The sequence below is a fragment of the Chamaea fasciata genome, unplaced genomic scaffold, assembly GCF_029207755.1.
Source record: "Chamaea fasciata isolate MVZ Bird 193981 ecotype frontalis unplaced genomic scaffold, bChaFas1.0.hap1 SCAF_6, whole genome shotgun sequence".
NCBI classification, from domain to species: Eukaryota; Metazoa; Chordata; class Aves; order Passeriformes; family Sylviidae; genus Chamaea; species Chamaea fasciata.
Genome location: NW_027094091.1, coordinates 48185113 through 48257201, shown reverse-complemented (window position 1 = coordinate 48257201; position 72089 = coordinate 48185113). Strand labels below are relative to the sequence as shown.

The 72089-nt window shown below is 42.0% G+C and overlaps 1 long non-coding RNA gene across 1 annotated transcript; it reads left to right on the top strand.

Moving 5' to 3' along the window:
* The first annotated feature begins 32823 nt into the window (after positions 1 to 32823).
* On the top strand, positions 32824 to 47312 carry LOC136291325 (uncharacterized). Its single transcript, XR_010721493.1, has 4 exons — positions 32824 to 33000; positions 33744 to 33875; positions 37295 to 37400; positions 41377 to 47312. It is a non-coding gene; the product is annotated as an uncharacterized lncRNA (long non-coding RNA).
* The last annotated feature ends 24777 nt before the right edge of the window (positions 47313 to 72089 follow it).

Genomic DNA, 72089 nt, shown 5'->3' with positions numbered 1-72089 from the left:
AGCTGAGGATCCCAGGACATAATCTTGGACTGAAGCAATTACATTAACTTCTTTGGGAATCAGGGAAACTAAGGCCCTAATTAAGTAATATTAAGGAAGTTGTGTATATTGTTTCTGGCCTGAAAACTTAATGTTTATATTATCTGACTCTTTTTTAATCACTGCTTTCATGGCTGAAACCCTGGACTGGTTGTGAGGTAAACTACACTTTTGCAATCTAATGCAGATGAATGAGCAGATGAATCAGTCTCAAGCAAACTCATAGTGTACTCTAGTTTAGTAGACTGTTTCACACTTCCTGAAGTATTTCACAGTATATGGAATATGTTTCAGTGTTATCTCTTGCTGCTGCTCTTAGCACAGTACTCTGTGATTAATTTTGTTGTGGTTCAGAGGCTCGCTCAAGTCTGTTCCCTCTGAGGCAAGCTGGTACAGCTGCATTTACTTTGGCAGATTTTGGTCCTTAGTCAAACAGATTAAGTATTAGAGGGTCATTCTGACACTTGCCTTTGAGTTGGACATTAGTATGTGTGTGTTCCCTAGGTCTCTGCACTGGGAAGAAGTAGGCTCAGTGACATGGTAAAGCTGCTTCTGCAGGAAAGTAATTAGATACACTAAAAAGGTCATGAGCTGACCCTAAGGAGCTATTCAGCATGAAGAAAACTGAAAATATCAGGCCTACAGAAAGAAAAGTCTGTTTATTGGAATAAGAGCTATGACACTGAGTGCTTTCCAAACCTTTCTGGGAAGTCTTGGAATGTTACGTGGCCAAACTAAGCAGGGAGTGTTTTTCCATTTCTTCCCTCATGTTGGGCACTTCATTCTGCGACAAGCCTTATGTTGTTTCTCATGGCAAAGCTCAGCAGGGCTCTTCTGGACCTGGCCAGTATCTGAAGTTCTCTCTCTTGCCATGTTTCCCACCCCTCTGCTCACCAAAGGAAGCTGGCTGTTTCTAGCAGTAGTTGCCATGTGATGATAACAGACTGAACAGCTGGCTGGGAGACAGACAATAATCACACACTGTAGGAATCTCCTGAATTATCAAGTCCTGTCCCTAACAGGCAAGCCTGATACATCATCCTTTTCACAAACCAACTAAACACCACCTTAAGACAGTTTGGCTCTCTACCCTCTCTACTTGTCTTGGAACACTGCTCCCTAACTCCACAGTAGTCTTGTAGTTAGAAGTTATATGATCTCCCAGTTTAAATGTATTTCTGGTCACTTTATTATGCATATGCTTCTTTCTGATATTTTTAAGCCCATCAATTCAATTTTATTTTTTCCCTGCCAAGGAAAATTAAAAATGCATAAGGTGTAGTAAAGGAGGCTAAGCCTGGACTTCCTCTGTTCTCCTTGTCCTGATGGTTTTGTGACATGATTGAACAAATAGCATGAATACAAAAGTATAGTGTGAGTTGATTTGCAAAGACTTCTGATTAATTGAACCAGTCACTGTATTAATTGCTTCACAGTGCGTAAAAAGCTTCTTAAAAAAGGGATTTGTTGCCCCTGAATTGTCCAGTTGGACATTAAAGTATCACTGTTGGTCATTTCCAGTTTCTTTCTGGAAGACCATTTGGGTACTGCTGAGCATGTGCATTATGATGTCCTAACTGATTTACTGAAGTTTTAGTCTGTTTCTGTTGTCTGTTATTTGTTGGTATTAACAAAATGCTTAAGACGATATATTTTGATTATACACCTCAGAAGCTTTTCCTTTCTTTTTTGTTCTCCAGCCTGATAGGTAGTTCAATATGGCCTTTAACAGGTTTCCCACAGTTTTCAAACTTTCAAGAACTGAATTTGTAAAACAGAACCAAATGAAGGTAGATGAAGAAAAACCTTCCAAAAATAAAAACTAGCACTATTTTCAAAGAGTAAAGACAGTAAAACATACAAGTTGGCTTATTTTGTACATTCCATTTCTATAATGCATGTGTTATTTTTTCCTGTTTATAAACACATCACAGATCGCATCTAGCATAACAATGCGTCATTGCTCCATACCTTGTATTTAACTCTCTTGAAGTTTTTCCTTCCTTCACAGTCAGCAAAGCAGGTACAAATCAAGAACTTTTTGTCTTTAGGAGTTTTTAGAAGAGCTATTGTTCTAATTTAATTAATCTCGGATGCCGTTAAGATAGGAAGAGTGATTTGGCAACTCTTGTTTACAAGAAAACACTTCATGTTTACTTGCTTTGCTGATGGTAACAAAAGCTGTTAAAGGGTTGGGTTCTGTTCTCACTCACCTGACCACAGGTGGTCAGTGGAAGTTGTTGTGGTATAAACAAACAGGGTAGGGATGGCTCTTACTGAAAAACCTCTGTTGGGACTTTAACCATTGAGTCTACGGGATGGGATCTGCTTCTGTAGCTCAGCAGAAGACAAAGCTGCTGGGTGAGAGCAAGGGCCTTCACCAAAATGCAGGGATTCAGCATACACCTGCTTGAATGTTTCAAGCTAAACTAAGTGACTGCAATTCCTCTAGTACAAGGACTTTGCAGCCCAGTGCAACTGGGCATTTGGACAGGACATCTGCCCTTACCCCAGCACCTGCTGAAGGAATTATTGTCCTGTGTGCACTGCGTGAGCACTAAGGAAGTAAATGCCTGAGGAGTACACTGTGCACCCAGTGTTAGGAGTGGAGTAAGAGAGATATAAGTACAGCTAGAATGTAGTCCTGTTAATAATGAAGTTATTAGAATGAAGTCCTGTTAATTTAATCTTCTAATACGCTTCTCAAATATGTGCAGGGACTTACTGATATGTATTTAATAAGATCTGGGAAAAATATTTCTTAATGTTATGACTAAAACTAAGAAAACAGTGGGGGAGTATATAATTTCAAAGCAGGCAACACAGTTTCCTGGTAAATATAGCACAGTGCTTAAAGGCTTGCTTTTTGTCTTTCAAAGCAGTTAAAGTCTCTTACCTTCGTTGTCTGCTAACTAAAAGTAGTGAAAACATTCTAAACTCAAGGTATTTCCCTATAATTCTGAGTATTGGACAAAGATAAACAGAGTTGGTCATCTAGTGACAGCCTAGTCTCCTTTTACTTTTTATCTGCTTGTATGTCTGCATCACCGTGACAAGCAAAGTAAAATCCTGGTTTGGTATTGCTCAGGATCTGTGGGTGCATCAATACATTGTGAATAGAGCCATGAATATTTTTAGAAAATGACACTCAGAAATTGCAACTTCTGTGGCCATGTTTATTGCTCTAAATTATTTCTGGAATCTGCAGAGAGAGAGCAAACGCTTTGGCTTAGACACATTCTTTGCCTTCACTGTCTGATTTTAAAATCCCCAGCCCTGTAGGCAGGGGAACAGTGGCACTGGTTGTCCCCATCAAGCAGGGCCTCCTCCCCACCGCTTTGGGCAGGAGAAGACAGAGGCGTTGCTGCCTGTGCTTATGCTGAGCCCACTCATATGGTGCCACAGCAGGGAAAATACAGAGGGTTTAGGAAATGGCCTGTGTTTTGGGCTGTGTGGCCATTGCCCTGAGGCAGCTGCTGGCTGCAGATGTGGGCTCTGGCCATGCTGCTCAGGGGCTCTGCAGAACTGGCAGCCTGGTGCCCATCAGGAACCACCAGGGCAGTTATTGTAGGCAGCAAGAAAACCACAATAAGTGTTTGTGTTCCCTTAGACTTCAGGCATTTATTCATTCCTGCCTTTTTTTCAGCATATCTGCACTCAGTGGAGACTTGTGGCTGTCATTAGCCGAGGGTGTGCTGCTGCCTTGATTCCTGAACAGGGATCAGCGGGAGCGGTGGGGAGCAGCCTGGTGTGGGGAAGGGGATCTCTCACGCTGACAGAACAGGAGGGTGTGTTCGGCATCATGGAGCCCTCCCCACTTCAGGGAACTCATATCATGTTCTGCTCTGCATCCTGTAGTTGACTCCCACAGTGTACTGGAACCATCAAACCAAAACTGGCTCACCCTGTATGCTTGGTAGACCAGCTCTGAGAGTCAGTGCAAAACTTTGGCACAAGCATTTGCAGAAGATATTTTGCTTTACTTATTACCACTATTTTTCTTAGATGTCTCACTTTGAGCAAGATTGTAGTGTACATCAAACATTTGCCAAGTGCAACTCAAAGCCCAGTGTTGTGTTTCCATAATTTCTGATCTGTTTTAACCTTCAGTCTTGTGATGCCTCCTAGGTGTTTTTTCACTCCAGTCATTTGACTGTGTGAGAAGAATCAGTGACACTTCCAATTAATATTGCTAACTGAATTCAGCTGGTGACTTAAGTGCCACTTTTTTTTAAAAGTTGCTACAAGGATAACTGAACATTTAAGAAAAGATATTTCTGTTGTTGTTAAATGTAGTAATGGTCTCATTTGAGAGGGAAATACAAACCTCTGAAATATAAAATATTAGCAATCATTTCAAAGTTGAGTGTATTATTCATGGAGGGAATAGAATTAGTCTGCGTCATGACTACTTCTGCCTCAGTGTCCTTCTTTCCTCTGGGATCCTGAAAACAAATCACTCAAAATTTTAGTCTCAGAAGAGGAAGATAATGGTAATTTCATACAAACTCCCCACACAGCATCCAGAAAACTCTTAGTAGTGATAAACACCAGTATTTCCCCAAACTATACTTAATTCACTTTTGTTGTGTTTATTTTTATTCTAACTAAACTTTTGCATAGATAATGAGACAAAGAGGGAAGCATCTACTTTTTGAGATTTTCTTTGTGCAAAATAGGCATCATAAGATGGCATAAGTCAGTGTGGTGGGTTTTGTTTTGTATGTGAATGTATTTTGTAAATGTGCTTAAATTCATAAATTTAGTTTTAAAAAAATACTAACTGTGTTCTACATGGAGAAGCTGTTGGACAATGAAGAACCAGAAAGAGCTTTGATGAGGGTGCAGAAAGTCTTGCTGGCTGTTGCTTGTTGAACTTGGTGGGTGAGTTCATGCTGAGTGAGCTACAGCCCAGGAAAATTTTGTTTCACTTGTTCCAAATCAGCAGCAAAGGTGAGATGGAGTTCTCTGCAGGAGCAGTACAATCCCATTACTCTGTAATAATCCATCACAGTCATTGCTCCACTAAAGCCACTGTTGAGAAGAATGTTCAACAGCCTGTGTTTGCCTGGGAAAGCAAACATCAAGGAAACTCCTGATTTTGTCCTATAGATTTTAGATCCTCTGGTGCATTTTAAGAGGCATGTTGTAAAGATCAGAGGTCCCAATGACCATGCTTCAAAATGTATCAGGTCTGTTATCCTGCCCCTCAGGCCATGGGAGAGAAGGCACCCTGAGTGGGGTGGAGGTTCAGGGACATCCCCATGGTGGCTGGGAAGGGTTGTATCGCTCAGACTGTGCCAAAGGCAGGGTGGCAGTGAGAGTGTAGGGCCTGAAAGGCCACTTGGGGCACAGTTGGGGTGCCTCCAAGGAAGGCACTAGGCTGAGACAGAGGGCAGTGCAGGAGCAGCTAGAAACCTTCTATAAACCCACACCCCCTCACTACCTCACAGAAAAAATAAGCTGTTAGAGGGAACAGAAAACAGTATGTTCAAACTTTCCCCCCTGCTTCATGAATGTAGCCTAGCACTGACTTTTTAAATAGAGGCTTTCACAGCAAAATGAAGTTTCAGAAAAAGAAGTCAGCCTTTATGTTTCATCTTTCCTCTGATGCTGTTGGAGAAGTATATGTTTGAAATGCATGCTTCTTCAAAAACCTGGTTCCTTCACCTATGCTTTTTGGCTCTCACAAATGAATTTGTTTCATTTCAGTCAAAAAGGAAAGGGTCACACAAAAGGAGCTCCAAGGCAAGCAAATGGGAAAGCTCTGGAGGGCACACAGTGTGTCCTTGCCAGTACCTTGCTGCCCAGGAAGCTTTCCCTCTGCCTGCACGTAACCTTGGGGATGAAATGCCAATGTTAAATTATCTATAAAGGACAGTGCACTTGGAAATGTAAAAATATTTCAATCTATATCGTATCCTCACTTAGGTACCCCTACTATGGGTGTCAGCCACACAGTGGTCTGTTGTGCAGAATTGACTGAAAAGCCCTTTGGTTCAGCATTGTGGTCACTGGTGACAGTCACAGGATGTTAGCAAAGATACAATCAGTTTATCCTCTCAATAACTCTTGCCTTGAATGCCTAGCAACTGGTTAAAAGAAAAAAAAAATAACTTGAATGCACCACCCACACTAAGGTTCTAAGACTTAGAAACTGAGGCTTTACTGAGACCTCCAGTGTAGCATTTGAAAAAATGTGAGTCTAGTTTTAATACAGTAATGGATTGTATTGCAAATAACACTAGTGTTTATAATAGTGAGGACTTTTGAGGATCACTCTGTGCTTGGCTTCAGCTGATATATGCCTTGTCAATCTCTGCCTGAGCCAGGGGACACTTCAAGCATTGTTGTCCCACTGCATAATGAATGATATGAAAAAGAAGTAGGCATTATGACAAACAGATTTGTTCTGTGTAAACTTAATACAAATAATAGCTCTATAGCCTCTTAAAAAACTTTGTCATTTTTCCACTGAAAACTAAAAATGAAAAAGGGTTTCATTCTGTAAGTGGCTTGCATCCACCATACCTGATTTGGACAGGATTAAGTTTCAAATGGAAAGTAAGGAATTTCTCCCAGAGTACATGTAGCATTTTTAAATTACTTTTTTGATCATGTGCAGCATAAGTTCTACGTTTCAAAGGAATTGCATATAATTTCATGAGGCATCTGTGCAAACCTGAAATAAGAACCAGTATTAATTGAAACTGACTTTCTTTAGTGTCACAGGGGGGTGTTGTCTCTGTCCCCTACTGGCCTTGTCACGCATTTTGGCACCAGAGCAAAGCATGAGATGACTTTCTGTTTGTTAAAGTAAATTCATTCTGTTTTCATCTGTTACTAAAGAAGATGAGAATTTCTTGCCTGGAACACAAACACCCCCAAACCTTCTGGACACATACATACACGGTTATCTTTTATGAGATGTTTCCCCTCTGGTGTCTGTAAAACTGTGACATGAAAGGCTGCGGCAGCTGTCACTTTGGTTGCCATAGGTGATGCTTCCCTTCTGGCTTCACTGGTTTCTGTCCCCCTGAGCCCCTTTGAAAGAGTTGACTGAAACTACAAAGCTTTACCACATCCAAGGCAGACAGCAAAAAGGTTATGCTGGAGAGATGAGTGATGATGGAGGTGGGGAGGAAAAGGGACATGGAGGGAGCTTCTCACCAGCTGCTCCCTCCTCCCTAGATGAATCCTGGCCCTGACACCCCTGGATCTCATTTTCAGTTAGCTTCTGGGAACTCTTCATGGGCACTTGCACTACTTGATGTGCAGTAGCCTTTGAGGGGGAGCAAAAGAGCAGATTTCAGGCTCCTGATGGTACAGTTTTACTTCAGCCATAAGCAAAAGAGTATGAGTAAGTAGAAATTGAGAAGAATAATAAATTAAAGTGCTATTTCACAGTAGTCTGCTATTAACTAAAGATCCTGGCCCTGTTTATGATAACATTTATATTTTTAGGTTTCTGATTTTTGAAGATTTCATCACAGCAGTTGAACAGGTCAATCTTTGTATTGCTATGGAACTGCAGAACAGTAAGCAGGCAGTACTATTGGAATAAATATATGTTGGCAGCTATTAGCCCAGAGAATTATTATGCATGCAAATCTGAAGAGCCCAATGTATTGGCTCCAGAAGCAAAATCTCTACGCATTAGTCTCTCTAAGCAGTGATGACATGATCAAACATTATGGATAAGCTATTAAACAGGCTATCTGACCCACAAATTATACTCTGAAAGTGCTTGATATTAGCCACAACAGTTTGGCAGCAGATAGCATAAATCAGCTGCATATGTTATGCCATTCCCATACTGCTTACAAGCAGGGCATGGGGAACTCCTTGGGTTGCTCTGCTACTGCCTCCTTTTAAAAAAAGCCTCAGAGCAAGTATTATTTTTCAAAACAGGGTTCCTTTCAAACACTCAAACTCTGGGCTTGTAGTGAAGTGCAACAGCAGTCACCTCTCTTCTGTGACAGCACCATGTGCACCTTCAGTCCCTGGTGGTAGTGGGAAAAACCAAACCTGCCTTTGAGGATGCCTCTTCTGATGACATTCCTGTAGAGCACAAGGCTGTGGGCACCTTCTGCAAGTAGCAATCTCCCACGAGCTTGCTGCCCTGGGAAACTCTGTCTTGACAGGCTGCATTCAGATGTGTTTATTGACTGAATATCTTGCTGGCAGTCCTGAGATGATAAGCAGGTACTTAGCATTCAAAATCCTATACAGGTTGTGTATTGCTAACAGGCAAGCAAATGGGGATTCAGCTTTTCAAGTACCAAATCTGTTTGTCCCCAAAGCAGTTTCTTTGCTACATTTTCCTATCAAATTTGCTACTCCAGGATGTTACAGTTCCCACAGGCTTGAGTCCTGACACCTCTCTTGGCCAAATGGAGCAATACGCTCACTTTGCATTTCCAGAACAACAAACACAGCAGGGTAGTTGTTAGATTTGTGCATTGATCTTTCCTCATTGGTGGGAAAACCATGAGCTTTTAGGTTTAAGCTATATATTTCTACATTTTTCAGTCTTCAAAATGAAAGATAAAGAATGCAACAGAGTACAGATGGAGTAAAGTTAATACAGGACATAGTCAGATTTTGATAAATCTATTTGTATTATCTCGGGGGGCTTTTCTGGTTTCTACATGGGACAAGGCATGCTTTGACTTTGCAAAACACTTGCCAACACAGAATTTCTGAGCTGTTTGTGGAAGGCTACATGGCTAGATATTCTTAAGGAAAGAGAGTGGCTTTTCCAGATTTGAAAGGTTTGGGCACTTCTAATATTAGGGACTCTTTAGACAAAGTGAATGGGAATCTCAGCTTAGCAGCAAAGCCAGCATCACACTCAGAATTTTTTATAGTTTCACCCTGCCCCAGATATTGCCATTTCTGAGTGCCAGGGGGTATGCAGGAAGGTGTTTGAGGCATTTGGCACTGCAGCGCTGCAGACGGGGCATGCTCGGGGCTGTGCAGCAGGGAGGCAGCAGTCGGGAGCACCAGCAGGCTCCTGCATGCACAACCCTCGCAGAGCAGGCACAGCACCACCTCCTCTGCAAAGGCTCTGAGCAGCTCTGAGCCTTGCAGGTTTTAGCAGGCAAGAGATCTGGTGTGAGATGAGGCTCAGGGAGGCAGAGGCCAAGCATGGATTTTCGCACAGGATATGTCAGACTTGACATACTCGCCTTGCCTCTGGCCTCCTGTGCAGTGCTCATCACAGCCACCGCAGCCCTCCAGCAGGATCAGATGAGACTGATGCAGGTGAGGCACAACTGCTTGCTTATGTAACCAATGCCACCTGAACCAGTGTGCACACACATCTCACTCCTCTTCAGCAACCCAGACTAGCACAAAGGGATGCTCCCCACAGAGCACAGTGTGGATCTAGCTTCTTTTTTCAAATCCAATTATAAAACTGTATTATAAACCTCTGACAAGCCATGTTATTGTTAGCAAAAGTCTTCAGGTACTTCCAACACCAATTCATTTACCAGCATGCAGCTGCTAAGTGGGCATGCAGCCTGTTGTTTCCCCTGTGGGCCCCAGCAGGAATACCTGAAATAGGTACGGAGTGGGCAGCAGCACAGTTTGCAGCCACCAGAGCACACAGCACGACCGGGAGAGGCTCAGCAGGCTCGCACTGCTGCCTGCAGGCACGGCTCTCTGGGGACATAATTACATCACCGTCAGGAGGGAGAGGGATAACAATCCTACTGTGGCGGCAGAGGTAATAAACGAGAGAAGCCCTCTCCCTCAGCAGGCATAAAAGATAAGAAAAAAATGTAAGACAAAAGCAGAAGAATTTCCCTTCTGTGCTAGTCGTTGCATCAATCCAAGGAGGACTCCTGACCACTGCTGGATCTAATCACACCTGCAAATTTCTTCTTAGCGAGAAACTCTTGTTTAGCTCTTTTTGCCACCAGATTTGCTACTGTCTCTCTTTTCCATTTCCAAAGTTCCTCCCTCAAGAGTCTATTTCTTCAGGGCCTGCCACATATCCCTCCTTTCCCTCTTGGTCCTCCCAAGAATAGTAACAGCCCATCTACAGCTTCCCTTTGATTTGAATGGCTTGTCCCAGGGGAGGAACCATTTCCGAGTCCTAAGCCTTCAGCAAAGCTTTAATACTATATATCTAAAATACTGTCTATATAATGTCTAGTCTGGTTGAGGACAACAGAGCTAATGTCCCGATTCAGATTAATAAAGCACATTTAAATCTCTCTGTGAATGAGTTTCTAGAGAGAACAAAAGTTCCTACCAACATTTTTTCACCTGTCAGTAATCAGTGACCATTCCATAGTCACTGATTTCTGTTGCAGTCTGAGATACTTCCTTAGCATTGCAGTAGACATTTTATTTTTTCTGCCCGTGAAGCAGCATCCTGAGAATTTCTTATGTGCTTTCGCTGTGTGTGTCTGTGTCACCTCAGTCACCTTGCCGTGTAACGGAGAAAAACTTTATGTTTTTTTTAAGGCAATGTTGCCCTCCAGTGGACAAGGAAATACATACAAGCACCTCCACTTTTTGGAAAGTCAGAAGGTGTTGAGAGTGATTTTCTCACAGGAAGGCTCAGTGATGCATGTCATTTGTCAAAGCTAAGGCTTGCTGTCCTGGGTAAAAAGAATCCTTTTGGCAACCTATTTCCTTTGAAACTACTAGGAAGTCACTGTTTATGAGGAAATTCTTCTCACAAACTATCAGTGCAAAGTCAGTGCAAACCCCCTTGTTCTTGCTTTGCAAAATGAGTGAGCCTTAAACTGGTGGGCCACAGTTTTCACTCACGTACGTGACTCCAGTGGGACTGAAAGCATGGCCACATCCTGAGATTTTTGGAAAAAGTGGGCAGTTCAATTCATATTTAAAAACCATACACCTGAGAAAAAGAATACAGGACACTAGTGCTGCCATGCTATTTCAGGCAGCTGTGAACTTAGACTGGGATGTTACAATTCAGTGCAGAGTTCTTTCTATAAATATTGAATGCTGGAAGATGAAGACAAAGGAGAAAAGCCAAGGCTAGTAGGAAGGAAGCAATAAACCCCATAATTGTCTATATACACATGCAGAGTGTATAGGAAATGAGCTCCAAGTGACATTACAGGAAAGAAATTATGGCTTAGCTGGTAATGTAGAACTGTAATGAGATAAATCAGAGACCTGAAATGTTAATATTGATGGATGCAATCTGTGCAGAAAGGACAAAGAGAAAAAAATGAGAAAAGGTTCCACTGTACATCAAAATCTTGTGTGCAAGCTGCACAGCATAGGTGGATAATGAAAGAAATGATAATGGTGATTTTTATGAGTCACAATGAGAAAGAAACAATATAAAAAGAAACATTCAGATTGCTGCAGATATACATCACTGGCTTGGAATTAAAAGGCTGATAAGCTGTGTCTGAAAGAAGATATCAGAGCTGATGGTGTTGCAGAAAAATGAGTATGATGGAATCATTGTCCCTATAATGGCATCTGTTATCCATTCAAAGAAGAATGTTTATCAATGCACTATAGAAAAGATTCCCATTTTCAAAACGTCACAGAGAAATAAATTTTTACTGAATCCAACTTTGCCCACTAAGGAAAACATTCTTGCAGTAGTAATTCAGGAACCACTAATGTTGTCTCGGACCCAAGATAAGGACACCAGTAGTCTTCATGATCTGTGCAGGTGATTCCTTCTTGATGTTCCTATACCCACAGAATAGTCTAGAACTAGGTGCCTTTCTTCTTTAAACTTGGTGCTTCTTAAAACCAAGTACCACTGAAAATGAAGAGAATTAAGACTAGATTCACTAGATGTATGCTGAATCCTATGGTTTGCACAGGAGTACTTCTGCTATAAGACTGTGTGCTTTTCCAGGTTTAGAAAAGAACCATTTTTAACATGCCTTTTGAAGCTATTCCACTTCTCATGGGCTGAGTATAAATGCAGAACAAAAGCTGTGATATAATGAAAGGTTGGAGAGCTTGGCTGAAGAGGGAATATTTAGTTTTCCTTGCTCTGCTGAAAATCTAATATAAAAAGATATGCAGTGGAGCAGAGCTGGAAGCTCACATTGCCTTCTCTCAGTTACATATTCAATCCATTAGCTTTTACTGTCATCAGTGTTTCTGTATAATTATTCTGAAGCCTCAGAGCCTTTTGAAGAAGATCATCCCTTCTCTTTTATCTCAACATGCTTTGCACATTAGCATTCTTACATAGTCCTTGGGATGGTTGAGATCCCCTGAGGAGCACAGCATGGAGGTATCCCAGGTGCTGGTTAAGTGCTCTGTGGGCTGGGAATGAAGACATCACTGAGGTGGCATCAACTGCTGGTGGTGGCCTCTCCACCAGAGGTGCACTGCGTGGCATCCAGTGGGACTTTGACAGTGCCTTGTGGCTTGAGTGCCCACAGAATGCACGCACAGACAACTCACCCCAGCAGGATCTCACTGACGAAAATCTGAGGCCAAGTTCAGGCACTTCCAAGATTTTGTGTGAGCTTTTTGGGCTCTGAAGATCTGGATTTAGCTAGCACTGGCTTTTAAACAGGAAGCAAAGATTTCTGGCATAAGTATTTTTATACTGCAAAGAGTAAGAAATCAGTTGTTAATTTGGGAAGTAGAGTGTCTATATTGACTTACTGGGATTATGATTATTGTGGTAGTTTTTGCTTCTACGTTAGTGGTTTTAAAGAGTAAGAAGATTTTTGTGAAAGAAGGTAAGAAAATAATTTGTGGAATATGACAAGAGAACCTTAGATAAAAGAATACAGTAGTAACTGTGATGTTTGAGTAATGAAAAGAAATATTAATTGAATACATTATTGATTAACTGTAGAAATTATTTCCAACTCATGAATACTCTTGAATCACTTGGCTACATTTTATGGAAGAATAAGGGAACGTTCTCAAGAAAAACAGAAAAAAATACTAAAAAAGAAAGGAAACAAGAAAAGAAGCACAGAGGCCTAGTTCTCATTATCATAAATCAGGCTTAACTGATTAAGATGGCTTTATAGTTGTTTTGCATCAGCCGAACAGCACAAAGTAGCTAAGAGCACAAGTAGATCTAGCCCTCCTTCTGGAAAACAATAATGTCTTAAGACCAGAGATCAATGCTAAAATTTACAAATGCACAAACAGATGTTATGAGAGAAATTGCAGGAATACCAAAATAAAAATCATTGGAGATAATTAAAAGGAAAAAACCCAAACAAACAAAAATTTGAAAATTAAGGAGAAGGAAGAAGAAACCATTAAGGCTAATGCACAGTAGGACACAGGTAACTCTACTTGTTTGTCAATAGAACAAGTTCTTCAGCCAACATTTTGTGAAATCATCAACTTAAATCTAGAGGTATCAAAACAATGAAGAATGCTTTCATTTGAATAGTTACAGTCCCAAATCAATCACCTTCAGCTACATTTCTGCCTCATTTCTGAGGCATGTGATCAAAACTATTTGCTACATGAAACTACTTCTGGAAAAGAAATACAAAAGCAATTCTTCAATTGCAAGTTGAGTTGTTTCAGGGCACCAGATTTTGTTTACGAAAGACAACATACTGACAGCAGAGGGGCTGGTGGGCTTGCTGGAGAAAAGGCATGAGATGGTATCAGGAATCCTGCCTGATCTCTTGCATCCAAACCAAATTATTTGGGCTTATGTTTCATTTGGGCTTATTTGTCATTAACCCATAGATGAACAACAGGTGTAAATCTAGGTATGGATTTCAGTATTTCATATTTCAGTGGCTGGAGGAAAGGACAAATAGACTTACAGATATTCTGAGTTATGAAAAATTGACTTCATTCACTTAACAAATAATTTCTGTGTAATTCCTCTCATTAGAACTATGTAGTTTAATAAAGAAAACTTCTATTTAAGGTTTATATCAGAAATTCAGATATGAGTTTCCTTCTTGTATTTTTCTGACATTATCATGTTGTTCCTTTTGTCCAGTTGAAGAGGAGACTCTTACTCTTATGGTAGAACAGATCTAAAATGCCTGATCTACTCCACAGAGCTCTGCTGCGGTAAGCGCCTTAAAAATGCCCACCAAAGAATAATGCCAGTCACAACAATTTTACAGTTTAAATAGTGAAGACAGACAAGAAGTGAAAAATGGCATTACTAAGAGCTGAGATGAAGAGGCCAGAACTATCAAGCAAGACAGATAGCTAGGAATGAAACACAAGCTCCCTGATTCCTAAGCCAGCATCTCTCCCCTAGATCATACCACTACTTTCATGAGATTACTCTGGAGCTTTACACTGAATCCTAATGACCTCAGATATAAAGCCCTCTTTATTTAATGTTTCCTCAGCTTAAAATAAGATCTATATATTCCTGCACAAGCAGAGAGTGGATGCTCTAGGAAACAGTATTTTCCCAGAGTGAATACAACACTATTTCTAGTTTGTATGTGTCATACAGTAAGATTCTGTTACTGCATCTTTTAGTGGTTTTTATAACTTGTAAATAGTATTTTCTTATCATGCCAATAAATAAAAAATAACCTGCCCCAGGAAGGTTCAGTTCCAATCACTCCAGCATAATAACACTATAAACTTTTATTCCAAGAAAACATGATGCAGCTTCCATCTACCTTGTGCAGAGTACTTCCAAAGACAAGACAAAAGAAATAATTATTTTAACCATCTTTTTATGTGGATGTGCAGGAATATAGTGAAATGTCAGGTTGAATTTATGGTGGAGTAAAGGATAAAACATTAGCTCTGCATCAACTCCATCACAAGTTGTGCCTGAGAGGCAGCTGTTCACTTTCAGCGTATCTGATTTTAAGCATAAATTACTGATGCAGAGACCATAGTTACATAAAAATTACATTCACCTGCACTGTGGATTAATGGATTTCTGAAAGTTAAAATGAAGTCAGGCACTCTGAGCTTCAGATATAAAAGATCATGAGGCTTGGAGGATGTGCTTGCTCACTTCAGGGTTGTACAAGAAGAGATTGATAATAATTTCAGGTAATAAATAATGATTAGGAACAAAAGGAAAATAAAAATATCTGCAGCATTGCGTTGGATAAAATGTAGGCCAGGTCATTATAGCACAGGTGGCACACTTGCAAGACTCTGAATGAAACCAAGACCAATAAATCACAGGCTCAGGCTTTTTTCTATCTTTTATTTGGGGATTTTGTTGTTGTTGTTGTTGTAGTTGTTTCTAAATTGTTTGCTTGCTTGTTTGACAATAGAATTATGGAAAGATTATTTGTCAAACAAAATATATTGGGGGGAGTGTCTCACTCTACAAGAGGCTAGAAGTCTTTTTTAATATTGAGACTGTGAAAATACTGGGTCCTTAGGCAAGACATGCCTAGGAAAAGATTAAACCATGCAGTGGCTTATTACTGGGAGGTGGAGTAGAGGGCAAAATGTGTCTGCTTCTGCCAATGCACTGCGTTTCAAATCTAAATACTATATGCTTAGTACTGAAGTAGAGCTTAAACTGAAACAGAAGAGCAATGTTTTCTTTGATTCCCACCCTGCAAGTCACATTTGTAAGGAGGTTTTAATGTAGGTTCATAGAAAAATCCAATAATTGGTTCTTTGTGTAATCACAAAGGCCTAATCCTATGCTCATTAAAGTAATTGATAAAACTCTCACTGACGTCAGTGGTGTGGGATTGAGCCCTAATACAGCATATTGGCTTTTAGACATATGTGTCACATGTGAGAGTTAATAAATGAAAGGCACGGAGACAGAGAGAGACAGAAGCTACTTGGAAGAACATCTTTTCAAAGACTGAATACTGTGTCCTTATCTCACAGACACACACAGGCAGTGAAATGGCTGATCCAACCCAATATTCTTCCTGCTCCAGAGTAATGGCAATGTTTTTAGTCAGTGATGGGAGACGCAGTGAGAGAAGGGAATGCTTCGAGATGTGCTTTAGCCCACCAAGGAGAAGATGCACATTTCCAAAATTGTGAGAAAGAAAAAGAGAATGCACAATAATTTTGCCCACCACATAACAGAGATGTTCTTGCAGAATCACACAAAATACAGCATCGACTAAGCAATCTCCAACTTCACTTCCTGAAAAAGCAATTCTACATGCACAAAGGAAAAGCTGAATAAGGGTTTAGTAATTTAGGACCAGCTGACATGCTGAGCATAGTAACTCTATCTTACACAAGGTAATACTCCTATTACCTAGGAGGTAATACTCCTCCTAGGTCAGCAGACCAGATGCTTTTTCCAGTATAAAGGAATGAAAGAGCCTGGACTCTTTATCTTCTCAAGCTGAATTAAATGACACCATTCCATACTAAGCCAAATCCTGGACTGAGGTAAAGTAACAGAATTGAAATTGATTTATGTTGATATTTTGTTTCGATTTGAATGATGACAACGAAAGCAGTTAACCCTCAAAACTCTGACTTCCGTTTTCAATATTAATTGTGTTTGTTGTAATAATGACTAAAACTAAAGTGAAGTTCCATTGTGCTGACTTTACAGAAACTTTATTTATTCCACTTTTCCTTCCATGTCTTGTATTCCCATCGATTTATAAAAACTAGTGTAGTAACTGTCTTTTATTTCCTCATGCTCTTTGAATAAGAAACTAGTCTCATCACCAGTCATGAAATGCCTCCTTTCTCTCACTTTCATTCATAAACCCCACAAAATCCCACAATCAAATGCTCCTGCAGGATTACACCCACACAAGACCAGATGAGGATTTTAGACTCCTACTGACCTAGAATTAAACATGCAAGTGGGCTCACATCTGGGGATTTAAATCCAAACTCTTTTCCATAGAAATTCAAAGAGGATCAGATCTGAGGTTCTGGTTTTGCGCCATTTCTAATCCTAATAATTTTAACTTAATTCAAACCTCAGCTACAGAACTGTACAATTTTAACCAGGACACTACTGACAAGTTTGAAAGTGAAAATAGGAAGCTAAGAGTGACATTTGCAGCTACTGCCACCCATCAGTAACACTAAAATAGACATTTAAAGAACCTCATTTTTCCCTCAGTCTGCTTCTGCACTATTGTGACTACTGATTTCAGTGGAGTTATCCCTAACTCACCCCCATGAGTAGAAAAAGGTTCCATCTTCAAAAGGGGAACCAACATGGCCTTATGTAGGCTGCATTAATTTTCATTTGCTCACTGTTCTTTGAAAGAAAGGTACTTTTTAGTACTTCCCAAGCTGTATCTTAAAATAATTATTTGCCCAAGTCATCGTCAATGAGGACTGGATTTTTGGTTATTGAGTACATTTTCTGGTTTATATTCCCCATCATAAGGCATCCTGGTTTTGTAGAACATTTTTTTACTAGGAAATTAAAAGGGATAACCATCAGAACTTTTAGACATTGCTGTGATTCAGTTTGAAATTGAGCACATTTTCAAGTTCACTAAATAAAGCTTCTTTCATCCACCAACAGGTCAAATGTGACACTGCAGCCAGTCACAGCACATGGGCAGGTAGAAGTGCCACATCAGTTCTCAAGGCCATCTGACTCAGGTAAGTGATTTACAGCTGGGGTGCCTGGGTCGGTCTGCTGAGAGAGCAGGCTACAAACCTGCACAGTTTATGGACAGAGAGGTAGGAAAGGTTGAGATGTTTGCCACATCAACATTGTTATAAATGATTAAGAGCCAATCCAAAATCCAAAGATTTATTTAGCAATTTCAGAAATCAATTTTGAAATGCCACAATAAATCAGGACAACATCGATCGAATGCTGGGTGGACAATGGAACAGCAGCAAAGGTGCCTTCCAATCTTGCCCACAAATGCTGGGTCTCAGTGTACGTTTTTATACAGTTTTTCTGCCCAGAGGCAATGTCCATTGAAAAGTCCGAAAATTCATGTATTCTTTTATTTCCAAGTGAGGTTTTGAAAGGATTTCCTGGTGAAATGAAAAGATGAAAAGAAGTCCCAAAAGTCCTCCCAAATCTTCTCTTTGGGGCACTTGATGTACTCATCTCCCAGATCCTCCACCAAGATTGATATCAGATTCTTGAGTAGCCATGAAGTGTGCGTTCCACCCTTGATGAATGGCCCATTTCCAACCTAGCTTCACCGTTTCTGTTGCAAATTTTGTGGTTTTCACAGCTGGACAATGCACTTTAGAATTTTGGAGACGCACTTGATTTACTTCAGAGAATCCAAGTTTTAGTTGCAATGTATAACTTTTCCACGTACAGTATTTTATACGCAAATTTATACACTGCATCTATTACAAACATTAACACATACATTTAAAAACCATATTGCATCACATCAAGAGATGCATTTAAACCCAGGCACAAACCAGTAACTTTTCAGTTCAACATGGGTTTCCAGTTTAGTTCTGCTATACCTACAAAGAAAGCAGTTCTCTTTGAACCTAGATAAAACCTCCAGGCTTGCCTGACAGCAGCATAATTGGGAACTTTTCCCATTCCAAGTAGGAAACCCACATTTTGTTTTGCTAAGATGCAAACTGATATCCTCTACAGGAATTCAGGCTTTCTGTGTTTAGTACACTGTTGTTATTGGCACAAAGGCTTAGTGCCCTCACAGTGCCATTGTGCTCTAGGTGCTTCCTCGCAACAGTGAGTGACTCTCCTGGGCATTTGGTGTGCACCAGAAGGGGGTGCTTGGTCTTTCCACAGCTCACATTTAAAGTTGAGATACTTTTTTTTGACCAATTTTCTGGTCCCATAAAATTATTTGCCCTTTAACTTTTTGACAAAGAAGTTGTCTTACACACAGGAGATATGAGACAACCCAATCATAGAATCATTAAGGCTGGAGAAGACCTCCAAAGCCCTTGATTATAACTATTAACCTAACACTGCCAGGTCCGACATGAAAACATCTCCCTAAGTGCCACATTTACACGTTTTTTGAATGCTTCCAGGATGGTAATCCTCCTTTTTCAATGCTAGACTACCCTTTTGGGGAGGAAACTTTTCCTAATATCCAACATAAATCCCTCTGGTGCAATGTCCTCTCATTCTGTCTTGTTACTTGGGAGAAGAGGCTGAACTCCACCTGGCTACAACCTCTTTTCAAGTAGTTGCAGGAAGTGATAAGGTCTCCTCTGAGCCTCCTTTTCTTTAGGATAAACAGCTCCCCTAAGCTGCTTCTCATCAGATTTGTGCTCCAGACCCTTCTCCAGCTCTGTTGCCCTTCTCTGGACACACTCCAGCACTGCAATGTCTTTCTTGTAGAGAGGGCCAGAACTGGACACAAGACTTAAGGTGCGACCTCACCAATGGCGAGCACAGGGGCACAGTCACTGCCCTGGTCCTGCTGCCCACACTATTGCTGATACAGGCCGGGATGCCCTTGGCTTTCTTGGCCCCTGGGCACACACTGGCTTATGTTCAGCCAGAAGCAAGGTCAGGTTTGTCACGGAACTCGTCTTGGTACAGTGAGAGCTTAGCGCCAGAGGGCCAGCGGCAGGGCTTTCATTTGGAGGAGAAATGAGCAGCTGCGATTCGGCGCTGCGGGCGCGTTTGTGTGCCCGGCCCCGGCGGCCTCTCCCCGCCGCGGGCGCCCGGGGCTCTCCCGGACGTGGCCGCAAGAGGGCGCACCGGCCCCGCCAGGCCCCGCGGCGCTCGTCCCTCGCTCCCGGCGCTCATCCCGCGGCTCCCGGCTGTCGTCCCGAGCTCCCGGCGCTCCTCCCTCCGCCCCGAGCAGCTCCGGCGGCCGCGAACGCCAGGCGGGAGGGCCTGGGGAGAACCGAGTGCGCTGCCGATGGGAGGGGGAAGGCGGCGCGAAAGCGGGGGTGGTGCGACTCCGGCGGGCGGGGTCGTCTCCCGAGGCGCCTCATCCCTGCCCCTGCCGGCGGCGCCGCGGGAGCGCTCGTCCCTTGCCGCAGTGCCCCTGCAGCCCGCCGAAGCCATCTTCCCCCGGGCGCTCCGTTCGGCCGTCCCGGGCTGTGCGGGGCAGCGGGGCCCCCTGCCCTCACAACCTGCAGCAGGAGGCGGCGGCAGGTGGCACTGGAGCCCTTCCTGGGGGTGCTGCTGATCCCAGCGCTCCGCGGTCACCGGCGGGCCTCGGTGCCACGTCCCGCCCGGGCTCCGAGCTGGGGCGCCGGGAGCGTCTGGCTCTGACACATGGACGTCCTTCTCGTGGGATGGGCTGTGCTTGCCTACTTCGCGAGCTTGGGAATGTCGGGATGTAGTGGCAAGGCGGGAGCGGTGCCGCTCAGTTTCTCTGTCCTCAGACCCCGTGCATCGCTCTGCCCCACGGTCAAAGCGTCAACCTCCTGTATCTGGGCAGAGGGTAAAGGTGATAAAAACTATGGCATCCTTTTAGTAAAATGTTTGACCGGCAGAATATCCACTGTAGACGCGTAATGGATTTTTCGGACAGTCTCAGGTGCTTTTGAAAATGCTGTGACTTCTGTTTCTCTTCTTTAGGTTGTGCAAACCCATCATCCACTGGGCCCGACGAGGAGAGCCCAGAGTTGTTCTGAATGACACTAACACATCTTATCCATTCATTCAACCAACCAGTAGGATGCCTCTGCTTACAGAAGAGTTTCAGTGCCAATCAGCTGTAGCTTCGGTTTTCCCAGGGTGGTTATTCCTAACAATACCACTGTACTTGGCCAACTGGACATTGGGCCCAGCAGAACACCTTCACTGTGGTTTGTGCTCTGGGTTAGGTCATTAGTGACAAGTCCAAGCTGATGTAATGGAATATACTAGAAAACTCTCAAATAATTAAGGCCAGATATTTTTCAACACCATGTATTTGCCCAGGATGTTCTTCTGCAGGTTGGAATAATAGTTTAAATCTTTCTCACCATTTCCCATATGAGCAGGGGTGGTGTTTAACTAGTGAAGAGTGGTGATTGGGTAATGGTTTGGATACAATTTCAGAAAAATATGAGTACAAAAGAGTTAGAGCAAAAGCAGGTATTCTGCCTAATGCCCTCAGCTACCATTAAGAAACATGAAAATCTAATTGTACTGAATGGAAACGTACATCTTCATCACTGATTATGACACGGAAGAAAATTACTATATGATTGGCATCATAATGGCCAATGTTGAAATGTGATGACACGCCAATATGATGTACATCTCCATTAGGAGTGATAAATCAAAGGTTATTCATTTGTGCTTGATTTATGCCTGGGAAATGCTACCAAGGGAAATCTTGATTTAAATCTCTCGTCATAAAAAAAAAAAAAAAAAAAAAAAAAAAAAAAAAAAAAAAAAAAAAAAAAAAAAAAAGGGCGGGAGTGCCCTCTTCTGGTAACAGATGACAACTGTAGTCCCTGCTGTACTTCCCCTTGCTGCTTTTTATTTATGGATATAATTTAAAAATTCGATCTTTCATTATCCTTTTTACCACCACCATGGTCTGTGATATCTTCAGTAATATAATTCATAGTCCTTTCTTGTATTTTATTCTCTGTTTCAGAAGTAGACTGGATAACATTTAATCCTGTGAAATCTCCCTTCTCACAACCAGAGGCCTTAATCTTGCTGGTAATCTTATTCCAGGAATACAGCAGAAATCTGCACAGGGGCTGTGCAGTTTATAACTGAGCATGGAGGAGAGGTGTCATGTTTTTTCTGAGTTAGATGAGAGGCACAACCTCACGGGTATATTGAACAGGATCTGGATCACACAAGGAGAGCATTATTGATGGGACTGAAATTATTTGCTGAGCTGTTGGCTTATCCTAGGCATCTACTCTGTAGTTGCTTGTATTTAGCTGCAAAGAAAAGAGTGCAGCAAGAGGTGAGGGAGGAAACACCTCATCTTCTTGCTTGCTACCATTCCCTGCACTTGTTGCGCTTGTGCACAGCATGCCATGCTGTCTGTCACTCACAGCTGTGTGGGACCATCAGCTCTGACCTCTTACATACAGGTAAAGCCTTTCAGCTGCTTGTACCACCCCACCTCCAATTCCTAAATCTTCTAGGAACTTTTGTGATGCATCTTCCTCACTCTTCATGCAGCTAAATTCTTGCTTAAGTTCACATCATTTAGCAGCTGAGTTGGTGCAACTGCCTTTTCTCTGGCCTTGACACATGCAGGCTTGCCTTTGTCCTAATCATACTGCATGTGGCTGCTCTTGCTTCAAAGATCATTTCCCTGGCCTGTCTCTTTGAACATGTCACTTTTCTCTTGGCAGCACTGTGCTACCCCTGCCCCCTCCCCTATCTCATAACAACATAGGCTGCCTGTCTTCATTTCCAGGGTCCCCTGGGACCCCACCTATCATCTCTCATTGTCAGGAGGCAGGAAGAGGGAACAGAGCAGCTGCAGCAACTGCCCTGCCTGAGCAGACTTCCAGCTCTGCCGTGCTTGGTCCTTACATTCCTTTCTGGAAGATGATGTGGGTGAATACAATTGGTCTGGGGCAAAAAAAAAAAAGGGGGGTGACTATTAATGGCGGTCAGGAATGAAGACAACTCCCATGTTTAAATGATGTTAAAACCTTAAAATGGTTTGTCCTTTTGTTTGGAGTTACCATCCTCCTGTGTTCATCTCCAAGCAAGCCTGTTCTTGTTTTCTCCTCTGTGGTATCTGTCATACTTGGAGAGTACCCTACATAAACACTCTCAGATTTATGTTGGTAGCTCTCTAGAATCTCCTTAAGTCTCCTTTGCCATGAGGTCTACGAAGGCTTTGACAGCCCTTAGACTGATAGTGAGGTAATACTGCTGTCACTGAGCATTCATTTCCTTTATTCTCCCTCTGTCTGTCTGTATCCATCTGTGGTCTCTTGTCCTCTGTTTAGTTTGTAGCTGCTTTGGGACAGGGCCATCATTTTGGTCGATGTTTACACAGTGGTCCAGACAATATTTGTTGTTGGGGTTCCTGTGTGGTTCAATAGCACAGAAAATAAATAAAAACAGTAACAGCCTGTGGCAGGTGCTCTCTTCTTGCATAGACCTCATTGATTTCAGGCTGTGGGCTGAGCAAATTGCATGAATGTGGCTTAGGTCTTGTGGGTAACTGAGAAAAGGGCAGAAACGGAAGAACAGTGCTGTGTGTTCCATTCTAAATGTTGGCCAAAATGCCTCAAATCAAATTCCTTTCCCCTACTTTTTTTTCTTTTTAGAGCAATGTAGACCAGATCCAGGGACAACCATTTAGCTTCGTGTCATTTCTTTCTAGAAAAGGGCAGCGGGGGAGAAGGCAAAAATTTACAAGCTTTTATTTCTGAAAAATAAAACAGAAGGCCTATAAGTGGTGGGAGGAAGAAAAAACCCCAGACATCTGAACATTTGAAGATCTTCAGACCTCACTTTTTGCCCTTTTTAGTTGGTATAAAATGACTTTAAAGCTCTAATCCTCAACTGTTTTCATAACCAGTAGTAAAATGTGTCTTTGCCTGAGTTTCCTATTTTTTTAATTGAGCATCTCTTGCTTTAACTAACATAGGGGACATAACCCTATTTTTGTAAGTCTTTTGATGATTGATAGTGAGATATAATGAATTGTTATTATTTTATGGTAACTTGAGTTTGATTTTATTAGAAAAATGGGTTTAAATACTATTTGATTCTACTGCCTGCTCTGGAGCTCTGCCAACCTCCAGAAATGCCCAGGGCTTGCTGGAGAGGGCAGGGATATGGCTGTATTGCAAAACATTCAAAAAGAATTCTCTATGGCCCTGAACTGCAAAGTTATCCATAGAGAGCTCTCTTTAGGCTGATACAAATCTTAAAGTGAGCAATATTTGGGATCAGATCTGAATCCAAACGGTGAAAAAGTGAGTTAAAGTACCTTCTTAATACCAGTACAACACAGAACCCCAGCCTGTGGGGTTTACAATGCCAGTGAAGAGCAGACAAAAAAAATTACTTGGTGTAATAGATCATAGTTCAGTGTTAATTCTGTATCAAAGTATTGGATGAAAAGGACAAGTATCGACTGGGGTAAAAAGGAACTGTATGAAACCCATAGAAGGGTGGATTTTTAGTCTGAGCTATGCTTAGGATGCTAGTAGAGCCCAATGATTGGTGTCTTTTAATCTAGAAGTTCCCCATACATTTTCAGGGTGCTGAATATATTCACTATATTATACAGAGTACTAAGATACTCTGTTGTAGACATAAAGAGCCCCAAAAGAAGACCCCAGGAAGCAACCATTGATGAACATAAGAGAAGCCAGGCTGTGTAATGGAACATACAGCATGATGCAGTAGATAGCTGTAACACAAGATGCTGGATTGCAGAGTCATGCTTGTCCTCAGTGGGAGTGCTTCACTTGTTGGCACTGATCCCTGCAGAGCCAGTGGTCCAAAGAAGGTGTCATACTTAGAAACAGGACCCAAATTATTAAAGACCTGAAAGCAATGCAACTTCTGTCACTTACTCTAAACTAAGGCATAAGAGGATCACTAGGTTTGTGTTGATTGCCAGAGTATGATCAAAAGTTACATGCCTGAAAGAACATAAATGCATGAGAAAACTGAAAATAGAGAAAAATCATCTTTATGTGAGATCTTAAGTGTTTGGGTACAGATGAAGAACAGATGAAGAACATTCACCTTCCTGTAAGTCAGTCTTTTAAATTGTTTTTCCAGTCCCATGCCCATGTTTCCTCAGATTTAAGCTGATCCTGGTGTCTGCATGCTGGCTCCGTTTTTTGTCCTTATTACTGTCACTCACAGACAGGCTTTGTCAGGACTTGGCAATTAAACAGTAATATGACATTTCTGTTGATGTCATGGAGACCACCCTACAGAGGCATTCGATTTGGGAAGCATGAAATTGTTTTTTGTTATGACCTGAATGGTTTTTGGAAGGTATTTTTTTGTATTGGTTGGGTTACTTTTTTTTCCTCAATATCTAGTAGAACTGTTCTGGAAGGAGAAGGAAGCACAATCGGTGAAAAGCAAGGCAGTTAATGAGACTGAACAGGGATAAGAACATAGTAGTTAGATGGTATGCTGTGGGCCAAAGTGAAAGCATTTATTTATTGTCTCAATCAAATAGCAACATAAGGTTCTTCTTTTCCCCATTACATTACTAGTCTTATAACATGGAAAACATTTCCTTTCCCTGTGGAACTCCTCCAAGTCAATCCACTATGGTAAAGAAACCCAACCTTTAATACTTTGTCATAAATAAAACATCAGGAATAAAGCTATACACATTATGATAGTACCAAAAAGCATGCACAGATCTGTTCAATAATTTTTCTCCTTGGAAAATTCCTCTCCCGATGTTTCTAAGCACTTAAGAATTTAGTATCTGAGCACCTCACAATCACTAATGGATTTTAGTCTCCCTTCACTCCAAAGGCAGAAAAGTACATTGCACTTTTACAGTTTAGGAAGTGAATAGTCAGGGATTTGCCTAAGGTCATATTTATTTCTTCTGGAAGTGGGGCTTGAGTCAGGTTTTCTGTGCCAAGTCCAGTACCGTGAGCCATCTTTTCACCCACTAACGGATTTGCATCACAGCATTTAGGAAAGGGCCATGTGCTGCATGATGCTCGTTGGCCTTTTTTAATAGCCCAGGTCCTTCTAGTCCTGTCTAATCATCAGGAAGAGTTTGCTGTTAGCTTTGCCTTTGAAAGAAGCTGCTCTCCAGAGTGGTGTACATTTGTCCTCACTTTAGGGGTTGTACACAGCCATACAATTTGTGTATTTCCAGCCCACCTCCCAAAGGAAATTGGCATGGCATGGTTTGGGACCAAGGTTTGCAATGTGTTTAAAAAGCACTTTGCTGCATATGGCTTGGTTGGGAAATTCTACACAGGCAAAGTGATAAAAAACCAATCAAATGAAAAACTTCCCTCTGGCCAAGATCTAAAAGGGTGGATGGCGCCCAGTCGATTCTCCCCCCACGTTTAAGTTCTCTAACCCCTACCTAGGGGAGCACTTAAGCACTTCAGCCTTAAATGCTTGAGCAATCACGTTGCCTCGGGGTGGGGGGTTGGGGAGAATATTCATCTGCTTTCCTGGGTCAGGACCTTGACCTGCAGACTGTGGATGTTTGATTCTTTTGAAAACCAGGGCATTTCTTTAGCACTTTACATGGGTTTGGGAGTCTAATTTTAGGCAGTTGTATTTTTAAAATCTGGTCCTAAATACACTCCCCATGGAAAACTCAGCATCCCTGTTTTTGGGGCAGAATGCTCCCATCAGGGATAATTCCTTTAAACCACTGGCGGGCAAAGAAAGAAGCAAGCCAACCAGCCATCCTAGCAGCACCCTCCCCCTACAAGCCTTTCCTGTCCCCAAGGTTGGTTTGGGATCCTGGATGCATTTTGAATGGCTGTTGATACAAAGTCGTGCTCTTTTCATTTTCATGTCACTTATTTAAAGAGGAGTCTTGAAGCTGTTGTTTACTGCAGCAGTGCTTAGGAGGGAAAAGAATAGCGAGTGTATTTTCAAATGCCCTTAGCAGCTTTCTTTTTATTTTGCTCTCCAAGCCCCTGCTATTCAAGTTCCCTTCTCCTCAGAGCACTAACAGCTAGATTGTTCTGTGCAACCAGCTCCCATTAGCAAAAGGAGTCATGCACATCATTCCCATGAACTGCTTTCACAGCACAGTCTTATATGACAAAATATGCCTCAAAGACAGAGGATGCTAGATAAATATTAACCACATAGTATTCTCATTTAAACTTGCATTTAAAATAACATTTGGATTTTTAAAATGTATACTTATATTATTTGGTATCAGTCATCTTTGTCTTCTCAGTTTAAGAAATTAGATATGCCAGAGCATAACAAATCTGCATTAGAAGCATGGGGTTTGGTGGTTTATGTTGGAGAAAAGAAAGGGGGTGGGGGCTGACATCTGGATTTACTGTCATACCTCAATAATCTACGAACCCTAATTTCTCATCAGTGAATCTGTTTCCTTTGTTTACATTAATTGCATTGAAATTTCTGGCAATTATTTAAACTCTGAGTAGTCATAACGCATTTATTGCTCTGTAAAGATAATATGAGATCTGACTGTGATTAAATTTGTATATGGACAGGCAGCATGATTTCTTTAGATTGTGGAGATTCCCTGGAAATCCTTCTGCCTCCTGGAAAAGGTTCCGTTTGATGTGAATTAAAATATGCCAGTGACTAACTGTCATTTGAGAAGCATTCCAATTTCACTGGTTGTATCAAAATCAAGCTCAGAAGTATATTCAGAAATGTATATACTCTCATTGCATAGATGCCAACATGCTATATAGTATAAAAGAAACAGAAATATTATTTTGTTGGGTAGTGTGGGAGAAGAGAAAAACGTATTTTTTTCCTAATGTCAGACAATTAGTTTCTGATTTATATCTTAAAGCACACCAGTTGTTAAGCCTTGCATTTCAACTTAGCTAGCACAGCTGTGGATGGTTTTACAGAAAACCCATAAAAATTTAAAACCATTTTCTAAGGCAAGTAGACTTCTGTATTATCAATGACAGTGAATCCTGTGTCTAGATGTGTATTTTGCATTTTTTTAAAAATGCACCTTCTTTTGGTTCAGTTTGGGGATTTGATTTTGTCGAATCAGTGGCTCTTTCATTCTTCATGATTAACAGCAGTGATTGACAGTCACGTGGATGTTTTTTCTGTAGCCATCAGTACCAGTGACTAGAAAAACAAGTAGATAGTCCCAACTGCTTAATAAAAAGTAGAAATTGTGTATCTTAAATACTTCAGTTCACTTTCAAAATGACCATGCAACGCTGCTTGAGTGCATGGACGTAACTTAAAACACAGCGACCTTAAAGGTGAAGGGCACATCTAATAACTGAAATTGTTCAAGCTGTGGTTACCATTTACTCACAATTTTGGACAATGTGAAAATATAAAAGCTTCTGTTTTCGGGATTGTTGCATATTACCACCATTCATCAAAACATTGTGGTAGTTCTATTCTTCCCCACTTTATATTATTTTCTTTTTTTTTTATTACTTGGAGACTGTGAGAATCTGCACATAACAAACCAATCAGTTTATGTGTTGCAGTATGGATAAGAGAAAGATTTTAACTGCCCTGCTTCCAGGAGGTTTATTTAAATCATAACAAAATAATTAAAAGTTGCTTGACCGTACCTTTTTAATTAGCTCTGATAGAAGGGTTAATAGGAATTCTGATACCTGTGTAAAAAAAGACAGATAAAGAAAACACTGTAATGTAAAATAATACAGATTGTCTTTGTGTAAATGAGGCAATAAATGCCTGCAACATGAAGCTCAGTCTGACTTCACAGCAGGGCTTGGTGCTTAATTGAAAGTCCTAACTAGACCCATTTATCAAAGAAATCACTCAGAGGGAAATTTAATTATCACAATTAATCTATATTTTTTAGAAAGTCCCAGCAAGGCACGCTGAAGATTTCTTTGGAAAAAAATTTACAATGTTATTGCCAAAAAAAAGTCGAGTGCCAAACCTCTCATAGGTAAAAAAAAAAAAAATAAAAAATGTGGGCAGGCACAGGGCATGTTTTGCGAGGAGCAACTTGTATGGCTGCTTAGACACTCTCAGAGTAATGAGCACTGTCACAGCAGGAGCTCAAATGGAAATAGTTCTTCTTAAGTCACAAAACTGCTCCCTTTGCAAACGGGAGAGAACATCTGGCTTCTTGAGAGAGCGGCCCCACAATGTGCCCATGGACTTGGGTTCCTTGGCACAGTTTTGCTTGGCTCTGCAGGACCCCCAACACCCCTCAGCTGCCCCCATGAGTCCCTGCTCACAGTTTGTCCTGGTGCACACACAGAAAGGCCAGAGACACAGCATGGCCTCTCCTTGGGTACTAACACATGAAGCTTCTGTAGAGTGAGGAACCAGTGGCACTTTTTGTTTTGAACACTTCTGTTGAGTGGAGATCTCTCCAGTAGACTTGCTCATGCTTTCATCTATGTTGAGTGTCCTCCAGTGAGCAAAGTATCGTCCTGAAACCAGGGTAATTCCCTGAATAACTGGTAATTCAACTCCCAGCTGGCTTTAACTTAGAAACTGGACAAGTTGGGAAGAAAGATGACTCTGAGCTCCATTCTTCCACAGCTACACCAAAATTTGGTGTTTCCCAAGAGGTTTTCCATTGGTGACTTTTCAAAGACCAGGTGACATTTGAAAGTTTAGTTCAATTTTCTCTCTTATTTTGAAAAGCAGCTCCTTGTTTTATGCAGAACCCTATCTCCATTTCCAAGCCTCCAGTGTAAGCCTGGTATGCTGCAGAAGGTTACTTCTGGAGCAGACAACAAGTAGAATTACATTTATGTGCGTCATGTGGTACTTGACATGCCTGAATGAAGATGAAAAGAAAGTATGCAGGTCTCTGTCATGACAAAATTCCCCTTCAGTCAATCAGTGAGCTGATGGTTGGTGGTTTTTAGGGTTTCTGGACAGTAGTGTGCAGCACCTGATACGTGGGGGTCTGCTTCTTCACTTTGAGACGTCGGAGCTCCAGCACCTGCACTGGAGGCAGGATGCAAGGAAGTGGTGTACTCACACTGGTTTCAGTGAAGGGCAGCAGTGGCAGAGGGAAAATGAGGAGAGAGATTTTCTCTCACTTTATGTGGCTTGCACAGCCCCACACCTACTCATGTTTCCCCGGCTTAAAGGGGGCCCATAACTCACCCTAAGGTAGCATAATTTTCCTTTCCATTCTTCATAGTCAGAACATCAGAAAGTATGACCCATAACATTCTTGTGCATCACCTTCCTCCTTTGTCTTCTGTGGGAAAAGTTTCAGCTTGGTCTCTGGATGTCACTGGAGTTGTTTACTGCCCTTTTTTTCCTGTATTTCCTACGTTATTCAGGTTATACTGATCACCAGAGGGGAAGGAAACAACTCCAGAGCAGATTGAATTGACGTTTAATTGGACATCCTGTGAAATAAACATTGTGACTTGGATAAGATTAAAAAGTGAGTCACAAGTCTGGTGAGTTTAAACTGTCAGGGAATGCAGTGAAGGAATGAGGCAAGAGCAGCAAAGAGAGAGCAGCTAGAAGCAATGCTCAGTAGAGCAGCAGCTGCTGGACTTGCATACTTTTTTTCACTAGGCTTAGACTAAAAGTAGAGTGGGCAAAACTCTACCTGGTGGAGAGTGGAGAGTGGAGAAAACAACTGACAGTTCTTTATTTAAGAATTATAACATTTTCAAACAGATTTTCATTTGTATTTTTTTTGCCTGTACTGAACCCATCTGTAAATGCCCTCTAGCAGTAAACCACTGTCCAGCTCAGCTAAATTCTTGGATATTAAAGATGAGTACTTAGAAGTGCTTCTGCAGAAAAAACCTTCCACAGGTTTGGCATCTTCCATGTACTCCCTTTTTATGTTTTATACTTGGCAGTACTTCCAGTGAGTAGATTTCCTGGAAAAAACAATTTGCAGACACAGAAATGAAAACTATATTGTAGCATATTTGTTAAAAAATTAATTCCAGATAACAGAATCACTGAGTGGGTCAGGCTGGAAGGGACTACAGTGGCTCATCTCCTCCAACCTCCCTGCTCAAGCAGGGTCATCCTAGAGCTAACATCACAGGAATTGCATCCAGACAGTTCTTGAATATCTCCAGTAAGGGAGACTCCACAATCTCTCTGGGCAATCTGTTCCAGTGCTCAGTCACCTGCACAGTAGGAGTTCCTCCTCATGTTCAGGTGGAACTTCCTGTGCATTGGTTTCTGCTTGTTGCCTTTGGTCCTATTGCTTGGCATCACTGAGCAGAGCCTGGCTCCATCCCCTTGACACCCTCCCTCCAGATGCTTATAAACACTGATGTCCCCTCTCTGCTGTCTCCTCCCGAGGCTGAACAGATCCAGCTCCCTCAGCGTTTCCTCACAGGAGATGTTCCAGTCCCCTCATTGTCTTTGTGGTCTCTGCTGGATCCACTCTAGGAGCTCCACGTCCCTCCTGTGCTGAGGAGCCCAGAGCTGAACACAGCACTCCAGATGTGCCTCACCAGGGCTGAGCAGAGGGGCAGGATCACATCCCTCGACCATCTGGCAATGCTCTTCCTGATGCATCCCAGGGTGTCAATGGCTTTCTTCGCCACAAGGACACACTGCTGCCTCATGGACAGTTTGTTCTCCACCAGGGCACCCACATCTTTCTCTGCAGAGCTGCTTTCCAACAGATCAACCCCCAGCCTGTTCTGGTGCATGGGGTTATTCTTTTCCGAGTGCAAGACCCTGCATTTGCCTTTGTTGAATTTCAGATGCTTCTTCTATGTCCATCTCTCCAAGCTGTCAAGGTCCTTCTGAAGGGCTGCACAGCCCCCTGAAATGTATCATCACAGCCTTTCACATGAGCCTCACTTGATTTAGCTGTGTAGACCTGATGCTACACATAGGAACAGACCTCCTCATTCAGACTCTGTTAACAAACATCGTGTCAAGCTCCTACTTAGAATCACAGAATCATTGAATGGTTTGTGTTGGAAGGTCATCTAGTCCAATGCTCTTGCAATGAGTAGGGATGTGTTCTTCTAGATCAGTGCTTTAGTGTTTCCAGGAGAGGGGCATCCACGACCTCTCTGGGCAATGTTTCAGTGTTTTACCCTCATTGTAAAACCCTCATTGTAAAACATTTCTTCCTTATAGCTAGTGTAAATCTACTGTCTTTTAGTTTAAAACTGTTACCTCTTATCCTATCACAACAGATCTTGGTAAGAAGTTTAGCCCCAGCCTTTTATAGGGCCGCTTTAAGTACTCAAGGGCCCCAACATGGTCTCCACAGAGCCTTCTCCAAGCTGAACAACCCCAAATCTCAGCCTTTCCTCGTAGGAGAGGTGCTCCAGCATTCTGAAAATTTTTGTGTTCCTCTGCTGATCTCACTCCAACAGGTCCATGTCTTTGCTCCGTAGTTGGACACAGCACTCCAGGTGGGGTCTCACCAGAGCAGAGCAGAGCAGAGTGGCAGAATCCCTTCCCTTGCCCTGCTTCCCACACTGCTTTGGATGCAGCCCAGGACACATTTGGCTTTCTGGGCTGTGAGTGCACTTTGATGGGTTATGTTCAGCTTTTCATCCAACAGCACCAAGTCCTTCTTGGCAGAGCTGCTCTCAATCTATTCATCCCTCAGTCTGTGTTGGTACCAGGAGTTGCCCTCATCCAAGTGCAGCACCTTGCACTTGGTCTTGCTAAATCGTGAGATTCCCAGGTGTCCATTTCTCAAACTTGTCGAGATCCATGTGGATGGCATCTTGTCTTTCAGGTGTGTTAACCACAGGACTCAGTGTGGTGTCATCTGCAAATTTGCTGTGGGTGTGCTCGAATCCTCCTGTCAACGTTGCTGATGAACCTATTGAACAGTACTGGTCCCAGTATGGACCCTTGAAGGACACCACTTTTCACCAATGTGCACTGGAATACTGAGCCATTGACTACTTCTTCATAAGCCACAAGCTAAGTTCAGCTTCTTTCACCTGGGCTTCTTTCTTCTTTGCCTCCATCCTGAGGTGAAGGAGAGGCTGGCTGTGGTGGAAAATCTGGTGATGGAGGCAGCTGTCTGGCAGAAATTGGCCAGACACCAGGTCAGCTGTTCCGCACTGCACCTGTGGAGTGGCTGATGGCAGCCTTTGCTGGCTGCTGTCTCTCAGCAGTGGCTGTACAGCAGCCACCTGGGTGTGAAAAGCTCCCAGCATTTGACAGTTCCCAGAGCTCTCTGATTCTTTGGACATTTATTGTAGCTTGGAAATCGCAAAGGTTGTTGGTTTGCTATTTGCCACCAGGTGGCCTAGCCATTCCACCGTTGATGGGGAAAGAGACTCCATTAGAGAACAGCAGCTGGAACTTTTTAAGCTTTACATATTTTTCTTCCCAAGCCTCCACCTCCCCTCCTTCCTCCTCATTCAGTTGATTAAAAGCGATCAGGGCTGCTCTGATTTATCAACTCAATCCTTTACTCTAAGCAATTGAGAAAGCTGGTGCTTCCAGCCCCAGCTTTAGAGATCAAGCTCAGCCGTCTCTGTTTACCTCTTAGTCCAAATGAACCCTTTCCATAACAACAGCTCTTGCAGGTACCTTGGACTTTTCCTCGTGCAGCAGTAAGTGGAGATTGATTCCTTTGTTTGTTGCGTCGGGTATGACTCTGTTAGGTGGTTTTGTGACAACCCAGGAATTCTGTGCTGGCCACATAAGCTGGATTTATTTTTTTATAAGCTGCCTTGTGTTCCTGGAGCATTGCAGCATAGATTCAATGGGCCAGAGGATCTGGCTGAGCAAATGGGTTTTGATTTTTAAACCTGTAGATAGCAGTCCCCCTACTCAGTAGTTTTGGGATAGCTATGGGGAACTGGCTGAGCTAAGAGCTCCTTGGGTTTCAAGGGAAGCTGGCATTACAGCTCATGCATTAAAAGTTGGGACTAACTTCCTATCTTGGACTAAAAGGAGCCAGACTTACTGATATGGAAGTGGGAAGATACTCTTGGATGTTTATCTCAGGCGTTTACTGTTGAGAAGGGTGGGGAAGGCTCTAGCTGTCACAGCAGTACAAACTAAGGAAAAACACATTTACACCAATGGTATTACATTGACATGCAGGTGTTGGGAAGCCACTGAATGACTTCCTAAGAGAAGGAAACACAGTTTCAGGAGAAGATTTTTTTTTTCATGTACTGCAACACCAATAGCTTAGAAAATGGTATTTTCTACTGTTTGCATAATGCCTGAAATTTTTCAGAAGGTACTTTCAAAACAAATCTCAGTAGCTAAAGTAATTAACTATGATTATTTGGTTAAAACACCCACAATTCATTTATTTACCCATCTTTGTAATTATGCATTTCAGCTTTGATTTGAGCAAGGGCAAGGTGCAATGATGACAGGCAGGACCATCACGTCAGAGCCCAGCAATAGAAGCATCTTCTCAAGATCAATTTAACTCAGCTCTGAACTGGTGCCTGACAATCTCAAATCAAAGGTATGCCGTTTCTGAATGCTCCCTATCATAACACAGTTGCAACACAAGTCACATCTGCATTGGGCAGGCTTTCCTAAATGATGTGGTCATTGAACTTTTAAAAATATCAGCCATTTGGAGAAAATATCAGGAGTCCTTACATTTGGTAAATGAATTAGTTATAAATAATAAATACCTGGAAATTGGTAGATACTTTCAGTTGCATCACAAAAATGTCATGAAGTAGAACTGCGTATTTCAGCTATTTTAACCTAGCCTTGGGCACAGGAGAGTCCAATTCTGATCACTTGCAGGATAAGCAATCAAGTTCAGGGTAAGGAGACTTTAGCCAAGATGTTACTCTGGATTTACACCTCTGCAGATAGAATCAGATGCTATCTCCTAGTCTATGCATCCTCTGAGAATAGAATTAATTTTGAATTCTTGTATCATCAGCTTGCTTGTGCACTTATTTGCTAACTGTCTGACTGAGTGAGATATTCTGGGTCAGTATGATTTAGGCATCCTTTATTACACACTTTCCAATTCAGTACATTTTTTAATCAAGACTAAATTGAAGTCAGGTTCCAGGTACATATAAATATAATATATATTTAGTGAATACATTGCAAATCCCCTAGTCTAATTTTGAATGTAACTATAATAGAATAAGAAATATGAAGGTTCCTTTATTTTATAGAGGAGTGTTAAAATATTGCCACGTCTTAAAGGCAAGTTAAAACCTATTTTCATATTTTTAAAATCACATTAGCTAAAAGCTTGTTAAGGAATAAATAGTCCAGAGGATAATTGAGACTTAGCTGGCTTAGGCATTAATGAATCAAAATCAGATGCCAGATCATTAATTAATTCTACAAATTATAATGTTGCCATTACTGGCAAATACTATGAGAACTAATACCAAGGAGAAAATTAAACTGCATAGTTTCCCTTCTTACTGTATAGCTTTTGGCAAAAATAAAGCGGCAGTAGGTTTTTTTTTTATTATTACATATATTGTCTGTTTTTAGAAAACTTTTGAATGATTGTTAATTTTTAAAAGCATTTCAATTTCTTTAGCATACTATTTATAGAATCTGCCTATCATAGATTATAAGGATATTTCCATCAGTGCTGTAACTCTAGGAAACTAAAATGTAGCAGAAGTGACAGAAAAGTCAATTCAACACTTCTGAAGCCTCACAAAACTTCATGCCCCTTCAAATCAGCCTCTTTGGTAAAAGACTTAATAATAGATGGGTCTCGCAATGTGGCCTGAAGTGCCACTATCTCAGGCCCTGTCAGACCAGTGCAGAAAAGGAATTAGAAGAGAAGTGAGAGCAGCTAAAGAGAAGGTCAGCTGGACATTTCTAGCCATCACTTCTCATCCCACAAGAAGAGGAAGCTTCACTGTATTTAAATGGTGGTGGACATAAACCAGTCTTCTGCAGAGTGCAGAACCCCACTGGGGAATGGGCAGTGATGTAATACCACTGAACCATATGAAGAATAAAATATTAAACAGCAATGAAGTGATATAATGTGAGACAATATAATGACACAATAGAACATCAGCCTAGTCAGAATAAAACTATAGGGCCAAAATGACACAGCACCATTATCTGAAAACACACAGTATTGGAACTCTTTGTCTGTTGTGGTGTACCTTTTCCTCTTTTCCCATCATGTGACAGAGACCAAGATTATCTCGGATCTAGAACATGAAGGTGGTCTAAAACATACCCAAAGTGCTTTAATTAATCCTGGAGACCAATCAAAAGCAAATGTACTGCCATACTTGTGAAATAATTTGCTCACTTAAGCATCACTAAGTAAGTGGGTAGGTGCACTCTCCTCTGAGATTAAATTGTCCTGAAGGATCCAGCATAGACTGTCAAGTCTGATGCCCATAAGAGCAATCTGTGCCTGTAAGAAAAAGCTGTAGAAAAATGTCCCATTTTTTTCTCCATATTGATTGCTATTTTCATTCAATTTTCTTCCTCTTTTTAATTGAAAATAAGTCTGGGTGGATTATTTCTAGGTAAAACAGTAAGATAACCCGAATTAAAAATATTCTTGCAGTTTCCCAAAAGGAATCACAGCGCAGTTTCCAGTAGGAATCTGAGACTCATGAAACTTGTTACCAAGAGCTACATTTCAGCTGCAGATAATAAGCCAGCACCTTTTTTCAGCCCTCAGTGTCTGCCCACCATTAATGACAACCAAATCTTTGCCAAATCAAATCGATCATCTAGATCAGAGGGTGCTAGCACCATACTGACTGTCTTTTCTGATAGTTTCATATCTATGCTGAATAGATGAATTCTTGGTAATTTTTACCCTTTGGGTCCTTTGAACTACCTAAAGATGTTAACCTTTGCCATGCAATAAAAATTAAACCGTCAATAGGCAACACTTTGGATAATAATGTATTCTAATATAACTACATTATCTGTCCTTTTACTGAATCCATGGCCCTTTTCCATGTTTGGAGACTACAGATAGTACTAAAGCTGATTTATTGCAACTTTTGGCCTTCTGGAAAAATTACAGTATCTAATAATAGACTGGTAATTACAATTTTTCCCCCAAAGTTGCTGTCTTGAACACAAGTCCAGAAGAAATTGAGAGCAGCCAACAATGGATACCTATGAAACGTGCATGAGAACAGGACAAGCACATATAAATGCTCCCTCCAAGGACTTTTCCAGATTGCAACTGCTTGCATCTCACCAACTTCTTGAGGCATTTAATAGTACTTGAAGAATCTTTCTTGTGTGAATTTGTCCAGTCTTTCTTTTTGTTAAGATAGACAGCCAATATGGGTCACTCTTCTAGTTTTAGTCTCTACAGCTACGCTGCTAGATTGGTGGAAAGATGATGAGCTTTTTTTGTAATGAGTAATTACTCAGAGGTGGAAAGGACTCTTTTTACATGGTTGGATGGCCAAGTTCATGGTGAAGTGGCTGCTATAATTCTGCTGGGATTTCATATTATCATTAACGATTTGCTAGGGCACTTGAAGCCTGCAATGCTATCCCTTAAAAGGATTTAAAATCTAAACACATTAAAAAAGCTCTGCATTTGCGCTGTGTGGCTTATGTTCCTATTTTCTGACACTACAGCCCTAATTCTTTTGACACTCTGAAATCTGTCACTGTTGGAAATTATTAATGCCACCATCAACAAGGAAAACTACAAACCCAGGAACTTTTACAACTGTGGTGTGAAAGCACAGTATTCAGCTGCTGTAGAAACATCTTTGGCATGAAACTGTCCTGTTCCTCAGCTTGTTTTCATATTTTTCCACTCATAGAGGTTAATTAATTACAGTAATTAATAGTTAGACCAAATTTATGCAGGCTAACAGAAACCTTGTTACCGATGGATGCTGCCATGTAAAGAGGGGCAGTTGGTAATGACTTTTTTCTTTACCAAAGGGCGTCCAGTGGAAGATCAGAGTTATGGCAGTTTGGGGCAAAGGAAACAAAACCGCCCTTCATCCATGCAATGAGATATCTTGTGACAAACATCTTACTCTAACTAGTAAGTGACACCAAAATAGATACTTTTTTAAAAATTCATTTGTAACATCTTACAAGCTTTCAGCCAATTTATTGAGATAATTGTATAGAGTTGATTTCTGTATGTACTTTTATCAGATAGGCAAGCACTCACTGATGCTTAATACACGGTGGTCCTATCACAGAGTGCCATATAATCAACAGCCACCCAAAGATTGGATGACCTGGAAAAAGCATTAGATGGGGCACAATTCTTCTAAAAAATAGTCAGGCCAATATAATGTCCCAAACAGAATCACTAATTCTCCTATGCGTGTCCCTTTCTCGTCTTGGATTGTGTCACCTTGGATGCTTTCATCACTGAATGAACGCAACTGCATGCCAGTTGAATTTAGTTCCTATACCTAAGATAATTGTAGTGATGTAAAAGGGAAAACTTTCTATGTGGCCACATTGTCACCAGGCTCTGAGGCTGTATCTCGTGTCTTTGATGGAGAGGCTGTGGTCTGTAATGCTGGTGAATTTGCACAGCTCTGGTATTTTAGATGCTTCTGATTTTAAACCCAGTGTCCCCCATCCGCTCCCCAGTGTAATTTTGGAATTACAAGTTCATTGGCACACATCTTCAATAAGCCAGCATGGACTCTTCCTGCTATACTGTCATTTACACCAGGCAATGTCAAAGAAAAAGAAGGAGGAAGGCACAATATACTCAATGAGCATTTTAGATTAACAGTTTGGGGAATAATAGAAATTTTAGTAGATGCAAGGAGATTTGTTGGGTCCTTTTTCATGTTTGGTTGTTTGTTTGTTTATGAGGCTATCCTAGAAGATGGGACACAATAAGGAAAATTCTGCCCTTAGGAAAGTTAATGGGAAACAATTCTGCAGTTGCATCAGGGATAGGATTTTTCTGATTGTGTATTATTCCATTTCCATCCTTCCCCCTCTCCCTCCTCTCCAGCACGCACACAGTAGACAAAGAACTGCGCCTCTCCTATTTCAGCTGTCATTTCAAAGGAAGAAGACTGACTTAATTCCCTATCACCAGGTCACTTAATTGCTTGGCGGTCATACAGGATAACAATTTTTATTGTTCAATTTAATTAGGCAGCTTCTAGAATAAAATAATTTGAATTTTCTCATAACACAATCTTTCTCTTGGAAAAAGGATAAAAGCTTATTTCAATGGGAAATCATGGCTTGAGTCACATCCGGAAAAGCCCTAGCACCTCAAGTCACTGAAATAAAACTTCTTTGTGTAGACAAATGCAAAACCTAGCCTGGTTTCTATTAAAACTGAGAGCGATATTAAGTGTTTCTTAGCTATGTTGGTTTTTGGAAAAGAGGTTAAGCTACTAGCTAGGGAGTGTAAAGAAGGCCTGGGAAAACTGAAAAATAGATTATGTTAACTGATTATAGCTAAGGATGAAAGCTATCCTAAAATGTTAGGATCTAACATTTCTTTAGGGTGCTGCAGAACCTCACAGCTTCAACAGACACTGTAGCCACCATACAGCAAAAATATAAGTTCTGACATTTAAAAAATCTTTTCCAGGGGTCAAAATATCTGACCTATTTACAGAAAAGGAGCAGATTGAGAGCTTGCCTGTACTGGTGCAGGAGGGTGCCAACCTCAGCAGAGTTTACTTTTTTCTTAAGATCACACCAAAACCTCCTGAAGTTCACCAGGAATTTTGTAGCACCTGTCTGGCAAAAAATCTGCTGGTCATCTGACTTTTCCTGTGGGTATGTGGGTGATGACTAAAAGAGACAGGGAAGTATATGGGAAAGGCACTGAAAAGGGGATGCTTTTTTACTTCAGCAAGTTTACAAAATCAGTAATTTCTGGGGGGAGCTCAAAGCCACAAGCCCAGTCAAGAGAGTCTACACTTTACCAAAGTAGGTTTTTCCTCAAAAGCTCTTCTGCAGCAATCAAAAATATATTAATCTTTTCACAGGTTGTGGAACTGAAGGGGTGAAGTTTTCTGCCATGTTTAAGGCCATCAGTTTGCCTAATGTATCCGCTGAAGCCGTAGCAGAGTAACATTTTAATTTTAATTTTTTAAATATCCTGCTAAACCAGCAAAAGTAACCTAATCCAACTCAAGCACAGAGCACACTTGTTCTGGTACAAAACATCTTCTGGAGGTTAGTGCATGTTGTTTGGAAAGAAATGTAAGTTGTCCAGAGAAGAACCACTGGAACAAGAGCATGAACCTCTCTCCAGGTGTTCTGTTCTAAATAACGTAACTGTAGGCCAGTTTCTCAAGATTCTAGACTGAAAAAGCCTGGTCAGCTAGGACATCGAGCCTTCCTCTTTTTCCTCTTTTTCCTCTTTTTCCTCTTTTTCCTCTTTTTCCTCTTTTTCCTCTTTTTCCTCTTTTTCCTCTTTTTCCTCTTTTTCCTCTTTTTCCTCTTTTTCCTCTTTTTCCTCTTTTTCCTCTTTTTCCTCTTTTTCCTCTTTTTCCTCTTTTTCCTCTTTTTCCTCTTTTTCCTCTTTTTCCTCTTTTTCCTCTTTTTCCTCTTTTTCCTCTTTTTCCTCTTTTTCCTCTTTTTCCTCTTTTTCCTCTTTTTCCTCTTTTTCCCATTCCTGATTGCTTTCAGTAACCCATGGAGATGTGCCTCCTTTGAAGCCAGGCATTGCTGGTACAGTAACTGGAGTTAGGAAAATACACTGGCACAGATTCCATCTCTCTGTTCTTTTCCCCTCAGATTTGTTACCTTTCAAATTGCTTGCCCATCCTATTATTTGATAAAGCACTCAGGATGTTGCTGCACTTGAAAATGACCTGGTTTACTCCAACCCTGTATATGAACTGCTAGTGTACGTCTAGATCTTCTATGAGCTCATGCAGCTCAGAATAGACCCAGTAAAGCTAGTGGAGCTGTTCACCCCAACTCTAGGTGTGAACCAGCTTTTCTCATTTGGTTCTTTAACCAGTCCCTTTTTCTTGCTCCAACTTTTATTCTCATCTACATTTATTGGTCTAGTATTTTGAAATTTTATGCAGTCTGGTTTCATTCACTATTAAAAATGCATCCCCAGTATCAGGCATATCATTTTCTAACGCTCCATCATGCCAAGAGAGTTAGTAAAACATCAGTTTTTCACTTCAGTTCCCAACCCATATGTCTTCAAGTAGCACTGGGGAAACATTTTTTAAAGGACAGACTCCAGAGATGTCTTCTAATATCATCAGCAATGATAATCAAAAGATGGTTCTGCAGAAGCCTGTGGGATTATCAGTCTCTCAAAAGGAAATTCAGCAGATTTTCTTGCAGTAACATTTATTCTCCATCCTTGCATCTCAGGCCATCCTTCACCTCAAGGTGGTGACACTCTGGACAACTCCATTTCCATATGCACTTCCTATTCAAGTGTCAAGAGGGGACCCTTAATCCAGGATAAAAGCCCTCCTGGATTTCTATGGGAAATGCAACTCAAATGCTAATAACAGTTTATCATAGTTTCTAGGTGATACAGTTATGCCTCATTTACAGTTGCAAAACACCTCTGAGGAAGTTGGGCTTTTTTTCTTCTCTAATTTAGACATAATTTCAGCTAGTCATGACATCAGTGTTAGGACCTAGACTTTGCCACAAAAGAACAAATTGCTAATTTCAAATTTTCTTGGCTAATTCCATTCAGACCCAGAGGTGATACAGCCTATTTCTGTCCTGTGATTGGCAGCATACTGAATGTTTATGAATATCCAGATAATGATCATCATTTCTGCAAACCTTCCTGCTAGTGACCTCTTTGACAAGTGGAATAACAGAGCACAAAGGGGCAGTGAGCTTCCTGTTTAAAAGTTCAACCAAGTACTCTCCAGAATTGATTTATCTGCAGTAATCTTATTATTTTGCACTCTGCCATTTCTCATGATTTCTGTTCTTCTCCTTCCAAGTGTTCTATTTCCTTTTTTTTTTTTTTGTTCTTCAGTTTCTCAGATAATGCCTTCAGGACTTACTGTGCCCCCTGTCTCTCCCCACAGAATGGAAGCATTTTGGTACCACCTGAGCCACACCTCACTGTGGAGCCCAGCAGAGCCCCACAGACACTTGGAAGAGGATTATGGGTCCTATCCCACAAATCTAGAGACCGTCATCACCTGCCTTCACTTGTGACTATCTCTTCACAGATAATCCCTGAGAGTGGTTTATTGACAATGCAAACATGCAACTCTATTGAACTTCTGTAGGGGCAAGGAAATAAGCCCTTGCTTGGCCATGAGGGCAGCAATATGGTAAAAAGCAGCAGCAGTCATCCTGTGCAATGCCTCCCAGCCAACATTGCTCTCCTCAAACTTTTGGAAAAGGGCTTTGCAATTGTCTCCAGTCCCTGCAAAAAGTGTGGAGGAAGCGAGGGGCCAGGGCCTGTGCCAGGGTGAGGGGTGCAGGGTGCAGAAGCAGGAGAGGCAGGCAGAGGAGATCTGACCGCAGTCCAAGCTGTGACAGGAGAAATTGAAATGTAAATTCTGCACCCTGGCAATAAATTTCACAGCAGTCTAATTTTCCTAGGAATGACGCCTTGGGCAGAGCCTGTGTGGGCCAGAAAGGAACGGGCTTTAAATTTTCTAGAACTCCCTAATCCGCTTTATCAGTCACTTCTCCCTAAACTGCTGCTGCTCCTTGAGAGATTTAAAGCCACAGTGGATTCTTCAAGGCCTCTTCCTGATTATTATGTTTATTCTCATCCAGTCAAGACAGTGAAACATTAGCATGTGATTTACACTGCGGGACCAATCGCAGATACCGACACTCAATATTTGAAATTCAAGCAGTAGCTACTTGCAACAAACTGGTCAGGATCAATTTGGAGATAAAAAGGAGGATTCTGCCTTTTTAGAAAGGTGGTAGAGATCCATTGTCGAGGTCTGTCAGTCTTACAGCACATGCAATGGCAGTCACGAAATATTAATACATGTGCTTGTGCTAGGTTTAATTCCTTTCTTTTGTTTAAGGGTTTTTTTCCCCTTGCAACCATCTGCTTTTCCTCTCATGTTTCAAGTCTTTCTATCTGTCTGTCAAGCAGGCAGTGGATTCAGGACAGGTTTTCATGCCAAGGCATTCCTTTACCTAATGAAAACAAGTGAATAAAACATAAGAGAAGTAGCTTTAAATTAAAAATAGAGAGGAAAAAACCCTGAAGAAAACCAATATCTGAAGGAAAACATTTTTTCCTAGGAAATTGTCTATTGAATAGATGAATTTCTAGTTATTTCTTATAATTTAAGTACGCATCTATAATTATACCCTATTTAAATAAGGATAAGGACCATGTCTGGCAGAAGAGAAACATATACATATGTGAGGAGTCAAGACAATGCAGATAAACTTCTGATGGCATGACATATTCATGCAGAGTAGTCACTTTTCAAAACTAAAATTTCCTCCCAAAGGCCCCCAGTTTGTATTATTAATGACATTTTTCTTAGCCTGCATTACCATTTCCATTGGAGGAGAAAAAGACAAAAAGTTTTCTCAAGTTTGAAAGGAAAAAGCAGCCTCTGAGCCACAAACATCAAATGCTTATGTACAAGCCTTTGAATAGATTTCATCGACATGGTTTTGTAAATGAGTAGAGTGAGCATCTATTCCTGGCCTGAGACCCTGAGCTGAGGGACTCAGAGGTATAGCCAAATGGCAAACCTGGAGGGGGAAAAAAGCATGGAAAAAGCATTTCCCAATGCTACACTGCAACAGCAGCCCCACACAACAGCAGCCCCACCCTTTCAGCCTCCAGAACAACTGGTCCCATTTCAGAGTAGCTTTGGTGTAGTGAGTACACTTGGACCCTGATTTAAGTGATGGGTAACGCTGACAGCTAGAAGTTAATTTAAGTCTATACCAAAGTGTTGCAAGAAGCTGGGCCATTAGAGTAGTTTCAATCTGTTCCTTCAGGTTTCTGCTGGCTGCATGGAGCCTTGGATGCCATAGCCTAAATGTCTGCCACCAACTAGCTGTCCCTCTTCTCTGTTTAATGTGAATATCCTGTAATTGGAGTGTCAGGCTTCTCGCTGCCACCACGGAGGAGGAGGATACGGAGGAGGAACCAGAAGAAATCCATCTTTGCCGTAATGAATGCATTCAGTTCAGACCAGATTGGGCTGTTCAGATGTTTTATTCTTCCTTTTCATCTCCTTTGTGGAGGCTCAAGCAGTACCAGAACACAGAGAACTCCTTTTAGGGCTTCAAACCCATCAAAGATCTGGCAGGTCCACTGTGCGGGAGACAGACAGGGAAGCTTTTTTTGACACATCTTTCTAATCTCTGTGCTGCTGGTGCTTTTTTGCATATCTTGTTGGCTGTTGGTGTGGGTGCACATGGCAGAGGCCTCCCCTGGAAATGGGGGCTGGGGAGCCAGTCCAGGCTGCTCTGCTGCTTTGGTGAGGCAAGCACCTGCCTCGGAAGGAGTGACAAATAGCTGGTTTTACTGCAGTCTCCGATGACTGATTGTACAAGGTGGCACAAATGTAGAGGCAGTGCCCACACTGAGGCAAGGAAGGCACAAGCAGGTGTTTGCTGTGATGCTGTTAACTCATTTACGCAGCTGTTTTTAGGGGCCTGGGCAGTGGCTGTACTCCATATGGCCTCCAGCATTTTCTGACTGTTTCACGGATGTAGAGAAGATCTGTGGCACCCAAAGGCCCTGGGCTTTTTTGCCCTCAAGCTGCTGCTAGCAATAGTTAGGGTCCTTAAAGGAGCAACAAGGGGGGGTCCACAGTGCAGAAGAAGCCTCTGTTGCAGCTTTCTGTGTGAGCTGTCTGGAGAGGAGTGTTAGGTCTGTCAGCTTGGAGTGCTGAAGGAACACATTCATCCCACTGCTGCTACCCTGTGATTGCATTGGTGAGGCACTGATCCGATACTGCCCTGACCTGTCTTGGTATCGTTGTGCCTGCCCATGTGCTCTGTTTGTTTTGTTTGTTTGCTGTCTAGATGGATGGAAATCAAAGCTTTTGTTGTTGCCTTACTCTGTTCACCTCAATCTGAAGAGATACCTGTACGTACAGCTGTCTGTGCCTTTGCAATCCACCCTCACTATGATGGATACCATCTACTCACTGACAGGCAACAGGAGATTTTGGTGTTGTTTTGTTGTCTTACTTAAAGATCTGAAAGTGAATAAATCACGCATGTGTCCCGCTGCTAAAGCTATCAATCAGATGTGTAAAGATTGGACACTCACAGAGATGTGGAGAAATCTGCATCTGTTTTGTAGGATCACACTTTCTTTTTCTTAAATGCAAGATTTACAATTTTTTCTGGTAGTATCTAGTACTGCTGAAGTCATAATTAATACTTGGAATGACCATCAAGTTATGATGACCGTTTTCCTGCTGTTATCCTGTCAGGCCTTTAAAACTTAGTGAATATCCTCTCACCACTGATTGCATGAAATTTCCTAAAGCTATTTAAACAAATCAGACTTTTACAAATAAAAAGCAATCTCAAGAACAGACCATAGTTGACTTGGAGGGATATTCCAGACCTAGCTGAAAAAATACAGGAATCATTTGTGGTTAGAAATATGAGTTAAGATTAAAAAATTTGATTTTTTTTTTAAACACATAACTAAAGTTTCCTGCAGGCTCGAACAAATAATCACTAAATACATATTTCAATAGAGAACAGGAAAACTGGACTGGATAACTCTTATGCAGGCTGGGATATTTTACATCTCCTATTCATCTATCCACTCTTTCAGAGTGTTGCCCAGGAATTAGAATTTGTGCATTGGGGTCCAAAAATAGCTTAGGAAAGAGTACTAGATTTAAAAAAAAAAAAGTACTTCCCTGGAAAGCAAGATTTAAAAAAATATATTCCATAAAAATTATTCTCTGTAAATGCTACAAAACAAATTAGTGGTGTCTAGGTCAAAAATAGACCATTGAAAGGATGCTTTTATCTGCCACTTGGGCTAGCTTTTTGCATTTAGCTAGTATGCGTAAATTGTTTTGTGTATTGCTTAATTGCTGAAGGTTTGTACATAATCATTTTGCAGTTCAGCTCTCTATTCTCGATCACATGGTAAGAAGTTCCTAAAGTAAAGACCTAAGTGAAGATGTCTTTCTGATTTCTACAGGATTCTGAACTGAAATAGGTATCACTGGCATTCCTGACCACAAGCCTCAGAAAATAGCCATCAATAGCCTTGGCCTTGTGCAGCTGACCCTGTTTGAGCTGTGATTACTTCTCCAAAATTCACCCAGATTGTATTGGCAGCCAGCATGAAGTATGAGCCCAGTCTATCCTAAAGACTAATAACTTAGCCATGAAGATTGGCTTCACATGCCATGTTAATCGAGTCTCTCTTGAAGTTAAGAACGAGCAGTTATTTCCACAGGGAGTCAGAAAGTTAATACAGCCCTGAAATGCACACCAAATTGCCTTTGCACTTAGTTGCCTACCTATGTGCTAGATACAAGATGGTAACAGTACCAAAATTTTTGTTTTGACTTGACTTCTCCATCTATGGGGAATAATGATGCTACATAGGTGATGAAAGGCGCCTTAGTCCTTTAATGAAATGACAATGGACTGGAAAGCACTGTGGTGCTCAACCTTTGCTTTGAGTCATGCTGTGTCTCCACATATCCTACCTCATTAGCATCCAAACTCTGCCACCAGAAGAGTGCTCATGGGATTAAATCTCAGTGCCAGTGAGCAGAGTTTGTACCAACAGCCTTCTCAAGAGATGGTAAAAACCACAATAAATAAGTCAGGGGACGTGCATGATAATATTGAGCATTTATTTCCGTATTTATTAGCAGTGTTCTGTTTACTGAAGTCCAGCCACTGTTTAGTCCTCCCTCAACAGTCCTATCTCTTCTTGCTCCCTTCTGACCCCTCTGTGTTTAGACTCTTACAGATGATGAGGGAAGAAATGGAGAGTGCTTGCATGATCTGCTGGGTGAATGGTGAACCCCAAGCAAACACACTGTTTATTCAGAAATATTTCAGGCTGTTTTCAGGAGCTAAGAGAATACTGATTTCTGATTGTGCTTACCTCTTAAAGGGGAGCACACAAATCTCTGAGGTAGCTTTCCATTTGAATGGCTCCTGAAAGAAATCTGTTTTGGGAATTGCCTTTCCTTACTTGTATAAAAATCCTTTTGTGCCATTAAGACGCTTTGCAAAGAGAAGCAAGATCTAGGGGCTTGTTGAGGCACACTTTTCACTACTCAGTAGACTTAGTCTCATTAAAATGGACCTCATCTCCTCACTGCTCCTGCACATACTGTCATTTTATCACAGATCATCTGACATCTCCAAAATGGAAAGCATGACGTAAAGCTGGAAAAAGCTCGAGACTGAAAAAAAGTCAAAATAAAAATTGCAAAGACTTTGGGGTAGTGAGGAGCAGGAAAAGATGGCTGTATCCAAACTTGTCAAGTCTTCAGGGTATCTATATGCCAGCCCGAGAGAAAAATCAGTGTTCCGGCCTGTGTACCACTCTCTGCCCCTGGCTAGCTCTGCAAGGAGCAGTGCACAGTCCTGGAGCCACGCAGGAATAACCTTCTTAGGAAAACCCTGCCAAAAAAAAACCCTTGCAGGAATACCTGTTTTCCCCCCACCTCAGCTCAGAACATGGACACAGCCATGAGAGGCTGCAGCTGGCAGAGGCCGCCTGCCCACTGTCGTGCCCAGACCCCTTACCCATACAGAGCAGGCCAGCTCAGGTCTTTCAGGCCGTTCTCAGGGGCAGCAGTCCTGAGCATTGGTTTACCCTTGAGTTTTGGGCTGGGAAACAGCAGAAGTGCCTGGGTGAAGAAGACAAAATAGCCCCCGAGACCTTCTCCTGGTCAATGAGGAGTGCAAATGCTGTGCTCTGCCTGACAAAAGGCAACAACCCCAAAATTGCCAGGAGACAGAGGGGACACTGAGAAAGCCCTCGATGCAGAGTGCTGTGGCTGCAGGAGACAAAGAGGTGGGGTTGAGGCAAAGCTCCTTGGCTACCAGGGAAATGTCCCTCACACTGCCTGGGAGATGACAGCTGGTAGCAAAGAGCAGCTGCTGACTTCCCTCCCAAAGCTGCATTGCCTCAACTGGATTTCCACAGCACTCAAGTGATCTCAGCAAAGGGAGACTTTGGTGGATGGGCAAGGATGGCCACGTGCTGCAGGGAGTACCTTGGCTTCCAAGGTTGCCTTGCTCAGGCGGACACTCCCTCCATTCCGCAGAATGGAAATGGCTCCAGAAGGAGCTTGTTGTGGGAGGTGTAATTTCTCCTGTTGGTTTCCACGTGACAGCAGTAAATTCTTCTAATGGTCCTTAAGCTGAATTTTCCACGGTCAGTTTTCCTAGGAGACTATTTTTTGCATGCGTTTCCTCGTTGCCTGGACAAGACCAAGACAGATTTGAAGCCAGACCATTGCAATTACTCAGCTCCACATAACAAGCCAGGTTCAGTAGGGGTGGGGAAAACAAACAGTCTGGGGATTGACAGGAAGAGAGATTTAAACGGTGGAGTAGAGCATTTTACTCTGGGGCTTCAGTGGGTTTTCAACATAGCAGGAGAAGAGGCTGTGGCATAAAGCCGTGCTGTTCTATACGTATGTATATATATATATATATCAGTGTGTGTTGAATATTTGGATTGTATTTAGATTAACCCCCCCCTCCTTTTTCAGTGCGTAAAATGCATAGGTGTATAACTGGAACCCAAGACTTTACCTCTGTCAGTCCCTATGCTCCCTCAGATACCTTTGTCCCAGGCAGCCCCACTGGAAAAACAAACAAAAAGGCCAACCAACCCCAAGCCAGCATCAGCAGTACAGAAACAGCAAGGCTTTCATATAAACTGCCTTTCAAGGGCCCTCTAATTGAATGCATGGGGCTGCGCTGTGTGCTTCCCTGGGGAATTTGACTCTCCCGCTCTCCCGCAGCAGACTTTGCCAGTGTCAAAGCAGTTTTCCGGCAGGAGCAGCCTGGCCCTGCCCGCGCTGACCTGCCCGCGGCGGCACCATTGCACTGCCTTCACCGACAAGGCGCTAAGGAGGATCTTAACGAGGGAAAAGGAGCCACGGCTGGAGGATGAACGCTGAGATGACAAAATCCAGAGGCAATCCCACGCCTGGAGGTGTTGACCTTGCTGTTTCCTGCATTTGCAGGTGACATCAGTTAATGTGTTAAAATGGCTAATGTGTCATTAAAGGAAAATGGGATTGAAATGAAGGATTCTGGATCTGGGAGGCAAGCCCCTTAAATTCCCTGCTGTAAATGCTGGTTTTGAGAATGAGCCACTGCCACCAGGTACTTTGGAGGAAAAGCCTGGGTAATAATTGCAGAAAATGGCGTGGCACAAACTCTCCAAGCGCTTGGCCTGGAGGATGTGTCCATTAGAGGACATAAGAAAGTCAAAACAGACACTGTGTAATTTCTCTGTTCTTGCATTAACCATATCCCCAGCACTAGCAGTGTGGCTCACTGTAGTATAATAAAGCTCTTTATTCCACACCATCACAGCTAAGTATCTTCATCAGATGGAGCATCACAGTGGCTAGAATTTACTTTTCAATTAAGGAGGTTGTGCATCTTGCCAAGACTTTAGTCCATAGCTCAGCAATGTTTTGCTTTTTTTAAGAGGGCAGAGCTTGGTCATAAACATTTACCCTCCCAGCCCCAGAGGAACTTTTAATTTAGTAAAGAACAAAAAAACTTTTAATTTCTACTATTTGGCAACTGCCTTGGTAAAATATTTTGTCTAAATTATAACGTTAATCCGGTTGTTTCAGTGCACAAAATTTTTTTCCTTTCTAGGCACTAGAACTGGTTTCCTTGTGAGGCTTTATTGCATTAACTCTTTGGGAGCCCTGAAATCAGCAGAGCTCTCAAGGTATGGGTCTTTGCTTTTTTTGACCTGGAGCATTGCCTGAAAGTTGCACTAATTAAAATCTGAACTCTTCTGAGAGGTGCAGGGGAATAGGAGAAGCAACAACGGATACAAGCTGGTATGCAGGAAATTTGGATTAGATATTTGAATTTTTTTTTCACAGGAGGGGAAGTCAGAACACAGGATCAAGTGCCCACAGAACCTGTGGTCTCCACCCTTAGCAGTATAAGGACTCCATATGAATGGACAAGGCTCAGCACAACCTCTTTTAATTGATGCTGCTTTGTGCAGGGTTTGCCCTAAATCCCTGAGTCCCTCTCAGCCTGAATTATTCTGTGATTTTGTCCTCAACACAGAGAACAACAGAAAGGGGACAGCACCATAGGCAATTTTACAAGCTCTTCACATTCACTGTACTCCAGAGGCACAGAAGACCAAGCTGGTTCCCTAAACTTCCTACACTGACAGTGTCTACCGAACTACATGTGGATGCCTGGGAGCTGCACCAGCTGCTGAAGGGGGCAGCTGGGTAAGAACATTCTTTCTCCATGTTTGGGAGCCTGGGAGGGTTGAGGGTTTTTTAAACATTTTTTTTTACTCGTGTGCATTGCCACATGTGATCCTTGTGGAGTGATGCTGAGAGTTCTCTGGCTGAAAAGTCTTGAGGTTGGTGTCAGAGCCAAACTGTTCACTCAGGTCTGCTCCAACCGCTCTGAGCTTTGACTGGGTGGGTATTGCCAAGACCACAATTAACAATGATGATTTTTGCAGTGTGTTAAATGGTAGAAATTTCTGCTTGCCTTTTAATCATTGAGGTCATTTTAACTCCTTGCTGACATATGTCCATATTGGGGATTTATATATTCATTTATCTGTAAGAGCTGTAAAACAACATACAGTTGGGTGTTAATGCCATAATAGAATCCCAGTGATAAGCAAGAGCTTCTCTGAGGCCACCTTAAACCTTGCTGAAACTTAAATGTCAGGTTGTTATTGTGGCTTGTTTACTCTCACTTCTAGCTGCATTTTACTGTTTGGCTTCCTAAATCTCAGCAGGGAAAGGACAGCTTAGCTCCCTTGAAGACTGTGCTGCTCTGAAATGATGACTGTTGCTGTGGGGGAAGGGGTTGCACTCTCTGTGACATGATTTGTAGGACCCTCTATAAATCATTTACCAGCATGCCTTCACTGTAAGCTTACAATTTGTGGAGCTTTAAGAAATGTTAGGAATAACAGTGCACAAAGGAAGAAAACCTAAACCAGACTAAGAGAGGAAGAGATGGACATCTGTAAACCCCTTGCCTGGAAAACCAAAACCCTGTATTTAAGTCACAAGGACAAGCACTGAAGGCATTTTAATGGGTGAGTGCCTTCCTGCGCCACCACCACGCATTGTACAAATCACGGCTTTGTGCCTTCAGAGCAGACGGGGAGGGGGCTTGGCCAGCCCTGCACGAGCAGAGCATCTTGTGACCCTTGTGTCTCCCTCTTGAAGTCCTTAATAAATCACACTGCCGTGCTTATAAAGTGGAGTTGAGCAGCAAAGCAAAGGCCTAAGCATGCAAACCCAATTGGAAAATCAAGGGATTCTTAAAGCTGAGGGAAATACCTTCCATTTCTGTCACAGGGCAACACCCACATTTGGTTGTGGATAACACCGGAGCAACCTCTGGGAGCTAACATGGAGGTTACATGGCATTTTTCTTACTGCTGAAGGAGATGTCTGGTGTAATTCTTCTGCCAAATGAAAATGCTGATACAGATTTTTAAGTGATAAATAATGTCAGTCAGCATTCTTATAAATAGAAATCCTGTCTCAAAAAATATTCCTCTTTTTGATGATGGATTTGGTGATACAGCAATCTTCCTTTTCTTGTCAGGTGCTTCACTTAATACTGTACAGCAAGGTGATTAAAAAAGAAGCACTCCGCAATATCAGTAAAAATTGCATTAAATGAAGGGGTGAGGTATTTTTGAGTGGGATTCAAACAGAGATGTTTCCACTGCAAGTCAGAAGTGACCACGACTTTGAAAACATTTTCTATCCAAGATGCACCTAAATGATGTGACAGGTAGGAACAGGTCTGCCTCAAGGATGGGGGAAACAGTGCCAAATATGCTGATGAAGCTGAGGAGTTAATTTTTCCCCATTTTATTGGCTGAAAGAGACAGCCCTGGGGATTCCCTCTATGATCTGCCGTGGACCACAGCCACTTCCCAGGGCAGATCGGCTGTGGAGCTGGAACAAGAGGCACAAGATCAGCACTCTGTATTTGGTGATAGTGAAAAAAAGTGCTTCAGAGAAACTGCAAGTCACGTAGAAGATGGTGCAATATTTGGTAAAATAGGCTCACCCAAACAAATTGTATCTAAATACAGGCCTGTGTGAAGGGTAGGGATGCAGAGTGCAAGCCACTCCTGGAAATGGGCAAGCAGGGTAATCCCACAATAACAGCAAAGGCTTTAAGGTCATAATGGAGAAGCAGCTGAACATGGGTTGTGAGGGCAAAGCTGCACTAAAAAGAGAAAAAATAATTTCTATATAAAAAGAAAGGAATGTGAGCAGATTCAGGCATGGGCTTCTTAGGTTGTATATAGTTGAAATGAGGTCAGTTCCTGATAATGCGCAGCTCCAGTGTTTATCTTTTTTAATAAGGGTGTAGCAAAATTGGTGACTGCACAGGGAGAAAAAAACACCACAGCAAGTGCCACAAAAATGGTTTAAGAGTTGAAGAAAGTGCTCTAAAGTAAAAAACAGAGCACAACCTGTTTAGCCTATCAAAAAAAAAAAAAAGGTGACTTGATTATAATGAGCTATTGCCTTCAATAAGCAGTGGGAGGCATGAAGGGTTTTATCATGGGAGGTAACAAGACCCAGTAACTGGAATCTTGAGACAGACAAATCGACATGGTGAGAATACATTTTTGAGAAGAAGGGTCTAAACATCTCGTCAAGGTATCAATGGAAGTAACAAATCCTCCACCTCTTAGTGTCTTCTGATCAGGACATAAGGCTGCACTTCAAGCAGAATTCTTGTTTTTGTCAAACACCCATTGCTATCTCCCTCATTTTTTTTTAAAGTCGTCCTTTAGCATTTCTAATGGCTGAGACCTTTTGTGGCAATAAATAGAAGGGAGCAACAGAAGGGCCCAGAAATTGTTCCCAAGCATATTTTTCAGTACTCAGTAATTACAGGAAGTATTAAATAATTGAAGAAAGTAGTTTGCACAAAACCTCTGATCTGCATTCTTTAAAAGAAATTCCTGGCTCACAAGCTTCTTTCTTTCTGCTCCTTGCAGAATCATTGGCAGGAACACAAGAGCATTTAGCAGGTTTTTCCCAGTGCTGCAGCTCATGATGGCAAAGACTGAGGCTTTGGAAATGCCCTAGAAAGGCTGTCAGGAGCCAGTGGGCATCGGGCAGTGACAACAGACATGCAAGCCAGGAGCAGCCTCCCTACCAGCATGTGTGATAGCTACTCTAATCACCACCCCTACAGACCTTAGCCCAGGTAAGACTCAAGGGAACATTTCCTACTGCTTTTATGCCAGCATTAATACTACAAATTTTGGTTTCCCTTGTCCAAGATATCCAAGATACAGAAACTGATCCTGTCTGTGGGATATGAGATTCTCTTTTCAAGAAATAATATCTAGAGAATGATCAAAGGCATCCATAGTCTGCGGATTAAATGGGAGCTGTGGATGCTGGCTTATATTAGCTTCCAATTGAGTGTCTGCTGCTGATTTTGAAGTGCCTAAACTAAAGACACTAGAGACTGAAAACGTTGCCTAGCTGTGCTTGATCTCCATGTCCCAGAGGAGTAAAGAAAGCAATAAAAACTAATACTGTCAGGAACTGCAACATGCCCCTAGTGACAATGCACAGGGAGCAAGAAAAGTAGAGTAGGAAGCTGTTCCCAAAACCCACCATAATAATGTTCATGTGCAAGATCATGTTTTGCACCATTTTTAGGGTGATTATGGAGCTTATTCCAAAGGTATAGGAAGAGCTACAGAATGGTGAATGAAAAATAGAGGAGTGACAAATATAATTTGTAAACTAGGGAGCAAATTATAAAGTAGCTAGGGAAGAGACTGAGAAAATTGCTGGAGCAGCAGATTAATGATCAGGGACACCCTGACGTGAGTTCTGTGATAGAGAATGAACATTTGGGACTAAGGTATTTGAACTTCCTACTCAGATTCCTGCAGCCAGCCTGAGTTTGCTGATTTGATTAAGGATTGACTGTGCCCATGTGAATTTAAATTGATTTCTCATTGCAGCATGAATCCCTCCCTCCCTGTGAGAGAAGGCACAGCAGCTGAAGTCACCTTTACAAGTCATGCTGACATGGGAGAAAGAAGCTAAATGGGAGAAAGGTGCTTATAGGATAATGAGCAAATATTTTTTTAATTAGTGGTGAACTGAGTATTTCTCCTGTTTTCTGCTCCAGATCCTGGCTGGCAGAAGAGAAAGAAGGAGGCAGGACTGGGGTGGGGTAGGGGAGCACTAGGGTGAATGGGATTCCACCAAGTGGCTTTGCTCTTCCTATGAGTCCTAATTTCTCACAGCTGGGTCTCCTTCTTGCTCTGATATGCACAATTTTCATTTTCCCCTCTCTGCTGTAAGAAACATTAATTTAAAATCCCACAGGCACAGCTTTGGAGGCCTCCTAGTTTCCAAAGGAGAAGTAAACCAGGTGAACCATGAATTCGCCCTGTAGGTCACAGGGATTCTTTTCTGACTGGTTTTCCCTTACCTTTAACCTTGTTCACCCCTCCAATATCATTGATGCATTAGGGAAGTGCCTCAAATCTGCAAGTGACATAATTTGCTTGACAATCAGCATTCTCCATCAATAGTGAAACCAAAAACATAGCTTAATAGACGACAAGGCTAGAGCAGCTGGCAGTGCTGCACAAATCTGGCACTCTTGCTGCTGAGTTTATTAGACGTTTTATAGTCCTGGGAACTAAAGATAATGGATCCCGTTCCCATATGCTGCATCAACAAGAGCTGGGACTTCGGCGTGCCATTGATCTATGAGACAGCAGTGAATACGACCCAGACACAAATGCTAAAATGAATCAATCCTAAGCTGTTAAAGAGACACCACGAAGCACTTTCCAGTTTTCAGTTCTTGCTTTCTAATCTCCATTTCATGAAATACTTTCCCAAGGGCTTTTAAATACAACAGTTTGCTGCAGAGTTTGGGATCAGGTTGAGAGGAATTGCCTCTGTGGATCAAAGATAGAGATGAAATTTAGAGCCCATTACCCTTAGTAGGCACTTGTGAGCTCCACCCATTCCCTGTGAAGCAAAAAGCTCTTGGGGATTGCTTTAATTTTTAAAAAGTGCTGCGTGATTATGTTCATACAGGTTTACTGTAGGGTTCATAAAGCTATTCTCCACAGGTGACTGGAAGAAAAACTTTGATTTGTTTCCAAGAACAGAAAACAGTAAGTATTTGCAGCCAAGAGAATTAGGAAAAAAATTGAAACAGACTTTAGTCTGAACCTGACCGATAGTGAGTACTACTCTGGTGCTAACATTGGCTACTTCAGAAATTATGATATCTTCTAATGTTAGCATGGGAAGCTGCCATGGCTGCTGCAGTCGCAAATCCATTTCTGTTGAATTGACATGAATGTACTCTGTTTTAGCCATTTAAAACACCTAATACTAAAAATCTAAAAATTGTTTTAAAGCAAGCATGCAAGGAAAGGAAAAAACTAAAACAGCAGCCTCTAGACTGACACCTGAAATATAAAGCAGAGACAGGAGAAAAGTGCTATGATATAAAATCAGTTTTCAAAGCAAGGAGAGACTGTCTGGCTATGTACACAAAATGAAAGTTTCACCAAGACATTATCCCATAAAATAGTTTGGAGAGTTCCTACTCAAACACAGGTTTATGAAAAGGAAAGACAATCAGCTCACTCCTCCTGATTATGAATGCCAGGAGGAGCTGATGACAGCCTCAGGCACTTTCATGGCTCCATATGCCCAAAATCTCTGCGAAAATCACATCAAGTGGCATTTGGTATTTAACCTTGCTGTGCCCTTTAAGGCAGGAAATAATGCTACTTGGGTACAACAGCTCCACAAAATCGTGAGAGTTTTCCAGTAATTAGTATCAAGTAAATAACTCAAAAAAGCTGGATGGAGAACTAAAAAGGAGACTAATGTATTCGTTAGTGTGATAAATTATTTTCTCCTACATGTATCTGAATGGATGGGCAAATAATGAGTCTCTTAGATTTGTGGAGCATCTCACACCAGGGAGAAGACCTGATTGCTGTGCACATCTCATAGTTCTGTTAATTTGGACAATGAAACCCAACAGCTGTTTAACAACACACCCAAGTTTACAACCTGAGGTAAAAGCAATGTAACTATTTTGAGATAATTTAGACTGCTAAAGCTAGTATGTGGATTTAAGAGATGAATTGCTGAATGGCTCCATGAAATCTAGACTTAGCTTGCAGGAGCAAAACAAAAAAAAGGGAAGAACTGAAGCTTTGCATGATTCATGCAAATCATGTGGCAGACATGCTGGTCAAGAAAAAATATGCATTTCCATTTTTAACACTTAAGAAAGCTTATTAGTAAAGCTTCCCATTAGGATGCTCCTTCATAGGTGTGGTAGCTGTTTGAACTTGTGACTCAAAAGAATACAATAAAAACTAATTTAGGTGCAAGGGGAATAATACAAGTATTGGGTTTTATACAAATCATCTGAAAACTTCAGTATAGGTGATGATTTGATGAAAGTGTAAAAGAGAAGTTAGCAGAGTGCAAATTGAAGTCTCCACCAGCAGCCAGGCTGTGATTGACACATGCAATACCTTATGTGAACAGCTCAAAGGGTTCCTGTCAGAGTTAAAAACAGCCCAAAATAATTTTATTTGTTACAAATAAGCCATGTTACACTTCTTTGAAATACTTTTTTTTTTCATATTTTTCTTAAAAAGCTTCCTGATAAACAGTAATTTTAAGTGTAGAGATTATCTGAACACCTGAAGCCCAAAACACTGCTCCCATCACATGACTGTGCTTCTCAGCCCAGCATGTAGATACAGTCATAAACATATGCCCTAACTACAGGCTAGCCACTTCACACCAGGAAAACATCATGTGCTGAAGAGAGAGGTGAGCACCACACCACCCAGCCCAGTGTCCAGAATGAAGGGCATCAGATGAGCAGAGTTTTTATCCCTAATTCTGCTACTCACATGTTGCCATTGACCAGCTGAGCGAATGATTCTGGACTCATTACTGCCACAAGCTTGGGTTGGAGGGATTTAGGTTTGCATGTGAATGATGCCCATGGCAGAGGGTTGCAACATGCAGAGTCATGAATTGGCTGCAGCCTGAAAAGGGAGAAGTGGAAAAAAATTATGAAATGCTGTGAACTACAGTAACACTTGTGTTCAAACACTACTAAAATAAAAAAGCTTCATGAAGCTCAGATAAGAGATCTAGTTTAGATCCTGAAAAAAACCCCATTTTTCCAAGAGTTGAGAGATTTACATGGAGTTGTTTTTCTATAGGGCTTTCCCTCGCACCTGTCCTCACCCCACAAGTTGGGCCATCCATCCATTCAATTGGGTCCCGTTGCACAACCCTCTTGTTTTTGTCCTGGTTCAGTCCTTCAGTCTTTCCTTAGTAAGTGAATGATTTGATCTTAAGAGCTCACTAGCTCAATGACTCCTTTTCAGCAAAACAAGCTCCCAGTTCTTCCCTACTGGTACCTGCCCCAAAGGCAAAGTGATAAAGCACAACCTCGCCAGCTTGGTATCCCCCTTTACCTGGGCAGATTTAGCCTCTCTTATCTGCTCAGCAGGTTTTCCTGGCTGCTGAAACCTCTTACCAGCCCTGCTGCCTGGCTGAAAAGGCAGCCTGGTGCGTGGGAATGGCATTCAGCCCCTTGTCCATGTGCAGGGACCTCCAAACTCCAGCACAGCCCCAGAGGACAAAGTGGATCAAGATGCTGTTGACACGGCACGGAAGGGAGATCTGGTGGAGCCTGGGCAGCTATGGGGGGGCAGAGTCTGGCCATGGGGCACTGAGCTACTAAGACCAGTCTGCACGTCAACAGCACAGGTCAGTCTGCACCAGTCCTCCATAATCCCCATGCTGAATGGTCCAAGCAGTGAATGAAAACCCCCAAATAATTAATTATCATCTGCTTTAGCAGCCACTAGCAGGAAAATAAATAAGACATCCCAGCAGAGGAAGATAATTTCACGTTTACGCTTGCAAGGGAAAAGGGAATTTGAAACAAACAAAACATCTTTTTTTCCCTGCAGAAAGAGAAACTGTCTGTCAAAGCAGGACCGTAGCGACACTGAGGACTCTGTGCAAAATTCTTCTGTTTACTTCTGCATTTGATTAGCTGCCTGCATTATGTGTTTTAATTTCCTGCCATTGAAGCACATTGCTGTCATGGTGATAGATGCTATAGAAATGAGTAAAATAAATAAAAAAAAGTTCAGAACACTTTTGACCAAGTCTGTGCTAATTAGTGCATAAGACAAACAGATAAATGTTTTCTGGGATTTGTGTCAAGCATATCCAGATTCCTCCCCTGCTTCTCAGATATCAGCAAAACCCTTTCTAGAAATGGAAATTAAGAAAGGCAGCAGATGGTGCTGGGAATACTTGGAGTAAGATGTCTCCATTCAGACCCGGATATTAGTAGCAAACCATGGAGTCAACAAACATTGTGGAGCAGTGAATATTCAATGTATGGTAGTAGAAGAGCGAGGAAGGCAATATTGCAAAATGACTGGTACAGGCTAACCAGAAACCATTCAGAACTTGCCTGGGTGGCATGCTATCTGTGATGGCTAAAGTTGATCTAGCAGGAATAGGTGGAAATGGGAAGGGAAGGAGAAGGAGAAGGAGAAGGAGAAGGAGAAGGAGAAGGAGAAGGAGAAGGAGAAGGAGAAGGAGAAGGAGAAGGAGAAGGAGAAGGAGAAGGAGAAGGAGAAGGAGAAGGAGACTATCCCTTGGCAGAAACATGGGAGAATGGAGATTTATCTTGTTAACATAGTTTATAAGACCAAAATGATGATGTGGTACTGTTCATCTCTACTGGACTTTATAAAAGAAACCAAAATAGTAATAATTGTAACTAGCACAGGGTTCAACCAAGGCATCCCAAGAGTTTCACAGGCATAAAACTGTGCTTTCAAAGTGAGGAAAGAATTTCTCTGATTGACAGCAGGAAAGAAATACATACATAAAAATAACTCCTTTCCAAAACCAAAGAGGAGTTATTATTTCTTGCAGAGCTTCTACCACAAGCCATCATCATCCCCTCCTGGCTGCCTTTCCTGTAGAGATTCAAAGGTACAACACATATCCTCAAGCCATGTAATATCACTGCTATTGTGCTGTCTATGCAGTTCTGATCAAATTTTCTTTGATCAAAAAATTAATCTTAGTTGGAAATAGGAAACCAAAAGGATATTTACTGGACGCAGTCTATATTAAATTAGCAGATGTTTAGCATTTTTTTTTCCAAGGTACCATCATTTCTCAGAAAAATACAATCTCAATTTGGGCTATAAGTGTAAATTCTAATCTCAGTAATAACATCTCCCATCATATTGCACTGCCACCTGCATATACTTTGCAATGCAAATTGCCCAAAACACATCCTTCCTTTCAGCCCACACCACTAAATGGAGGTGAAATCCCACACCTTGAATTTTTGGCTTTTCACAATCTAACCTGTAGACTTTGACCTCAAGTCCACCACAGTAACTGAATCTCTGCTGTTGAAAAAAACCTTGCTAGGAGTTATGTATTTACCGAACATCAAAGTTTTATCAGTGCTGCTTCTGTTACAATCTGGAAGGGGTTGCTAACCAGTCAGTGTTGGCTGCATTTTTTATTTTTTTTCAAGATGGCTGTAGTCTGTACAGGGCTAACAGAACAGCAAGTGCACTGCTGACATAGCTATGCAGTAAGGACTGTAAGTAAAGAAGCACAGAGTAAAGTCTTGGGATTTGAGGGGCCCTGTAATAACCAGTCATTCAAGGGTGGGGCAGCCATCTGCTCTGGGGACCTGTTGGTCAGCATTGGTAACTGTGGTATCATTATCCCAGATCTCACATATCTTTTGCTAAATTCACTTCTTCTCGACAGAATGCTTTGGTCTCAGACAAATCAGAAAAGTTACCCTCCAAAACTTACCCAGGTATCACTAGATGACTTGACAAAAGTAGTCACCACTTATGCAAGGACCAGCATCTTCCACAGCCATCTCCAGTGATGGCTTATGCCACTTTGGCTGCAGGAGGAATGAAGCTTCAGCCACAGAAATCCCATCTGCTATGTCAGAAGCCCGCAGTGCCTAAATGTGGCCTTCACAAGCTGCTGGTTCGCTGCCATCAGCAGCCACAGCCCATGCTTCGACCAGGGGGAGTTCCAGATTTTCTGTATCATCTCATTGCATTTTGGACACATCTCCTTGCCACAGGTAGTGCAGTGGCCCAGGAGGGCAAAGGCAACTATCAGAGTGGCGAGGAATGGCTGAGGAAAGCAGAAAAGTGTCAGCTGGAGCCTATGGAAAGCTGTAGGGATCAGGGGAAAGGTGTAGGACAAGGCTGGCACAGCTTTCAGCCACTTCATACAGAGACAGCTCCATCTGCAGCAAGCTCAGACTGAAAACCAGCTGTGTTCCAAAGCACCTAGAGAACAAATTGGGCAGCTGTGGGGAAAAATGCATTCCCACAGCAGACTCATCACTATGAAAATAGTCCAACCTGCTGACTGGACAGCCTGTACAGATCTCACTAACACAGCAGGCTGAGCAACAAAGGTGTCAATTTACCAGAGCACAGTTCATGTGCACAGAGACGGGCAGGGAAGATGTACGTGAGTGGGAGAAGTTGAGTCCATCACTGCCCCCAATGCAAAGTTCAGGAGGGAGAAGTTGAATGCACTCCAGGTTGTTAGTGAATATGCAATTTGGATTGCTTATCCACATGCCTTTTCCAGCAGACTGAAGTGTTTGCTGTGAGGAGCAGGGGGTTCCTGCTGGGTAACGCAGACCCAGCATGGAGTGCCTTGGTCAAAGTGGCGATGGAGCACCTTGCTTGAGGTGGGTTCCAGTGTGAGGTCCGTGTCAGCCCACACTGCCTGGCTGAGAGCCAAGGGCATGTGGCCAGGTGAGGAGCAGACTTTGGCAGGAGGAAGAATCTTCCTAGCCAGCTGTTTGCTCTCATCACCGTTCTGAGCAAGTTCTGAGCTTCACCAAATTCCGCCTCAGGGCAGAGCACTAGACTAATGCTGGGCAGAACTCCGTGTCTGTGGCCTCAGTGATGGGGCTGGGAGCCCTGCAGTGTGGCAAGTGTCTTCGTGACACCCAGACACCCTTGCTTGTTTCAGCTAACTGCACTTGCAGGCTCCAAGAAGACCTTACAGCTAGATGGTAACGCTGCTTTTGTTGCGATGAAAAGGGATAGGGCTGCCACATTGCTATCTGCAAGCGCCACACTGCAAACACAACTTCTGCATGTCCTCATTTGCATTTCCTTCCTGTTTTAGGTGCAGATGCAGATGTTTTTGGGGAGTTTTCTTCAAGGCCACATTTATCATCCGTCCTGTAAATGATTGCAGTGGCACCAGCTCCTGTCCTTGACTGTGCTTCTTTGTCAAGCACAGCAGTGATAGCAATCACTTCAGGTTTTGCAAACCTGCAGATCACTATTGCCAATCTTTATGAACACGAACTAATTAATCTTCACCACATCTTTGTGAGGAAGGTAAGTATTATCATTTATTATCTTTCCTGTTCTACAAATACAAACCGAGATGGCAAAACAAAAAATGATTTGCTGATGGCCAGGCAAAGATAAATGTATCATTGGCAGTAAATATAGTATTGTTCAGTGAAAGAAGGCAGACTGTGAGATTCCCAGATTTTACCTTAATGCAGGTAGTGAAGAATAGCCATCCTAATAAACAGCAGTTCTGAAATGGAGACTTTCTGCTCTGAGAATAAGTAAAACAGCAGCCAGAATATTTTGCTAATTTTAGTGCAAAAGAAATACAAAGATGAAGGGCCCAAATTTTGAAACAGAGCAGCAGCTGCACACATTTGGTTTTAGTTTTTAAAAGAGCACATTTCCCATTTAGGCTTCAAAGTGGCTGCTCTGTCAAAAGGCCCACTGACATATTGAACCTCTTGACATTTTGATTTTTAATTTACTCTGAAATATTGCGGAGGGATCGGTTAAGTGCTGAACTTCATTTTTCTTTTAGTCTGCTGCAGTCAAATGGAATGGAGCTGTATCTTTAAAATCTTGCCCCATTTTGCCTGTAGTAGGGACATGGAAAATTGGCTTTCTGTGTGTGCAAAGGCAAGAAAGGATGTAGAAAGCTTTCTGAAAAGAACTGAAAATTGCCTGTTTCACTGTAGCTTTGTCTCAGTAAGATGCTCCTTGTCTGCAGAAATAGTAGTTGTTTCCTACCTTCTTATTCTGTATTTCAGCAATTACGCTGGCCATTTTAAGAAACTAGTTATAAATGCAGATTATTTTCATGTCTGGTCAAATGTTGAATAACGACTTAGTATTCCTGTGCCACATCCTTGCAAAGCACTTCAAACTGATTTGAGTACATGAGCCTGATCTTTTCAAAAATCTTAACTGAGAAAGAAGTAGCTGAAATTATCCTGAAAAAAACCCACTCAGGTGGCTCATCATTTCTTAACTGCATGAGGTGAGAAGGGAAAGGCAAGACAGTGGTAAAACAAAGCAGGGGAAGAATTTCTTGGGAATAAGCTCAAGATGCATCCAAAGGGAAATCCCTTAGGGCTTCCAAGGAGGTAAACATCTATCATTAATCCATCCTGCAGTTCTTTGGCTCCCTTACCTTCTTTTTTTCTTTTCTTTCTTTCTTGAGGAGAACCCTCATGCAGTGCAATGCCCTGAATTTATTCATTCTTCCTATGTTTTGATAGATGACTTTTCCTTTTTTTTTTTTTTTTTTTTTTTTTTTTTTTGCTAACTTCTGGATACCAATGCTGTCATTCTAAAGTTTTCTCCTATTAAACAATACATTTAAAGACTAGTCTGAGAAAGTTGGCTCCCTTCTTGATGGGCATAGCACCTGGGCAACCTGCACAAAGACAGATTCAGGCAACAGAAAAGCAGAAATAAAAGCAGGGTAAAAGGGAGACCTTCATCCTCTTGTACTTTTATTGGTCACATAGAAATGGCCCCGATAAAAAATCACTCTGGTGCCTAAAATTAAGAAACATGAGCATCAGAAGGCAGAGTACTGTGATGGGCAGCTTTCCCCAAGCTGCCATGTTTCATTGTAGCCCAGTCCAAGAGGGATCGGTGCAGCCTTTGCCATTGCTGCTGCTTGGGCATACAAAGAGCCACTTGTCTTTACTTGTCCAAAAGGGGAGCTGAAGCATTGATAAAATTGCCATCTGGTGAGCAAGACACAATGTGCAGTACTTGCAGTCACCTGGTCTTTTTTTTTTTTTTTTTTTTTTTTTTGAATGTGGGAGGGGAGGAGCAGTGAGCAGTTATGTTCTGGGGCACGCAAGAGGAATGCTGCTGCTAAGGGAAGAGGGTCTGGAAAGTGTCTGAGGATGTCAGCTGTTGGGATGAAGATTTGGAAAGAGCATAAGGGTCAAGGCAAAGATAACAGAAAGCATGAACCTTCAAATGGCCTGGGCATCTCTTCAGCTGCTTCTGTAGAAATTTTTCAGAGACCAGTGGGAGGGGTGAGTGACTAAATGCCAGGCAATTTAGCATAAAAAGACCAAAAAGGACAACTGTGCATGTACCAGCAAGGTGAATGGTGGTCTGGGAGCACGGAGCCTACATCTGCCAAGGCACAAGATAAAAAAGAAAACCTGAGGACCTCAGGGCAGGGTAGGCAAGCAAGGCACCTTGCCTTGCTTGGATAGCAAAGAGGGGAGCTGGGGATTGCTCTCCATTTGGTGATGTCTGCCCTGTGGGGAACACAGTACAGTTTACAGAAACAAAAGAAATAAACTGGAGCTGTTTGACTGCTCCTGAAAGAAGTCCTTAAGCACATTAGTTAAAATGGAGCTTAGCCTATTCAAAGGTAAGAGAAAGGCAGGGGTAGGTGATTTGGAGCCTGACTACCGTTGAGGAGTGCATGAAGAAGGTTTGCCCAGGACAAGTCCATCATTAACCCGAAAAAGTCATCAACTCTGGCAGCAAAGTTTAGGGAGTCTGTCTTGCAGAGAGAAATCCACCAGCTACCAAGGCAAGGGTCTGCCCTGGGGTTCTGCACTGGGAGGTACCTCCTCTGTTTACTTACAGGATGAGAGCATCAAAAAGGCACAGCTGAAGAAGCAGAAGAGCTTTCCTGGTTTTCTTTCCATTCATTTAGTTATACAGGTGCCAGGTTTGCGGGCAGAACATCTTATTGAAGTTTCAGACAGATTTGTATTGATTTGAAGTCAAAATATTGTCCAGCTAAGTGAACCTGCAATAAACTAATTTTATGCCAAGTTAAGCCTGTACAAAAACATCTTGCAGTAGTTAAAATGAATTGGCATTTAAACAAAGTAAACATAATTTGATAAAACTTCAGTGAGAAAATGAGGCTACTCATATTGTGGCCATGCAAGAGCATTTGAGAGAGTTATTCACATAATTCCTGTTGCACAGAAAAAAAGCCTGTATTTGAATACATACAGCAACATCAACTAGAAAGAATTTTATGAGCATTTTTTGAAAACATCTTGATTAAAATTTAAAAACCTAGTTCTAATTATTTGGCCAAAATAATTTTCTATTATAGTATAATTCGCTATTTAAAAAGAGTAAGGTGGCAGATAGTGTCTAAAGCCAAGACAAAACTACAAGATGGCATGTAAAATAACTGTAATTAAACAATCAAATGTAGCAATTAAACATGAATGATTCTTTATTAGGCTGAATGAGGATGCCAAACAAGACTCCACAGGTGGCAAGTTTATTCCCCCATGCTCATTGGTATTTTCATTAGCAGCTTTTGGCATAGTCAGACATGCAAATCTGTCTGTGTGTTTTAAGAGCAAGCTCCTATTTAGGTATCCTGCAAACCAAGGAGGATATGCAAATATCAAGGAGGACAGGATTAAAGTATAATGACGGTGTTTAGGAGATAAATTGAAGAAATATGCTGAGAGTCAACAAAGTCAATGTTCTGCACAGGGAATAATGAAATGCACCACTGTAGCATGGGAACAGAAAATTCTGGGATGAGTGTTGTTTTCCTGTGGTATCCAGAGGTCACCTGTAAGCCCCTGAGGGAGGTGCCAGCAGCACTGCTCCTTGACAGACACAACATCCAGGCAGTTGAGATGGGCTTTGCTGGGCACCACGGCCACAACTGTGTGGCAGTGCTTTGTGAAACATGGGAACTCTCCTTGTAGGCGGTGCTTTTTGGGAGCCAACTTCCCTGCCAGCAGCCAGAGGCAGAAAGTTTTGTCATGCCTTGCAGCCCTGCCACCCTGGATACACTCCAGAGAGGCATTGGCACAGCTGCCAGGTTTGCCTGGGCTGGCATCCAATGTGGCCAGCATCCCTCCTGCAGGAGCAGGGCCACCATCTCCTGGAGCCACCTGCTGCCTTGATCCTCTTTGGGGCAGCATTTTTCCTAGATTGCAATACTTTCCCCAGTGCTCTCCAAAGCCTGAAGGCAGGGATTGGGCTCTACCTGCAAAGCAGTATCTGCCTTGCAGGAACTCATATATATGACTCCTGTCTGCACACCCAGCGAGTCAAACCCTGCATGAATCTGCACATGGGATAAGCTGCCAGCTGGACAAACTGCCCCAGCAATAAAGCGGTTAACAGCAGAGCTGTGGGAAAACCAGGTGAGATGGTAATGCTACTTGTGCTGCTCTCCTTCAACAACACAGGCAATGGGGCACTGCCTTTGCTGTGGGGAGCATTTTATTTTTAAAGAATAATCCAAAAGAACTCACAGGAAAGTAACAGAGGTGATAAGGGATTTGGAAAATAAGACCTGTGAGAGAAAGGCATGTTCAGGAGGCAGAAGAGAGGGCTGAGGGGACACATAACTGTCCAGAATCATGTTAAAGGACATGATAAAGAAGACTGGGACCAATTCTCATTAGTCAGTGTCCTGGGTTGAAGTATATTCTATCACCATCTTCATGAACTGTTGAAACCAGGTGAGGCAGTGCTCCCTGCCTCCTCCACTCTGGCTTATCTTCTGTTAATGGGCCCATCAGCACCTTTGCTGCACAGCTCACAGATAACCCCCTCCTGGACTACCTCCTGTTAATGGGCCCATCAGGCCTTATCACATGACTCACCATCCCATTGTGAGATGCTCTGCCCAGAGGGAGGAACCAAGCATTCCAGCCTGGATATAAGCTGAGACTCTGAACACCAGAGGAGCCCTTACCCACTGGATTCCCAGAGGACCCGAGCTACCAGACCTTTCTACAGGATCACTGCTTCAGGAAGACCACCTCATCTGGACTGCTTCCATCACTTTGCTCAGGCTGTATTCTGACTCTGTCAGTGGTCTTTTGTGTTATTGCATCTATTTTATTTTACTTTCTTTCCTTTCTTCCTATTAAATTGTATCTCTGACTTGGAGCCTCTCATTTGTTTTGCTTTCAAACCACTACAGTCAGAGAGGACAGAATGGTAAGGAATGGATTTTAAGTCCAGTAGGCAAAAATTAGATCAGATATTAGGGAAAACTCCCCACGATAAAAAGCAAATGGAGCAATCTGCCAAAGAAGCACAGGCAGTGGCCAGCGCTGTAGAGATGCTGGGAGTGACCAGGTCCCCAGAAGCAGTGGGAAAATCACCCAAGAAACCCTCTGGTAGTCAGGCTAGGATAACCCAGTGGGGGTCTCCTCTGTCTTGAAAGGTTAATGGGTACAACAAGGCATCCCAGAAAGAACAGGCTACATGGGAGGGCTAGAAACTATTCAGGTATGAGTATCTCAGTGACAGGACAGAGTTTTTGCTGCAGTAGGGTCAATATTGATGGGTATTGCCAAGCACTCTGTCCTTGGTTCCCAACTGCATTTTCTCATCAGGGATGGAAAGTGAGTCTTGCAGCTGGTCCCCATCATGCCTGGCTGTGACATGCCCTTGGGGACGGCTGCCAGAGTCGGGCAGTTTCTGGTCCTTCTGTTCAGTCCTCAGATGACACATGGAAATAATATGGCTGCTATGCATCCCAAATTACTCTCTGCGGGTGTGCATGGACATTTTGAACAAAGTTTGACCTGCACCGGTTGTGGGCAACAGGGAAGTAGCCCTGGGGCTGTAAACCAGATAGATCAGAAAAAACCTGACTCCTCTGGAGCTGACACACAACACAGCAGGTTTTGTCTTGACCATAGGCAACCAATGCAGTGGTGTTCAGTGAACTCTCCCTGTTATTGAAGTAAGTTATCACAAGATGCAATCTGCTTCACTGGCAAATAAACTCCATCTTTCACCTTTTCTACATTCCTGCTACAGTATTAGGACAGGAGCTTCCCAAAGGAAGGAGCTTGCTTACAGGACATGCAAGGAGTTCCTCTCTCCTTCAGCCAGAGCTTGGGATCAGATCACCTGTGATGATTTTTCCTTTTCAGTGCCACATGTGCATAAGCTCCTCTGCAAATAGTTGTCACTTGCAGATACAGCCAGTTTTTGTTTCATATTCCAGGGAAAAGATGAAATTACTTTACTAATTCAGAGATCAATTATGAATTCACTTTTTAAAACCCTTCAGTATTAGCTGAAATCTATGCTTTATAAAGCAGAAATAATAATAATAATAAAAAAATAAAATAATAATAACTAAAAAAAAGCAAATTGCACTGTTTCTATCAGTGTACACAGGCAGTACTCTCAGCTTTCATGTGATGGGCTTGAATTGAACCTTGCTGAAGTCACTATGTGTCTTCTTTCACTTCTCTGGACCTTGGATGAAAGTGTTTTCCACAGGCACATGTAGCCTGGCTGGCAGGGAGAGCAGAGGGGATAGGGGTCTGTATGCACACAGGCAGCCCTAGAACTGGGGACATCCAGCCTGCTAAAAACAGGTTAATGCACTTGCGAGATGGAGAGGAAGGAGTTTGGCTTCCAGTTCGGCACCACCAGGTGCCAGGTCACAATGAGACAGAGAGACAGTGCCAGGTGAGGATCTAAATTTAGTTTTATTGCCACCCCAAGTGATCAAGCATCATGACTCAAACCTAAATCAGCAGAATTGTTTAAAACCCAGGAAATATTGTAATCATACAATGAGCTTTCTTTCTGTGACCTTTTTACTTCTGAACCTCCATGAGTGACTGATGTCACAATTTGAAGAATTTACTTTTCCTTTTCAAAATGTAATGTTTATTTACTTAGGGAAGATGTGAAACTTGCTGGCTTCCAGGAGCTGGAGTTTTAATGAACACAAGAGATATGAGCCTATGGAAAAACTGCAAGAGTCTATCAAAAACCTCAGCTACACAAAAGAACAGTTTGTTCTGCTTCCAGTATAACAATATTTACCTGCCATGGTAAGAGATCCAAAAGTCAGGCTTTCCTTTGCATTTCTGCACAAATCTGTATTTACAAAGCTTGCTTTAGTGATATCCTCTCCAGCATCTAAATCAGTGAGTTCCCTCATACCAGTGATGATATTTCCACAGAAGACGGATTAATTTTATTTTTTTTCCATTGATCTGGGTCTTGAAACAGCTTTGGGGAGGGAGACAGATAGGAAACAAGCAGGGATTTAAGCCTTCTGCCTCACCTTTAAAAAAAAATGTGCAGCATTGCTGTCCCAGGAGTGGGCCCAGATTATTACTACAGCCACAGCCACATCATCAGCGCTATAGCGCTTGGAGTTGTAGATCATCAGTCTGCTGTCACAGCCATGATGTATGATGGAAAAAGCCATCCATCTGCAAGCGCCGAGCACAAAGAACCGTGGCTGCAAGGATGCAGCGTGGCATGTGCAACATACACAGCAGCAAGCATTTTCCAAATAAAAAGGACATAGACGTGGTACATTGAGACTCATCGGAAATAAGGGGGAAGACATGCAAAGCCTCTCACCCTCAGGCCTCCAAAATTGCTAGTATGTTCTCAAATCCAAAAATGACACCTATGAATCCAGCTAATGCTTCTTTCACACGCACACAGCTCTCTCTTAAAGCTTACTTTTTTTTTTTTCTCTTCCAGTGTAAAACCTCAATCATATTTACCCCTGCTTTAGGATCTTTACAGACAAAAGACACTTAAGGCTGTGAAATCTTGGGAGAAGGTAAAATGACGTGGCGGATCAATCAGCTGATGCTTCTTCCCTGCACAGCAGGAGACTCCAGCAAACCTCTTGTATTTTGTGTGGAGACTCAGCTCTGACTGAATTTTTCTTTTGGCACTATAAGAGAAGAAAGATATTTAAATTTTAAAAAGAGGAAGTGAGAGAGACATAGAGAGCATAAGCTTATGCATGGCTGCAGGTTTCTCAACTAAAAGGAACTGTTGGTTGTCCAGGAGAGAAGCCATTTCTCGTGTCACTCTGCTGTGCAATACTCCAGGTGTGGGTGCAGAGAAGGTTTGTAACTAAATAGAATTAAATAGAAATAATTTTTTAAAATACTATGCGTTGGTCACAGAGCCAGAGAAGTGATCATCTGAAATGATTCTCCTGAGTTTTTAACACCTGTCACTGGTGACAAGTAAAGCCAATGCTTTACCAAAGCAGACATTCAAGGAAGAGTTTTGTTTTTCCCTTCTCTATGCAAGAACTGCCTCATCTAAAAGTCAGAAGCCACAAAGAAGTGGGTGTCACTGTAAAGAAATAGAGGAGCGAGCAGTGCAGTTACTCTACCTTGTGCAAGGGGGACAGCCATTCAATTTTGAACAGCTACAATATAATTTTCAAAACATCTACCTCTCTGTAACATAATACATTTGCAATACCACATTCTTGCTCATTAATAGTAAATTATAGCATACACATTAAGCTGTTTTTGACAATGTTAGTCTAAAGGCCTTTGACAACCCTATCCTTTGTTTCTGGGGAATGTGGTAGGGTACCATAATGCTAAAAAGGCATTTCTTTCCTCACATTTCACATACTTTTCAATATCTTATTTTTGTTCAGGAAAAATTACTAATTCCTAATACTAATTTGCCACTTCAAATTTTGCCATTACGTTTTTTTAATCTGTTCATATCAATCTGCCAAAAAACCAGTTTAGTTTAGTTTCATTTAGCACTAAATTATTTTCATTTTTAATTCATGCTTTTCCCTCAGTAAATATTGAGGGAAATCACAGAATTGAGCCAGTCACAGATTTTTGTTGCTAATAGTTTATTTCAGGAAATTGGACCTTTTTGTTGGCCAAATCATCACTTGTGACAGCTATTAATTTCTTTGTAACTGCAAAACATGTTTTGTAAAGCCACAATGCCTCTAAATCAACATACTCATCGCTTAAACTTTCCTAAGCAGATGATGAGTTCTGCTGAAGATGACAGTAATTTGGTTATTCCTCAAAATGGTAATGAATTTTTAGAACTCGACTGCACAGTGGTGAGCTGTCTTTTGAAGACTGGTGGAAAAACAGAGAATTGCAGAATGACCAAGGAGACATCACGGGAGAGCAGCCCAGGCAGATGATCCTGGAGATTCTGTCTGCGAAGTACCAAAGCACTTTTGGCAGCACAGCAAAGCCTCTCCAGCCCTACACCAACTAACCCATTTCCTTTGGGAATGCCTGGCATAGAAAAAGTGTAAGAGGGTATGAAAGAAAGCTGGTTACTGAAGTGATATCAGATCTAAAAATCATTCTTCAGGGGTCTACTAATGAATGCATTGGTATTGTCTAAAATAAAGAAAACATCCACAGCAAAGCAGGCAGCACACTTGGCAGGGGCAGGATCCCAGGACAGCTGAGAGCTTGTGACTGTGTGTGGCCACAGCTCAAGAGGGCTTTTCAGTTCTTCCGCTTGAAACTCTGCCCCATTTTGGTTTGTTTCCTTTCTTAAACTGCTTTATTCAGTGCCAGCTCCTGAAAAGAAAGGTGTGGGAGAAAAGCTCTCAAGGAAAGATTTATTTTTAGCTGAAGTGGCTAGGCCAGCAGTTTGCAAAGCCAACAAAAGGCCCAGGTTGCACTCTCCAGGACACTCAAACCTCCATGGGCAGAGTTCCCTCATTGAATTCAGGAACTGAGTTTTGGCTTGAGCATTTCCCTTGTTTATCCATATCCAAGTAAGGGATTTCTCTAGTGATGCCTGAGGGGATGGGTCCCCTTTCTGACAGGCAATGGGAAGGAGAGGACGAAGCTGCCAAAGTCATTTTTGCCAGCCAAATTACAACGGACAGCTGATACGCCACCATCCCGACCCCTGTGGCAAAACCTCCAAAGTGCCCTCATTCCTGCCTCCTCGGCCCCATGTGAGGTGCTCCTGCTCCACTGGGACTGCTGAACTCAGACCTCAGTTAGCAGGTGTTGCCCTCATTTGCAGATCCTTGGGAAGAACTGGTAATTAGGAGGAGATTTCCAGAACAAGTTGCTACCCTCGACAGCAACATGGGAAGAACAGGTAACTGGCTCATTTGCAAAAAAGCAACCAAAAGCAATTTAATATTATAAGCATTAGAAAGGCAAGAAAGAACAGAAAGTAGTATTTTAAAAGGATAATGATTTTAATAAACTGTGAGCCTTACATAGATGCATAGATAATTAAATATCAGAGGTAAGTCTTGCTAATTATCTAGGAGCTGAACTTCCCATTTGCATCTTCAGTAACAGGATTTTTGTAGCTTAAATGGTGCCCACCTCTACACTTTGATTTTTGTGATTTTAAGGCTTGAGCAACAATAATTGAAGAGCCTTTTTGGAGTGAGCATAGCACTGTGCAGTGCAATGTGACATTCAGAATATATCAGTGTCACTTGACACAGGAGTTCTGATTATTTTCATTTGTGTGCTTCACCCTGTCATTTATTGCTAGTGTAGCTCATCTACCTCAGACCCTGGTGTCTCACCTAGTTCATGCAGTTTTCCCTATTCCTATAAACCTCGGTCATTTTGATCACGTGTTTTATGTGTTTAATTCTTAAGGTAAAGACCAACTTTTATTTGCACACTAATGATTTTACTAGCCTATTGCATAATGCAAACAGTCCTAAAATAGGGCAGCTAATCAACACGAACATGAGACATGAAGATTGAGGCAGCATAATCCATTCACACAGCAATGTATGTCTGCAACAGAAGAGACTTTTATTTTTCTGTTAAATAGGATGCCAGCAGGAACTGAGACTGCTCTTTGATTCAGCGATAATGAGTGAACGTTGCACCAAGGAAATTTACATTTTGCCAGTGGTATGAAAAGCACAAAATTACTCTTCTTAGTTCAGATTTAGGCTCCCCAAATACACACTGATTTGCTGAAGTCTGAGTGCTCTGAAGCTCCTATTTTCGTGAATGAAGATTTTGGCAATCTAGTAAAAGATAGCATCCAACATGAAAGGTAAAAGTAGGGCAGGTGACTACCCATCAACATTCCTCCTGGACGATCTTCTTCTCTGAAGCACATTAACCCATCTTCCTCTTCCTGTTCCCATGCTGCAAGTGAAATCAAATTTTCATCAGTTTTTGCCATATCTGCTTCATCTGGAAACTTTCTGAAAATATATTAGAAAACCTGTAGAAGGCTTGTACTGAGGCAGAAGCACATTTCTCTGTGCTGACACCTACCACGTCAAACTATTATCCAGGCTTCCCGCTGGCTGATGCTGCGGGAGAAAGCTGAACTTTGACTTCAGGGTAGGCAGTGAAAGGTAATTTGGTCTATGTATCACATCTCAGGCAGGAAGAAGGCTGCAGG